General features: G+C 39.1%; 4 protein-coding genes across 7 annotated transcripts in view; 3 read left to right on the forward strand and 1 right to left on the reverse strand.

Annotated features, from left to right (window-relative positions):
- Window positions 1-18,303: 18,303 nt before the first annotated feature.
- On the reverse strand, window positions 18,304-53,203 carry LOC101069272 (myosin-9). Of its 2 annotated transcripts, XM_003964324.3 has the most exons (41): window positions 52,990-53,203; window positions 46,297-46,628; window positions 45,294-45,450; window positions 44,608-44,635; window positions 44,440-44,533; window positions 42,018-42,038; window positions 41,151-41,243; window positions 41,006-41,069; window positions 40,808-40,906; window positions 40,538-40,681; window positions 40,323-40,418; window positions 39,479-39,750; window positions 39,181-39,354; window positions 38,925-39,098; window positions 38,603-38,717; window positions 33,171-33,358; window positions 32,249-32,370; window positions 32,098-32,167; window positions 31,864-32,024; window positions 31,503-31,611; window positions 30,705-30,836; window positions 30,385-30,591; window positions 30,156-30,293; window positions 27,466-27,589; window positions 27,207-27,378; window positions 26,656-26,868; window positions 26,429-26,573; window positions 26,137-26,343; window positions 25,838-25,942; window positions 23,756-23,908; window positions 23,429-23,677; window positions 23,120-23,332; window positions 22,840-23,052; window positions 22,557-22,718; window positions 22,349-22,477; window positions 22,002-22,090; window positions 21,797-21,920; window positions 21,491-21,699; window positions 19,990-20,098; window positions 19,702-19,874; window positions 18,304-19,599 (listed from the first exon to the last, which is right to left on the reverse strand). In XM_003964324.3, exons 2-41 carry the CDS (start codon window positions 46,621-46,623, stop codon window positions 19,494-19,496), a joined length of 5,880 nt encoding a protein of 1,959 aa, XP_003964373.1. In that variant the 5' UTR covers window positions 46,624-46,628; window positions 52,990-53,203; the 3' UTR covers window positions 18,304-19,493. The 2 variants fall into 2 exon arrangements, with proteins under 2 accessions (XP_003964373.1, XP_029691752.1); XM_029835892.1 differs by lacking the exon at window positions 52,990-53,203 and having other exon boundaries at window positions 46,297-46,661.
- Window positions 53,204-56,478: 3,275 nt separating this feature from the next.
- txn2 (thioredoxin 2) lies at window positions 56,479-59,445 on the forward strand. The gene is made up of 4 exons (XM_003964347.3): window positions 56,479-56,667; window positions 57,066-57,301; window positions 58,562-58,685; window positions 58,988-59,445. The coding sequence occupies exons 2-4, from the start codon at window positions 57,066-57,068 to the stop codon at window positions 59,102-59,104; spliced, it is 477 nt and encodes a 158-aa protein (XP_003964396.1). The 5' UTR covers window positions 56,479-56,667; the 3' UTR covers window positions 59,105-59,445.
- Window positions 59,446-60,156: 711 nt separating this feature from the next.
- On the forward strand, window positions 60,157-63,150 carry rpsa (ribosomal protein SA). Its single transcript, XM_003964325.3, has 8 exons — window positions 60,157-60,303; window positions 61,353-61,524; window positions 61,809-61,927; window positions 62,149-62,394; window positions 62,463-62,591; window positions 62,665-62,827; window positions 62,912-62,947; window positions 63,017-63,150. The coding sequence occupies exons 2-8, from the start codon at window positions 61,392-61,394 to the stop codon at window positions 63,109-63,111; spliced, it is 921 nt and encodes a 306-aa protein (XP_003964374.1). The 5' UTR covers window positions 60,157-60,303; window positions 61,353-61,391; the 3' UTR covers window positions 63,112-63,150.
- Window positions 63,151-71,732: 8,582 nt separating this feature from the next.
- Window positions 71,733-72,089, forward strand: part of LOC101074922 (ubinuclein-2-like) — a 15,285-nt gene continuing 14,928 nt past the window's right edge. For all 3 annotated transcript variants that reach the window (XM_011603619.2, XM_011603620.2, XM_029836725.1), the window contains exon 1: window positions 71,733-72,089. This exon is cut by the window's right edge and continues 324 nt beyond it. The gene's annotated coding sequence lies outside the window, so the exon portion shown is untranslated.

Here is a 72,089-nt window from a genome sequence, read left to right on the forward strand (position 1 = left end):
AAGAGGATCGTATGACAGCTTATAAATCAGCACCCCTGTAACTATTCCAGCAATGAATCACAAAATAAAAAGGGAAAAAGTTATATAATTGATGTATAAAAAAACAAAAACATGTGTGTGAAGAATATTGATTCTTCAAACCAAAGTCCCGCCTGGATTCGAACCAACAACCTTCGGCAAAGGAAGTGAGCAGCTTAAACCACTGACCTATGAGGTCACACTGAGTCACTGCAAAGAGGTCATATATGGTTTAAAAAAAGCCATGATTAAATATTCTTCACACAGATTTTTTTTTTCACATGCTGTGAAAATATGGAATTTGTGTTGACACAGAAATCACATCCAGAGATTATATTGAAATTATGCCTTTTTTGAACCATATATGACCTCTTTGCAATGATCTAGTGTGACTGCATAGGTCAGTGGTTTAAGCAGCTGACTTTCTTGCGGGAGGCTGTTGGTTCGAATCCAGGCGGGACTTTGGTTTGAAGAATTAATATTCTTCCCTTAAATGTTTTTAGTTTTACCGTGGTGACTGTCATGCATTGCATCACAATTTTTAAGACCAAGTATCCTATTTAGAAATTACTGTATGGTGCGAAAGAGGATTGTACGACAGCTTATAAATCAGCACCCCTGTAACTATTCCAGCAATGAATCACAAACTAAAAAGGGAAAAAGTTATATAATTGATGTATAAAAAAACAAAAACATGTGTGTGAAGAATATTGATTATTCAAACCAAAGTCCCGCCTGGATTCGAACCAACAACCTTCAGCAAAGGAAGTGAGCAGCTTAAACCACTGACCTATGAGGTCACACTGAGTCACTGCAAAGAGGTCATATATGGTTTAAAAAAAGCCATGATTAAATATTCTTCCCACAGATGTTTTTCTTCACATGCTGTGAAAATATGGAATTTGTGTTGACACAGAAATCACATCCAGAGATTATATTGAAATTATGCCTTTTTTGAACCATATATGACCTCTTTGCAATGATCTAGTGTGACTGCATAGGTCAGTGGTTTAAGCAGCTGCCTTTCTTGCGGAAGGTTGTTGGTTCGAATCCAGGCGGTACTATGGTTTGAAGAATCAATATTCTTCACACGACATGTTTTTGGTTTTACCGTGGTGACTGTCATACATTGCATCACAATTTTTAGGACCAAGTATCCTATTTAGAAATTACTGTATGGTGGGAAAGAGGATCGTATGACAGCTTATAAATCAGCACCCCTGTAACTATTCCAGCAATGAATCACAAAATAAAAAGGGAAAAAGTTATATAATTGATGTATAAAAAACAAAAACATGTGTGTGAAGAATATTGATTCTTCAAACCAAAGTCCCGCCTGGATTCGAACCAACAACCTTCAGCAAAAGAAGTGAGCAGCTTAAACCACTGACCTATGAGGTCACACTGAGTCACTGCAAAGAGGTCATATATGGTTTAAAAAAAGCCATGATTAAATATTCTTCACACAGATTTTTTTCTTCACATGCTGTGAAAATATGGAATTTGTGTTGACACAGAAATCACATCCAGAGATTATATTGAAATTATGCCTTTTTTGAACCATATATGACCTCTTTGCAATGATCTAGTGTGACTGCATAGGTCAGTGGTTTAAGCAGCTGACTTTCTTGCGGAAGGTTGTTGGTTCGAATCCAGGCGGTACTTTGGTTTGAAGAATCAATATTCTTCACACACATGTTTTTGGTTTTACCGTGGTGACTGTCATACATTGCATCACAATTTTTAGGACCAAGTATCCTATTTAGAAATTACTGTATGGTGGGAAAGAGGATCGTATGACAGCTTATAAATCAGCACCCCTGTAACTATTCCAGCAATGAATCACAAAATAAAAAGGGAAAAAGTTATATAATTGATGTATAAAAAAACAAAAACATGTGTGTGAAGAATATTGATTCTTCAAACCAAAGTCCCGCCTGGATTCGAACCAACAACCTTCGGCAAAAGGAAGTGAGCAGCTTAAACCACTGACCTATGAGGTCACACTGAGTCACTGCAAAGAGGTCATATATGGTTTAAAAAAAGCCATGATTAAATATTCTTCCCACAGATGTTTTTCTTCACATGCTGTGAAAATATGGAATTTGTGTTGACACAGAAATCACATCCAGAGATTATATTGAAATTATGGCTTTTTTGAACCATATATGACCTCTTTGCAATGATCTAGTGTGACTGCATAGGTCAGTGGTTTAAGCAGCTGACTTTCTTGCGGGAGGCTGTTGGTTCGAATCCAGGCGGGACTTTGGTTTGAAGAATTAATATTCTTCCCTAAATGTTTTTAGTTTTACCGTGGTGACTGTCATGCATTGCATCACAATTTTTAAGACCAAGTATCCTATTTAGAAATTACTGTATGGTGCGAAAGAGGATTGTACGACAGCTTATAAATCAGCACCCCTGTAACTATTCCAGCAATGAATCACAAAATAAAAAGGGAAAAAGTTATATAATTGATGTATAAAAAAACAAAAACATGTGTGTGAAGAATATTGATTATTCAAACCAAAGTCCCGCCTGGATTCGAACCAACAACCTTCAGCAAAGGAAGTGAGCAGCTTAAACCACTGACCTATGAGGTCACACTGAGTCACTGCAAAGAGGTCATATATGGTTTAAAAAAAGCCATGATTAAATATTCTTCCCACAGATGTTTTTCTTCACATGCTGTGAAAATATGGAATTTGTGTTGACACAGAAATCACATCCAGAGATTATATTGAAATTATGCCTTTTTTGAACCATATATGACCTCTTTGCAATGATCTAGTGTGACTGCATAGGTCAGTGGTTTAAGCAGCTGCCTTTCTTGCGGAAGGTTGTTGGTTCGAATCCAGGCGGTACTATGGTTTGAAGAATCAATATTCTTCACATACATGTTTTTGGTTTTACCGTGGTGACTCATGCATTGCATCACAATTTTTAGGACCAAGTATCCTATTTAGAAATTACTGTATGGTGGGAAAGAGGATCTTATGACAGCTGTAAATTAAATTAGCACCCCTGTAACTATTCCAGCAATGAATCACAAACTAAAAAGGGAAAAAGTTATAGAATTGATGTATAAAAAAAAACCAAAACATATGTGTGAAGAATATTAATCTTTCAAACCAAAGCCCCGCCTGGATTCGAACCAACAACCTTCGGCGAAAAAAAATCAGTGGCTAAAACCACTGACCTATGAGGTCAGACTGAACCAGTGCAAAGAGGTCATATATGGTTTTAAAAAAGCCATGATTAAATATTCTTCACACAGATGTTTTTCTTCACATGCTGTGAAAATATGGAATTTGTGTTTTACACAGAAATCACATTCACAGATGATATTCAAATTATGGCTTTTTTGAACCATATATGACCTCTTTGCAGTGGTCTAGTGTGACTGCATAGGTCAGTGGTTTAAGAGGCTGACTTACTTTGCCGAAGGTTGTTGGTTCAAATCCAGGCGGGACTTTGGTTTGAAGAATTAATATTCTTCCCTTAAATGTTTTTGGTTTTACCGTGGTGACTGTCATGCATTGCATCACAATTTTTAAGACCAAGTATCCTATTTAGAAATTACTGTATGGTGCGAAAGAGGATTGTACGACAGCTTATAAATCAGCACCCCTGTAACTATTCCAGCAATGAATCACAAACTAAAAAGGGAAAAAGTTATATAATTGATGTATAAAAAAACAAAAACATGTGTGTGAAGAATACTGATTCTTCAAACCAAAGTCCCGCCTGGATTCGAACCAACAACCTTCAGCAAAAGAAGTGAGCAGCTTAAACCACTGACCTATGAGGTCACACTGAGTCACAGCAAAGAGGTCATATATGGTTTAAAAAAAGCCATGATTAAATATTCTTCCCACAGATGTTTTTCTTCACATGCTGTGAAAATATGGAATTTGTGTTGACACAGAAATCACATCCAGAGATTATATTGAAATTATGCCTTTTTTGAACCATATATGACCTCTTTGCAATGATCTAGTGTGACTGCATAGGTCAGTGGTTTAAGCAGCTGCCTTTCTTGCGGAAGGTTGTTGGTTCGAATCCAGGCGGTACTATGGTTTGAAGAATCAATATTCTTCACATACATGTTTTTGGTTTTACCGTGGTGACTCATGCATTGCATCACAATTTTTAGGACCAAGTATCCTATTTAGAAATTACTGTATTGTGGGAAAGAGGATTGTATGACAGCTTATAAATCAGCACCCCTGTAACTATTCCAGCAATGAATCACAAAATAAAAAGGGAAAAAGTTATATAATTGATGTATAAAAAAACAAAAACGTGTGTGAAGAATATTGATTCTTCAAACCAAAGTCCCGCCTGGATTCGAACCAACAACCTTCAGCAAAAGAAGCTAGCAGCTTAAACCACTGACCTATGAGGTCACACTGAGTCACTGCAAAGAGGTCATATATGGTTTAAAAAAAGCCATGATTAAATATTCTTCCCACAGATGTTTTTCTTCACATGCTGTGATAAAATGGCATTTGTGTTTTATACAGAAATCACATCCACAGATGATATTCAAATTATGGCTTTTTTGAAGCATATATGACCTCTTTGCAATGATCTAGTGTGACTGCATAGGTCAGTGGTTTAAGCAGCTGACTTTCTTGCGGAAGGATGTTGGTTCGAATCCAGGCGGGACTTTGGTTTGAAGAATAAATATTCTTCACACACATGTTTTTGTTTTTACCGTGGTGACTGTCATGCATTGCGTCACAATTTTTAGGACCAAGTATCCTATTTAGAAATTACTGTATGGTGGGAAAGAGGATCTTATGACAGCTGTGAATTAAATTAGCACCCCTGTAACTATTCCAGCAATGAATCACAAACTAAAAAGGGAAAAAGTTATAGAATTGATGTATAAAAAAAAACCAAAACATATGTGTGAAGAATATTGATTCTTCAAACCAAAGTCCCGCCTGGATTCGAACCAACAACCTTCAGCAAAAGAAGTGAGCAGCTTAAACCACTGACCTATGAGGTCACACTGAGTCACTGCAAAGAGGTCATATATGGTTCAAAAAAGCCATGATTAAATATTCTTCCCACAGATGTTTTTCTTCACATGCTGTGAAAATATGGAATTTGTGTTGACACAGAAATCACATCCAGAGATTATATTGAAATTATGCCTTTTTTGAACCATATATGACCTCTTTGCAATGATCTAGTGTGACTGCATAGGTCAGTGGTTTAAGCAGCTGCCTTTCTTGCGGAAGGTTGTTGGTTCGAATCCAGGCGGGACTTTGGTTTGAAGAATTAATATTCTTCCCTTAAATGTTTTTAGTTTTACCGTGGTGACTGTCATGCATTGCATCACAATTTTTAAGACCAAGTATCCTATTTAGAAATTACTGTATGGTGCGAAAGAGGATTGTACGACAGCTTATAAATCAGCACCCCTGTAACTATTCCAGCAATGAATCACAAACTAAAAAGGGAAAAAGTTATATAATTGATGTATAAAAAAACAAAAACATGTGTGTGAAGAATATTGATTCTTCAAACCAAAGTCCCGCCTGGATTCGAACCAACAACCTTCGGCAAAAGAAGTGAGCAGCTTAAACCACTGACCTATGAGGTCACACTGAGTCACTGCAAAGAGGTCATATATGGTTTAAAAAAAGCCATGATTAAATATTCTTCACACAGATGTTTTTCTTCACATGCTGTGAAAATATGGAATTTGTGTTGACACAGAAATCACATCCAGAGATTATATTGAAATTATGCCTTTTTTGAACCATATATGACCTCTTTGCAATGATCTAGTGTGACTGCATAGGTCAGTGGTTTAAGCAGCTGCCTTTCTTGCGGAAGGTTGTTGGTTCGAATCCAGGCGGTACTATGGTTTGAAGAATCAATATTCTTCACATACATGTTTTTGGTTTTACCGTGGTGACTGTCATGCATTGCATCACAATTTTTAAGACCAAGTATCCTATTTAGAAATTACTGTATGGTGGGAAAGAGGATCGTATGACAGCTTATAAATCAGCACCCCTGTAACTATTCCAGCAATGAATCACAAAATAAAAAGGGAAAAAGTTATATAATTGATGTATACAAAAACATGTGTGTGAAGAATATTGATTCTTCAAACCAAAGTCCCGCCTGGATTCGAACCAACAACCTTCAGCAAAGGAAGTGAGCAGCTTAAACCACTGACCTATGAGGTCACACTGACCCAAGGCAAAGAGGTCATATATGGTTTAAAAAAAGCCATGATTAAATATTCTTCACACAGATTTTTTTTTTCACATGCTGTGAAAATATGGAATTTGTGTTGACACAGAAATCACATCCAGAGATTATATTGAAATTATGCCTTTTTTGAACTATATATGACCTCTTTGCAATGATCTAGTGTGACTGCATAGGTCAGTGGTTTAAGCAGCTGACTTTCTTGCGGAAGGTTGTTGGTTCAAATCCAGGCGAGTCTTTGGTTTGAGGAATCAATGTTCTTCACACACATGTTTTTGGTTTTACCGTGGTGACTGTCATACATTGCATCACAATTTTTAGGACCAAGTATCCTATTTAGAAATTACTGTATGGTGGGAAAGAGGATCGTATGACAGCTTATAAATCAGCACCCCTGTAACTATTCCAGCAATGAATCACAAAATAAAAAGGGAAAAAGTTATATAATTGATGTATAAAAAAACAAAAACATGTGTGTGAAGAATATTGATTCTTCAAACCAAAGTCCCGCCTGGATTCGAACCAACAACCTTCGGCAAAAGAAGTGAGCAGCTTAAACCACTGACCTATGAGGTCACACTGAGTCACTGCAAAGAGGTCATATATGGTTTAAAAAAGCCATGATTAAATATTCTTCACACAGATTTTTTTTTCACATGCTGTGAAAATATGGAATTTGTGTTGACACAGAAATCACATCCAGAGATTATATTGAAATTATGCCTTTTTTGAACCATATATGACCTCTTTGCAATGATCTAGTGTGACTGCATAGGTCAGTGGTTTAAGCAGCTGACTTTCTTGCGGGAGGTTGTTGGTTCGAATCCAGGCGGGACTTTGGTTTGAAGAATTAATATTCTTCCCTTAAATGTTTTTAGTTTTACCGTGGTGACTGTCATGCATTGCATCACAATTTTTAAGACCAAGTATCCTATTTAGAAATTACTGTATGGTGCGAAAGAGGATTGTACGACAGCTTATAAATCAGCACCCCTGTAACTATTCCAGCAATGAATCACAAACTAAAAAGGGAAAAAGTTATATAATTGATGTATAAAAAAACAAAAACATGTGTGTGAAGAATATTGATTCTTCAAACCAAAGTCCCGCCTGGATTCGAACCAACAACCTTCAGCAAAGAAGTCAGCTGCTTAAACCACTGACCTATGAGGTCACACTGAGTCACTGCAAAGAGGTCATATATGGTTTAAAAAAAGCCATGATTAAATATTCTTCACACAGATGTTTTTCTTCACATGCTGTGAAAATATGGAATTTGTGTTGACACAGAAATCACATCCAGAGATTATATTGAAATTATGCCTTTTTTGAACCATATATGACCTCTTTGCAATGATCTAGTGTGACTGCATAGGTCAGTGGTTTAAGCAGCTGCCTTTCTTGCGGAAGGTTGTTGGTTCGAATCCAGGCGGTGACTATGGTTTGAAGAATCAATATTCTTCACATACATGTTTTTGGTTTTACCGTGGTGACTGTCATGCATTGCATCACAATTTTTAAGACCAAGTATCCTATTTAGAAATTACTGTATGGTGGGAAAGAGGATCGTATGACAGCTTATAAATCAGCACCCCTGTAACTAGCTCCAGCAATAAATCACAAAATAAAAAGGGAAAAAGTTATATAATTGATGTATAAACAAAAACATGTGTGTGAAGAATATTGATTCTACAAACCAAAGTCCCGCCTGGATTCGAACCAACAACCTTCAGCAAAGGAAGTCAGCAGCTTAAACCACTGACCTATGCAGTCACACTAGAACATTGCAAAGAGGTCATATATGGTTCAAAAAAGCCATGATTAAATATTCTTCACACAGATTTTTTTTTTCACATGCTGTGAAAATATGGAATTTGTGTTGACACAGAAATCACATCCAGAGATTATATTGAAATTATGCCTTTTTTGAACCTATATATGACCTCTTTGCAATGATCTAGTGTGACTGCATAGGTCAGTGGTTTAAGCAGCTGACTTTCTTGCGGAAGGTTGTTGGTTCGAATCCAGGCGAGTACTTTGGTTTGAAGGAATTAATATTCTTCACACACATGTTTTTGGTTTTACCGTGGTGACTGTCATACATTGCATCACAATTTTTAGGACCAAGTATCCTATTTAGAAATTACTGTATGGTGGGAAAGAGGATCGTATGACAGCTTATAAATCAGCACCCCTGTAACTATTCCAGCAATGAATTACAAAATAAAAGGGAAAAAGTTATATAATTGATGTATAAAAAAACAAAAACATGTGTGTGAAGAATATTGATTCTTCAAACCAAAGTCCCGCCTGGATTCGAACCAACAACCTTCAGGCAAAAGAAGTGAGCAGCTTAAACCACTGACCTATGAGGTCACACTGAGTCACTGCAAAGAGGTCATATATGGTTTAAAAAAAGCCATGATTAAATATTCTTCACACAGATTTTTTTTTCACATGCTGTGAAAATATGGAATTTGTGTTGACACAGAAATCACATCCAGAGATTATATTGAAATTATGCCTTTTTTGAACCATATATGACCTCTTTGCAATGATCTAGTGTGACTGCATAGGTCAGTGGTTTAAGCAGCTGACTTTCTTGCGGAGGTTGTTGGTTCGAATCCAGGCGGGACTTTGGTTTGAAGAATTAATATTCTTCCCTTAAATGTTTTTAGTTTTACCGTGGTGACTGTCATGCATTGCATCACAATTTTTAAGACCAAGTATCCTATTTAGAAATTACTGTATGGTGCGAAAGAGGATTGTACGACAGCTTATAAATCAGCACCCCTGTAACTATTCCAGCAATGAATCACAAACTAAAAAGGGAAAAAGTTATATAATTGATGTATAAAAAAACAAAAACATGTGTGTGAAGAATATTGATTCTTCAAACCAAAGTCCCGCCTGGATTCGAACCAACAACCTTCAGCAAAAGAAGTGAGCAGCTTAAACCACTGACCTATGAGGTCACACTGAGTCCCTGCAAAGAGGTCATATATGGTTTAAAAAAAGCCATGATTAAATATTCTTCACACAGATGTTTTTCTTCACATGCTGTGAAAATATGGAATTTGTGTTGACACAGAAATCACATCCAGAGATTATATTGAAATTATGCCTTTTTTGAACCATATATGACCTCTTTGCAATGATCTAGTGTGACTGCATAGGTCAGTGGTTTAAGCAGCTGCCTTTCTTGCGGAAGGTTGTTGGTTCGAATCCAGGCGGTACTATGGTTTGAAGAATCAATATTCTTCACATACATGTTTTTGGTTTTACCGTGGTGACTGTCATGCATTGCATCACAATTTTTAAGACCAAGTATCCTATTTAGAAATTACTGTATGGTGGGAAAGAGGATCGTATGACAGCTTATAAATCAGCACCCCTGTAACTGTTCCAGCAATAAATCACAAAATAAAAAGGGAAAAAGTTATATAATTGATGTATACAAAAACATGTGTGTGAAGAATATTGATTCTACAAACCAAAGTCCCGCCTGGATTCGAACCAACAACCTTCAGCAAAGGAAGTGAGCAGCTTAAACCACTGACCTATGAGGTCACACTGACCCAAGGCAAAGAGGTCATATATGGTTTAAAAAAAGCCATGATTAAATATTCTTCACACAGATTTTTTTTTCACATGCTGTGAAAATATGGAATTTGTGTTGACACAGAAATCACATCCAGAGATTATATTGAAATTATGCCTTTTTTGAACTATATATGACCTCTTTGCAATGATCTAGTGTGACTGCATAGGTCAGTGGTTTAAGCAGCTGACTTTCTTGCGGAAGGTTGTTGGTTCAAATCCAGGCGAGTCTTTGGTTTGAGGAATCAATGTTCTTCACACACATGTTTTTGGTTTTACCGTGGTGACTGTCATACATTGCATCACAATTTTTAGGACCAAGTATCCTATTTAGAAATTACTGTATGGTGGGAAAGAGGATCGTATGACAGCTTATAAATCAGCACCCCTGTAACTATTCCAGCAATGAATTACAAAATAAAAAGGGAAAAAGTTATATAATTGATGTATAAAAAAACAAAAACATGTGTGTGAAGAATATTGATTCTTCAAACCAAAGTCCCGCCTGGATTCGAACCAACAACCTTCGGCAAAAGAAGTGAGCAGCTTAAACCACTGACCTATGAGGTCACACTGAGTCACCGCAAAGAGGTCATATATGGTTTAAAAAAAGCCATGATTAAATATTCTTCACACAGATTTTTTTTTCACATGCTGTGAAAATATGGAATTTGTGTTGACACAGAAATCACATCCAGAGATTATATTGAAATTATGCCTTTTTTGAACCATATATGACCTCTTTGCAATGATCTAGTGTGACTGCATAGGTCAGTGGTTTAAGCAGCTGACTTTCTTGCGGGAGGTTGTTGGTTCGAATCCAGGCGGGACTTTGGTTTGAAGAATTAATATTCTTCCCTTAAATGTTTTTAGTTTTACCGTGGTGACTGTCATGCATTGCATCACAATTTTTAAGACCAAGTATCCTATTTAGAAATTACTGTATGGTGCGAAAGAGGATTGTACGACAGCTTATAAATCAGCACCCCTGTAACTATTCCAGCAATGAATCACAAACTAAAAAGGGAAAAAGTTATATAATTGATGTATAAAAAAACAAAAACATGTGTGTGAAGAATATTGATTCTTCAAACCAAAGTCCCGCCTGGATTCGAACCAACAACCTTCAGCAAAAGAAGTGAGCAGCTTAAACCACTGACCTATGAGGTCACACTGAGTCCCTGCAAAGAGGTCATATATGGTTTCAAAAAAGCCATGATTAAATATTCTTCACACAGATGTTTTTCTTCACATGCTGTGAAAATATGGAATTTGTGTTGACACAGAAATCACATCCAGAGATTATATTGAAATTATGCCTTTTTTGAACCATATATGACCTCTTTGCAATGATCTAGTGTGACTGCATAGGTCAGTGGTTTAAGCAGCTGCCTTTCTTGCGGAAGGTTGTTGGTTCGAATCCAGGCGGTACTATGGTTTGAAGAATCAATATTCTTCACATACATGTTTTTGGTTTTACCGTGGTGACTGTCATGCATTGCATCACAATTTTTAAGACCAAGTATCCTATTTAGAAATTACTGTATGGTGGGAAAGAGGATCGTATGACAGCTTATAAATCAGCACCCCTGTAACTGTTCCAGCAATAAATCACAAAATAAAAAGGGAAAAAGTTATATAATTGATGTATACAAAAACATGTGTGTGAAGAATATTGATTCTTCAAACCAAAGTCCCGCCTGGATTCGAACCAACAACCTTCAGCAAAGGAAGTGAGCAGCTTAAACCACTGACCTATGAGGTCACACCGACCCAAGGCAAAGAGGTCATATATGGTTTAAAAAAAGCCATGATTAAATATTCTTCACACAGATTTTTTTTTTCACATGCTGTGAAAATATGGAATTTGTGTTGACACAGAAATCACATCCAGAGATTATATTGAAATTATGCCTTTTTTTAACTATATATGACCTCTTTGCAATGATCTAGTGTGACTGCATAGGTCAGTGGTTTAAGCAGCTGACTTTCTTGCGGAAGGTTGTTGGTTCAAATCCAGGCGAGTCTTTGGTTTGAGGAATCAATGTTCTTCACACACATGTTTTTGGTTTTACCGTGGTGACTGTCATACATTGCATCACAATTTTTAGGACCAAGTATCCTATTTAGAAATTACTGTATGGTGGGAAAGAGGATCGTATGACAGCTTATAAATCAGCACCCCTGTAACTATTCCAGCAATGAATTACAAAATAAAAAGGGAAAAAGTTATATAATTGATGTATAAAAAAACAAAAACATGTGTGTGAAGAATATTGATTCTTCAAACCAAAGTCCCGCCTGGATTCGAACCAACAACCTTCGGCAAAAGAAGTGAGCAGCTTAAACCACTGACCTATGAGGTCACACTGAGTCACTGCAAAGAGGTCATATATGGTTTAAAAAAAGCCATGATTAAATATTCTTCACACAGATTTTTTTTTTCACATGCTGTGAAAATATGGAATTTGTGTTGACACAGAAATCACATCCAGAGATTATATTGAAATTATGCCTTTTTTGAACCATATATGACCTCTTTGCAATGATCTAGTGTGACTGCATAGGTCAGTGGTTTAAGCAGCTGACTTTCTTGCGGGAGGTTGTTGGTTCGAATCCAGGCGGGACTTTGGTTTGAAGAATTAATATTCTTCCCTTAAATGTTTTTAGTTTTACCGTGGTGACTGTCATGCATTGCATCACAATTTTTAAGACCAAGTATCCTATTTAGAAATTACTGTATGGTGCGAAAGAGGATTGTACGACAGCTTATAAATCAGCACCCCTGTAACTATTCCAGCAATGAATCACAAACTAAAAAGGGAAAAAGTTATATAATTGATGTATAAAAAAACAAAAACATGTGTGTGAAGAATATTGATTATTCAAACCAAAGTCCCGCCTGGATTCGAACCAACAACCTTCAGCAAAGGAAGTGAGCAGCTTAAACCACTGACCTATGAGGTCACACTGAGTCACTGCAAAGAGGTCATATATGGTTTAAAAAAGCCATGATTAAATATTCTTCCCACAGATGTTTTTCTTCACATGCTGTGAAAATATGGAATTTGTGTTGACACAGAAATCACATCCAGAGATTATATTGAAATTATGCCTTTTTTGAACCATATATGACCTCTTTGCAATGATCTAGTGCGACTGCATAGGTCAGTGGTTTAAGCAGCTGCCTTTCTTGCGGAAGGTTGTTGGTTCGAATCCAGGCGGTACTATGGTTTGAGGAATCAATATTCTTCACATACATGTTTTTGGTTTTACCGTGGTGACTCATGCATTGCATCACAATTTTTAGGACCAAGTATCCTATTTAGAAATTACTGTATGGTGGGAAAGAGGATCGTATGACAGCTTATAAATCAGCACCCCTGTAACTATTCCAGCAATGAATCACAAAATAAAAAGGGAAAAAGTTATATAATTGATGTATAAAAAAACAAAAACATGTGTGTGAAGAATATTGATTCTTCAAACCAAAGTCCCGCCTGGATTCGAACCAACAACCTTCAGCAAAGGAAGTGAACAGCTTAAACCACTGACCTATGAGATCACACTGAATCACTGCAAAGAGGTCATATATGGTTTAAAAAAAGCCATGATTAAATATTCTTCACACAGATGTTTTTCTTCACATGCTGTGAAAATATGGAATTTGTGTTGACACAGAAATCACATCCAGAGATTATATTGAAATTATGCCTTTTTTGAACTATATATCAGAAGAATCAGAATCAGAAGAAGGTTTATTGCCATTGTTCATGTAATACACAGTATTACACAAACTAGGAATTTGTCGTGGTGTGCCGCTGCGACATTCAACATAACATTAGGCATCAACACCACACTAGAATAAGATAAATAAAATAAAATAAGACTTATATACAGTATTTACATAAATAGTGAGTGGTGAGAAATAGTGCAGGTCCATGAGGAGTAGTGTATTGTTTATGAGTCCGGCTGGCTGCTGTACATGGTGCTTAAGTGATAAGTCACTTGGTGTTCAGCAGCCTGATGGCAGAGGGGAAGAAGCTGTTAGTGTAGCGGGAGGTTCTGGTCCGAATGGACCGTAGTCTCCTGCCTGAGGGGAGGGGGGAAAACAGTCCGTGACCAGGGTGGGAAGGGTCGGCCGTGATCCGACCTGCACACCTCCGGGTCCTGGAGATATACAGGTCCTGGATGGATGGGAGCCTGCAGCCGATCACCTTCTCGGCAGCGCGCACGACGCGCTGCAGCCTCAGTCTGTCCCTGACGGTGGCACCAGCGAACCACACGGTGATGGAGGAGGTGAGGATGGACTCGATGATGGCCGTATAAAACTGCGCCAACATCCTGGGAGGCAGATTGAGCTTCCTCAGCTTCCGTAGGAAGAACATCCTTTATGACCTCTTTGCAATGATCTAGTGTGACTGCATAGGTCAGTGGTTTAAGCAGCTGACTTTCTTGCGGAAGGTTGTTGGTTCAAATCCAGGCGGGACTTTGGTTTGAGGAATCAATGTTCTTCACACACATGTTTTTGGTTTTACCGTGGTGACTGTCATACATTGCATCACAATTTTTAGGACCAAGTATCCTATTTAGAAATTACTGTATGGTGGGAAAGAGGATCGTATGACAGCTTATAAATCAGCACCCCAGTAACTATTCCAGCAATGAATCACAAAATAAAAAGGGAAAAAGTTATATAATTGATGTATAAAAAAACAAAAACATGTGTGTGAAGAATATTGATTCTTCAAACCAAAGTCCCGCCTGGATTCGAACCAACAACCTTCGGCAAAAGAAGTGAGCAGCTTAAACCACTGGCCTATGAGGTCACACTGAGTCACTGCAAAGAGGTCATATATGGTTTAAAAAAAGCCATGATTAAATATTCTTCCCACAGATGTTTTTCTTCACATGCTGTGAAAATATGGAATTTGTGTTGACACAGAAATCACATCCACAGATGATATTGAAATTATGGCTTTTTTGAACCATATATGACCTCTTTGCAATGATCTAGTGTGACTGCATAGGGCAGTGGTTTAAGCAGCTGCCTTTCTTGCGGAAGGTTTTTGGTTCGAATCCAGGCGGTACTATGGTTTGAAGAATCAATATTCTTCACATACATGTTTTTGGTTTTACCGTGGTGACTCATGCATTGCATCACAATTTTTAGGACCAAGTATCCTATTTAGAAATTACTGTATTGTGGGAAAGAGGATTGTATGACAGCTTATAAATCAGCACCCCTGTAACTATTCCAGCAATGAATCACAAAATAAAAAGGGAAAAAGTTATATAATTGATGTATAAAAAAACAAAAACGTGTGTGAAGAATATTGATTCTTCAAACCAAAGTCCCGCCTGGATTCGAACCAACAACCTTCAGCAAAAGAAGCTAGCAGCTTAAACCACTGACCTATGAGATCACACTGAGTCACTGCAAAGAGGTCATATATGGTTTAAAAAAAGCCATGATTAAATATTCTTCCCACAGATGTTTTTCTTCACATGCTGTGATAAAATGGCATTTGTGTTTTATACAGAAATCACATCCACAGATGATATTCAAATTATGGCTTTTTTTAACCATATATGACCTCTTTGCAATGATCTAGCGCGACTGCATAGGTCAGTGGTTTAAGCAGCTGACTTTCTTGCGGAAGGATGTTGGTTCGAATCCAGGCGGGACTTTGGTTTGAAGAATAAATATTCTTCACACACATGTTTTTGTTTTTACCGTGGTGACTGTCATGCATTGCATCACAATTTTTAGGACCAAGTATCCTATTTAGAAATGACTGTATGGTGGGAAAGAGGATCTTATGACAGCTTATAAATCAGCACCCCTGTAACTATTCCAGCAATGAATCACAAACTAAAAAGGGAAAAAGTTATAGAATTGATGTATAAAAAAACAAAAAACATTTGTGTGAAGAATATTGATTCTTCACCAAACCAAAGTCCCACCTGGATTCGAACCAGCAACCTTCAGCAAAGAAAGCCCGTGGCTTAAACCACTGACTTATGAGGTCATGCTGACCCACTGCAAAGAGGTCATATATGGTTTAAAAAAAGCCATGATTAAATATTCTTCACACAATGATCTGACAGGAGTGGGTTCTGAGGGAACACTGACACATGTTCTACCTCAACACCATAAGTCAGAACTAGATCTAAGGTGTGGTTGAAGCTATGAGTTGGTTGGTTTATCTGCTGGAGGAAACCAACTGACTCAAGTAATGAAATAAAGCCATTTCTAAAGCTGTCATTTACAACGTCTACATGGATATTAAAGTCTCCAATGATAATGACTTTGTCCGTTTTAAGGACCAAGTCAGATAAGAAATCAGAGAACTCAGACAGGAACTCTGAATGTGGCCCAGCAGGGGGCCGATATACAACTACAAACAGAAGTGGCTTTTCTGCCTTCCAGCTCAGATGGGTGATGCCAAGAGTCAGGCTTTCAAATGAACTGGAGCCATATTTTGGTCTATGATTAATTAATAACTTGGAGTGATAGATTGCTGCCACGCTCCCTCCTCGACCAGTAACACGAGGAATATGATAATTAAGATGGGTAGGAGGAGTAGATTCATTTAAGCTAACATACGCCTCCTCCTGAAGCCAGGTCTCAGTAAGACAAAATAAATCACTGTGATGATCCGCTATCAGGTCGTGCACTAACTGGGATTTACACAAGAGATCTAATATTTAACGGTCCACACTTAATTGTGATATTAGTTTCTCCAACTTGTGCTTTAGCATTAATTTTAATAAGATTATGTTGATTGACCGCTCCCCTGCTCTGTGCTTGGTGAACTTTTAACCATGGAACAGAGACTACCTCTATAGTGTTAAATATATTATTGTTGGTGGATGAGGGTTTTAAGGAAGCAGTAGAGAGGTGTGTAAGACTACAACTCTGCATCCTGGCCTGGACCCTGGATTGTCAGGTCACTTTGGGTCTAATAAAATTAGCCAAGTTACTAGAAATGAGAGAGGCACCATCCCGTGTGGACACCGATGGACACCGTCTCTCCTAATCAGATCAGGTTTTTTCCCAAAAACTGCTCCAATTGTTTACAAAGGCCACCTGGTTTTCGGGGCACCACCGTGACAGATTGGGAAGGGGACCAGAGAATGCTACGGAGTCCGACATCGTTTTTGCGTAGTTGCACACCGACTCCATGTTAATTTTAGTGACCTCCAACTGACGAAGCCGGGTGTCGTTTGCTCCGACGTAAATAATAACTTTACCAAATTTACGTTTATGTCTCGCCAGCAGCCGTAAGTTTGCTTCTATGTCGCCCGCTCTGGCCCCCGGAATGCTATGGTCGCTGGAGTCGGCTTCACGTAGCGCAAAACAGAGTCGCCAATTACCAGGGTCGGTTTCTCAGCAGGTGTGCCGCCGAGTGGGGAAAAACGGTTAGCCACGGGAAGCGGTTGGTGGTGTACCGTGGGCCTTTGTTTTGGGCTACACTTCCTGCGAAACGTCACAGAGCCACCCTGGCTAGCCGGCTGCTGCCGGTGGACCACTAGCTGTAGCTACGCTAAGCGGCTCTGCAGCAGCTAGCTCCTCCTGGCTACCTGACGCAACTCCAGCTAACTCCAAGCTGCGGAACCGCGTCTCAAGCTCACCAAGTCTCGCCTCCATAGCCGTAAATAAACTCCACTTTCTGCACCTATTCCCTTCACTAAAGGAGGCAGAGGAGTAGCTAAACATTTCACACGCTGAACAAAGACACCGGGTGAAACAGACGGTGAGGCCATGCTAATGCTAATAATCGGCGGAGCCCTGTATTTATTTCATATGGGTTATTTCTCCCTGTTATCGAGTGACTAGAATTTCCCGAGTATTCAATTTTAAGTAAGCAAAAGTGATTCCCACACACACCGTGCACAGTGTACCAACGTACTATTGAGACCGGAAGTGACGCAATATGTTACCCAACAAATTTGTCCTGTGACTGGTTTACTAGCATGATTTTAAGATGGAGGGAACTGTTGTTCAAGAATGGGGCAGTAATAGGGCTAGTACTGATAGTATTAGTATAAGCCATATTAGCTTGTTGTGTAGTACCTCTTGTTCGGGGTTGCATTGATCGGCTCGTGAATGCTGTGAAGTTTTTTTTTGTCAAACTATTTTTATATCATGTTTATTACTAATTTTTAATGTATATAAGAGACCTGGCAAGAGGAAGTGGAAAAAAGGAAAACAAATAATATACTTGGCCAGATCTCAGGATATCTGCAATATTGTACTCCTAGTTAATGGAAGTTTTTAAGGTGGCTATTGCAATTTAAAAAGGTAATACTGCTGCTGGGAAAATACCAGATTTAACATATTCAGGGTGTATCGCCAGGTTTTGCCAGTGCTGCAAGACCAAATTTTAAGTGGACTTAAAAGGCAGGGTATTTCCAAGAATTTTCCTCTTTTAGTCTTAGAAATTTCACAATTCAATACAACAGTTTATTAGCCACTTTAATTGCATATAACCAGTTCCAAGAATGATTCTCCAAGTGCAGAGAGACAACCAATTTCATTTTATGGAGAACCAAAAAGTTTTTTTTCCTTCATTTTCTTGCTTTGTTTTGCCTTCACATGCTCAGAAAGCACCCAATTATTGCAGCAATGCAAGCTTAATCCTGTCTGAGTATAACAATTTTAGGTCAATAACTCACCTATGAATCAGTATGTAAAACAGTGCTGAAACATGTCACATCTCAATATGCAGCAATGCAAGAATAGTGTGTTAGCAGTAACCTATACCATGATCCCAGTTACTTAACATACTTGGTGTATGTCCGCAAAGGTTTGACAGAAGCTTAAGACCGAATGCATAAACAGTAAACAAAGAAATAACCATCCTTAAAAAAATTAACTGTTTTTAAGGCTTGATGGTAATTAAAAAAAAAAAAATCTTCCATTGTTTGGTTTTCCTTTTCAGTGCAAAAAAGTAATTTCAGCACAAAAACAAATAATTTCAATATGCCATTCACTTTTTGTATCCAAGAACCAGCCTTCATGCCATGTTCCCAGTAAAATAAGTATATGAAAAAAAGAAAAAAAAAACAAAAAAAAAAACAGATTTACCAACTTAAGCTGAATTGATTATAACAATTAGTCGGGAATCTACTAAACACATAGTACTTTGATGCCTTAACATTATTTTTTTAAGCAACTGTATGAATAAAACACAAGACAACACTATCATTAGATATCACTTTGGTTCATTTCAGCTAATGTCTTCATTAATGAATATAACTTGTAACTTTTCTACTGGGGGGGGGGAGAAAAAAAAAAAACAATCAGAAAAATAGATCCTTACTCCTAGAGACAAATTTTGTCTTATAAAAAATATTTTTTTTATGTATTTAAAAAAGCTAAAAGAAAATTGGTAAAATAAACAAAACAAAATACAAAAAGTAATTTCCATTTGTTTGGATGGCGATTGTCACATTTAACAGTTGCGTGAATGTTGGGAATGTATAGATTGTCAGGTTAATAACTAAACTAACTTAATTTGAGCAATCACATCAAGTATGTGTTCCTCTTTTCTCCATGGGTACATTTGTGTGCATCTATTATTTGGTTGCTTTTTTCAGATACATTTCTGAAGGAGTGGTCCTGAAGTGGTTCATTCCGGTTTAGCTTCTGACATTTCACTTTTGGCTTCACTATCTTCATCACTCTCAATTCCAGGACGGGCAACAGGGCGTCGCACAAAGGGCATATCACCGCGCCTGGGACACAGAATCTTTTTTATAGTGACAATAATTTGTTCATGGTATAAAATGAGTACCTAATTAGATAGAAAAGAGGAAAATTTATTTAATCTTTCTCACCTCAGCTTATTCTTTAAAGTGGTGACTTCACGGTTCATTGCATCAGCAGACTCTGTAGCATCTTCGAGCTCTCTCTGTAGTTTCCTACGGTTGGCATTGGCCCTCTGAGCCTCTTCCTCTGCCTCTTCCAGTTGACGCTTCAGCTGCTTCATGCGAGAGTTCAACTTGTCCACCTGTTAATTTTACATGGGTCATAGAGATTGAAAGTTAACTCGAAACCACTTCTGTATTTAGTAGGAATATAAAGTAATAATATGACCTAATATAATGAAATAAAACCGTTCATACCTGGTCCTTGTACTGTTCAGTATTTCGTCTCTCATCATCCACCTGCAGGATGATCTCCTTAAGCTTTTTTTCAGTGCGTCGCACCAGCTTGGAGGCAACCTGCCTCTCTCTGCGCAAAAAAATATATTTTTAAACTTAAATTTCAGTTATTTCCATTTGTAATGATTACAAAAAAGTTGAGAACAAAACATCTTGTCATATTTGAAGGAATGATTCTAATAAGAATGCCATTTAATGCACTATGCTTACTAAATGAATAGAATTTCAGTTGTTACAGAAGTACAGAATTACTTCAGGTAACACTGTACTTCAAGTACAGAAATATGATCAAATGTACCAAGAGTTGTAAATAATTAACCCACTTTGTGTTTCCAGATTCCATAAAGTACTCAACACCTTCCCAATTTATAAAACAAGTAGGACAGCTATGAACTAATAAACAATTAGGTTGGCAGCCCAAATCATATTCCCTGAAGGGTTTATTTAAAAATTATTTCAATAATAATTTTAAAACTACATATTTTCAATTAAGAAATTAACATTTTACTTTTAAAATCCAGTCTGCCAGGCACTGACTCTAACATACTCTCCACGAGCAAAACATATTTTGCCCAAACCTGGCAGTTTATTTGCCTGAGGAGTTTTTTCGTAGTAAATGTTACAGTAGTTTCATAAACAGAGTGTGTATTATAGATGCACCGATTGTGAAATTCTGGGCCATTACCATTCTTTTTTTCTATTATTCTAGTACGGTATTATTATTCTATTTATTTATTTATATTTCATCACTGTTTTTCCACAAGAAATCTTTTTTCTTTTGGAAAAACTACTTCAGAATCCCTATATTAATTCCATAACCCAACAAAAACATTCTCTTAGAACATAAATTAATTGTAAATGTGTTAGAAAATAAAAAATAAAAATTTGTTTAAAAAAGAAATAAAAGGACCGTTTGGTAATGAGATGCACATTTCACCACATTGGAGCCACATGTGCAGCAGCACTGTGTATTGCAAAGGGCAAAGTGAACTTGTTTCCTACAGAGATGGGGTTTATCTGGCCATCTGGTTCACTATGCAACATTATGTTGTAACAGGGAGAATGCGGCATTATTAGCGGAGTGTTGTCTGGATTGCTATGCAGCTTCCTATGGAAACGGCAAAGAACACAGCATTTTACTGCGGACTGCGGTGTCTAGTTCCGTACGCAAGCTCCTGGATTAAGATTCAAACAAGCAAAGAGGGGAAACATTTATTAATTATATTTAGAGTATATCAATTTTGATCTAATTTGAAAGTGTTTGGTTAGCAAACATCACATACAACACATTTACCGCATATGATGCAATCCATATGCAAATAACCAAAACATCAGATACTGGCATAAGTAAATTCTATCTAATTTACCAATAGGCCAATACCAATAGTTGGTTGATGGATTGGTGAATCCCTAGTCTGTACAACATAAACCACATTTGAAGTGTAGCAATTATGACATTTACCTCATTTCCTGGTCCACCTGCTCCTCCAGCTGAGCAATCTTTGCCTCCAAGGCTGCAATATTTGCTTTGTACTTGGATTTGACCGTCATCTCTAGCTCATTCAGTTTCTGCCTCAAATCTTTGTTCTGACGCTCAAGTTGGCTACGAAGACCTTCACCACGTTGAGAGCTGCTGCGCTCCGCAGTGAGCTCCACATTCATCTGGTCAGTCTAAAATCAAAAACAGACAACACAGTATGATGCAAAGTTTTAAAGGAACACTGGACAGCCAATTTAATTTTCTTTTAAACTTCAGATATTTACTAACCTGTAACATTGATTTCTTTAGCCTGTCATTGATTAGTTCACTGTTGCACTGTTCCTCTTCCAGCTCCTCTTCCAGCTGAGCAATGCGAGCCTCCAGACGTCTCCTTTCTTCTGCAATCTGAGCACTTGTTAACATTTAGATCAGGTGAGATGTTAGCTCAGTTAAAAGAATAGAAAAGAATAGACAATGCAGCTGTTTATTCTACTTTTTGGATGCTGAACTGTTGATCTCATCCTGTAATTCATCCCTCTCCTGTTGGGCCTGTCTTTTTACTCGCTCAGAAGCTACCAGCTCCTTTGGATGGATAGATGGATGGGTGGGTGGATGGATGGATGGATGGATGGATGGATACATAGACAGAAAGACAGCTTTATTGTCATTGCACATTATACTATAAAATTTTGTTAGAGTAATCCTTCAAATGCCTAAAATCTAAAAACTCAAATAAGCAGAAAAGAAAATAGAATGCTATATAAGATACAAATATGTTTATCCCACAAAGAAAGATCAAAAGAAGGGAGAAAACAATTCAAACAAGCTGAATCTGCTAACCTCCTGCATTTGAAGCATATCAGCTTCCATGGCCTTCAGCTTTTTCTCTGTTTCCTTGCTCTGACTGAGAACCTCCTCTCTAGACATTCTAGCATCCTCAAGCTCCCGAAGAAGCTCCTTCATCTGAGCCTAAGGGGAAAATAGGTACATGATCTCTAAAAGTTGCTGCAAAATTTAAAGGTACTTGCACTTTTCCAAAATGGCTAACCTGGAGTTTCTTCAACTGTTTGATGGCCTCATCACGGTTCTTGTTAGCCATGTCAATGCCAGACTCTAGCTCCTTCAGGTCCAATTCAAGCTTCTTGCGCCCTGTCACAGCAGCAGAACGCTGTTTCCTCTCATCCTCAAGCTCCATTTCCATCTCCCGCACCTAAAGGACATGTAAGGACATGCTTTTATCCTCATCAGAATTAATGATCAAATCCTTTAAATCATCCAACACACAAACAATATCATTCTGAATTGTTATGCCATGTATTGCTCTGACTTACTTGTTTGACCAGTGCTCTCTTCTTCTCCTCACCAATCTCATCACGTCCTGCCAGATCTCGCTCATATTGGGCCTTCATGGCCTGCATGTTGACTTCCAGACGTAATTTGGCATCCTCAGTGGCCTGCAACTCATCTTCCAACTCCTCCAACTGGGTCTTCATTTCATCGAGTTGCTGCTCCATAGCACGTTTCGCCTTCTCCAGCTCATGAACCTGTAAGGGGAGGAAGTTGTAGTCTGGATAATGTATGGATTGGACATCACATGAACACAAACCATACATTTTTGCCAACATCATCCTTGGAGGAGACAAGATCCTCCATTTCGGCCCGCAGTAGTTTGTTGTTGCGGTCAAGCTCCTCCTTGATGTCAGTTACAGACTCAAGCTCACGGTTCAAAGCCAGTGACCGGGTTTCCTTCTCACGGGCCTCAGCTTCAGCTCGATCACGCTCCTCTGCATAGCGAGCAGATATGTTCTTTTCCTCTGCTAGCATCTAAGAAGAGTCAAGATAAGTGTCAGATCTTGATACATACTTTATTGTTTCTTTCCATTAGATAACAAATAGATAACAATTCACACATTATCAGACCTGGTCAAACTTTTTCTGCTTCTTCTCTAGGTTGGAGACAATTTGCCGCAGATGGTCCTGGTCTACCAATAGGTCATCAAGTTCCTGTTGAAGACGTGTCTTTGTCTTGTCAAGCTTTTCATAGGCAGCACCTTTTTCGTCCAAGCGTTGGTTTACACCTTCTAGGTCCCTTTGAAGCCTCTTTTTGCTCTCCTCAGCAGTCTCCAGAAAGCCAGCATCCTGTTCAGCCTTTTTCCTCATTTCTGCAAGCTATCATGAAAATGCATAAAAATCAGTGAGTGCAGACATGCTTAACATCATAGGGATATGCTCTTATTTTCTATTTACCTGAGCTTGAGCCACCTGAAGCTGTTTCTCCACATTTTTCTTGGCTTCTTCTTCTTCCTCCAGCTGTTCCCTTAAGTTGATCTGTTCGTCCTCTAGCTGTCGCAGCCGCGTACTTTGTGACAGTTTTTGCCGAGTCTCTTCCTGGAGCAGTTCCTTTTGAAAATATCAAATTTCAAAGCAGCATAGTCAGTAACCTATTTTTGTACTGTTAGATAGTACATTAATTCTAACATTTTAAGAGTAAAGGTGTCACTTTTTGTCTTTGTAAGAATATTCAATATCCCACTTTCAATAGTTTCAGCTATTATAAAGGAATCATTAAAAACAATACATTTGGATTTTTTACAGTGAGGAAGTTGATAAATTTAGCTTAAAGCTAGAAATTTGATTTTACCTAATTTGCAGAAAATGGCCAGAGCAAAAATTAGGCCTGAAATATAATCCACTGAGAAACGTAATCTATAGTGCTATACATGCAGTGAACCATTTCATTCAGAAGTATTATTTTTCTTTGCCTCCTGTATGGCCTCCCACACCATTTGTTGCACCAGCACCAAATTATACAAGAATGTGTCTAAATTCTGGGAATAGTTGGCTATAACTTTTCTTTTGAATAGGGGTGGGGGTTTCTGAGATACTGTGGTTTACACCCCCCAAATCTCATGTTAACCTATGGGGCTCACTTTTTGAGCCCCGTTAAAAGGTCATCAGCTCTGCCATACTTTGACCTAGAAACACCAAAATTTTAATGTAGCCAGGTCTAGATTCATGTCAGACCCTGGCGGGGGCATCTGTTTGAGGCATTGAACTAGCCTCCAAACTTTTATTTAACATTGATGTGTATGGGAGAGACTGCATTGGGGGGCCACCTGACCTAGACTGTAGAAGGCAGAAAAAAAAAAATTCCAAGAAATCACCAAAACTCAGAACTTTCTAAAAACAAAAAAATTACATCCTTTTGTAGCTACAAACCTCGGCTACCTTACTGTGATGGCTCCTGCTGTGAGCCTATGGTGTTCTGCAGGCCGCCCTTTGTATTTTTTTGTTTTCCAGCTGTCTGCTATAGGTGGTGTTGTGCCCTTTAACAAGGCACCTGAGCCCAGTGTCTTACAGCCTACAGAAGCCTGCATTCTTTCTCCCCCACGGAGCCTATCAGGAGACACTGCTGGAGCTCTGTTCTGTCAGCTTGTGTTTGGTTCCTCATATGAATAAATTCTAAGGTCTTCCTTCTAAATATTGGAGTTGGTTCGTTTATTTTACCTCCCTCTGAGCCAGGGTCATAACATCAGTTTTAGAACACTGAATTAACCAGTACTCTGGAAAACGAGCTGCTGTGCTGATAAGTTTTCTCACTTCTGTCATTAATTCACATATTAAATGCAGCAGGGAAAATCTTTGAAAACAAAAAAGGACCTCTTCTTTGGTTTTAAATTTTCTCCTACACACATTAAGCTAATCTCACAAAATTTTACATGTGAATATTTTAAAATCTTCCACTTCGAGCAAGTCCACCTTCAATAAAATCAAATTGGCATTTGAGAACAAGTGGGTTCTAGCCTTTCTTCAGCAGTTGCTGACTCTCACAGGCCTGTTCAGTTCAGTTCAATTCACACGCATGCATTTTAAAATCTCCAAGTTTTAAGAAACACAACCATAATAACACCAGCAAGGGACTGGGGTGTTTGGGCAGAAAGGCTGATGGCGGCATGATGAGAGCAGGGAAAGGCCAGCTGAGACACAATTTCTGTTGAAATGTCTAGTTTTTACTGCTATACTGAACTACATGATTCTACAAAAAAAAAGGCATGAATAAGAGACAAATTGAAAGACTGAGACAGATTATCAGGGGAAAAAAACAGAAACCATGAAAAGAATTTGCAAGCTGTGGCTTTAACTCTTCTACATTGTAGATGATTAAAACATTCAGGCTTCAAATTCAATTTTGAATGAGACGTGTTCTAAAAAATCATTCTAAAAAATACCAATTTGATAGATACTACTCAGATACTCATCTAAAACTTCTATAACTATCTCCTATTGATCATAGCATAGCTTCACATATACAAGAGTATAAAAATTTACCTGAACATCCTGCAGCTGTGACTCCACAGCTGTAAAGTCTTTGGCTGCCTTGATGGACTTGCCCTCGACATCATTCAGCGTGCAATTTACATTATCCAGTTCTGCCTGTGAACAGTAGAAACTGAATTATTATTGTCTGTAATTATTGTCTGAACACTAACCAATCTGTTTGCAGTCAATTAATAAACAAATAGTCACATGATGTATATTATTTACTGTCTAAAAATGAGACAGTTAACACACTGGTGAAAACTGTCATAAAACCTCCAGTAATTTCAGAGTGTTTTGAAGAGGTTTACCTGCATTTTAGTCAGTCTTTCTGCCAATTCCACTCTTTGACGTTCACTTTCTGAATATTTGAGTTGCAGCTCTTGAACTTGGGCTTCGGCCTTCTTTCTGCGATGCTCAGACTCTCCCTTACCTTGCATCAGTGCCTGCACCTCAATGACCAGTTCATTCCTCTCAGATTCTAGAGCCTGTTTGGCCTTCTCCATTGACACTTTATTCTGCAACAACAACAGTATTTATATTTTCTGCAGTTAAAAACAAATCCCTTTTGAGAATGTAAAAAAGTTGTAAAAATGTTCAAACCCTTTTTGCCTGCTCCAGCTGCTCATTTAATTCATCGGAAGCCTGATTGTGCTTCTGTCTGATGTCCCCCAGCTGCTGTTCATGAATTCTTGCCTCCTCCTCCAGGGTCTTTTTCAGGTTAGCCACCTCAGTTTCTCGCTTGGCTCTGAGCAGAGAAAACAGAAGTTACCCAAAGTTTCTTGATAGTCAGAGGAACTGCACATTTTTACCTATACTGAATGCAATACCTTAGTTCCTGCTGTGTAGCTGTTGAGTCTAAAGTGTCCTCCAGCTCAGTTTTGAGGGCCTCAAGTTCTTCTCCCAAGTCCCTGCGATGTTTCTCTGCCTTGGTACGGCATTGCCTTTCCAGCTCTAAGTCCTCCTGTAGCTCAGATAGCTGTGCCTCCATTTCCCTAATGCTTTTCTGAGCCAGATTTTTCTGTGCTGCCTCCTCTTCAATTCTTAAGGTAAAAATAGAGCAACAAACTTAGGAAAAAAGAATAAAATAAATAAAATACAATTTTGCAAGAGACATTTAATTATACTGTCACATAGACTTGTGGTTTAAAGAACTTCATGCACAATGACAGACATCATCAATCTTATCTTGAAAAATACTTTTAGAATTAGAAAATTTACTATCTAGTTTCTAGGATTTTCTAGTTTCAAAGCTAGTTTTCTAGTTCTAGTTTTCAAAGCATTTGTTCGTAAAGAGCATTAATTTGTCAAGATTACTGTCAGATAAATTTAAAGTGATTTGTATTAATAATGTAAAAATAAACAATGACACTACTCTGACCTGGCCAGAGCTGCCTGGAGCTCCTCCTCCTTCCTAGCCAGCTGTGCACGGAGCTCAGCAATTTGGGCCTGGAGCTCAGCAATTTGATCATGTATTTCAGTGAAGTCGCCCTCCAGCTTGCGGCGGTTCTTTTCTAGTTCCTGACGCTGCTTCTCCTCCCGACGTAAGCGGTCTGAGAAAACAAATAAATAAGGAAGCTACAGGTTTCAAACTATGCACTGTTCAGAAACATGTGAAAGCATAGCCACCACTGTCCTACCCTCTAGATCTGTGATCATAGCCTCATGTTTGGTCTTCAGTTTCTGTAAGCTCTTGGATTTCTCCTCTTCCTCTGCCAAATTGGTGGTGAACTCTGAAATCCGTTCTTCCAGCAACTTCTTCTCCTATGTTAGTAACAAGTAGTGATGAGAAGGAAGAGTTACTTATAAGAGGGCAGTATAATACGTATTACACCATCTCCATTTAATAAATATCTTTAATTTAAAAACAAAAATACAATTCCAAAAACCAATCACCTCTACATACTGTATATGATTCTGTCAGATAACTTCGGGTGAGGTGGGACACTGATATTATACGAGAAGGCCTGGCTCACGATCTCACGATTGCTGTGGTTGAGATTAGGCTCTCTTCAGGCCTGTAGCAGTTAAGCTCTTTCACTTCAAACTAAAATCACATCTATATGGGCCTTGATTTGTGCACATGGGTACAGTAATATTGGAACTGAAAAGGGGCTTCCCTGTTGTGGAAATTCTGCCAGTTGTGGAACTGACATACAGAAGACTAAGATGACTTGTGTTGAAATGAAATTTCAGGAGAAATGACACCAACGCAGCAACAGTTCATGCTTGCAGTGCCAGCATCAATTCTGGGTCAGTGCCAGCATCAATTCTGATAAGACATTAATACCGAGAGGTTTATAAAGCAATTGGAAGGTCACTGTCTAGCATCAACCATACAGGGTACCAGTCAGTTGTCTTTCACTATCCCAAGCAGAAGATCCTCATCTTGGAAACAACAGAATCTAGCCTGTTTGTCTCGCCAGCCTTGCTTTGCCTCTGGGAATAATGGGGGAAAAAAAGATCTGGTTGCTGAGAGCTCAGAAGCTCCATCGAGACACTAAAAGAGAGTAAAGGTCAACTCTACAGTACAATTTAAAATCTAGGGAGCAGTAGTAATTTTCCTTCACATTCCCCCAAAAAATGAAAACGTCGCAGGTGGCCAATGCAGTCATGCAATTAATCCCTGCCAAAGAGGGAAGCATAAATTGTCACTCCACAGAACAAATTTCCATTTCTCCAAAGTCAAGTGATGATGCATGTATTACCACTCTCTCCGTCACTTGGGATTGGGCTTGGTGATGAAAGCGATTTTCTGTTACATGGTCTTTATATATAATTCTCGTAAAAATTCCAGCCAAAGTTTAGAGCTCTTCAGCCACCACGTGCAATAACAGTTGACCCCACTTTGTGATTTTACACAGTCTTCTGTTTTCCAGCTGAGTTGCTCCTGTGTGTAAATTCCTTCACTGTCTAACAATGTCATTTAGATCTGATCATGAAACATCCAGCAGGATATAATTTTATATGACATCTTATTGTAGAGGTGTCATCATCACATACTTCTTTCACACTGAAATTTGCATGCCTGCGGATTATTCCAACGTGGATCGACCTGCCTTTATTCAGCATTTGGCCACTGTCACATTGCCAGCAGTTTGAGGTGCGTGGCAGTATTTGTGTCCAATCTCAAAAAGCAATGGTAGAAGCTACAGGCAGAGGTGGCGAGCCCTTATTGCCTCCATGGTTGCTATAATGGGTGGTAAACAACATCGACTGCCATGAAACACCGGTATCCTGTGAGAGATTTTAAGGTGTACAATGAGTATTATCTGATTTCATTGAATTTGCCTAAAAACCTTATCTGAAAGTAAGTTTTATGTTTGCAAATAATATGTCTGTGTCTGGCTTTAATTCTTGGTGGTATATCAGCTTTGTGTACACAGCCCTAGGTTTCATGAGTATAGGTTGGCTCCTACATTTTGTGTCTTCTGTGAAAACGCATGAGTCTGGATCATCGTCCTTCTCTGGTTCTTGTTTCAACACCATCAGTGGGATTTGACAACACAGTGAAGGACAAACTGGACACACTCAGGTTTGCCTGTGCTGAGTGGCTCTAAATTAATTTTCAAATTCATATTAAGGTAACTCAGGGTGTCCTATGCTGCTCCTGCTTATCCTGTTGCTGATCAGTCCATTTCCCCCAATCCCTTCAATTTGTATATTTCAGCTTTTAACAGCCTGGCAATATTGCCATAAATAATTGTGTGCTTGAAATCTGCCAGATTCTGCACAGATGTTGAGCAGCTCACCAATCATGTGATCTTGCCAGTGCACTGCCATGATCACTAAAAAAGGTGTGCCATTTTGTTACACAAGTTGAATATCAAAACTGTTTGCCTGATGTCGGGCTGCTCAGTAACAAAAATCAGAGCACGAGAGGCAGGCACATCACTGTTATCGGATAATTTAGCAGGATGGATTTCAAATTTCAGGTGAGCGATGATGAGCTGCAATTTTACCAGGTTGCTTGCAGGACCATTTGACCTGGGATGAAATGCTGGAACAACCCGTTGACAGTGTGGAAAAGATACGGGGGCAACCCATTTTGCATCACAAATATTTGCAAATGCTGCCAGTATAGATAGGAGCATAACCTTATACACCTATGGCAAAGGGGCTAATTGAAACACCTCAATTTAATAGTTAACATATAGTATGTAGCTCAGACATTTGTCTAAACAGAGCATAGCTTGGTTGCAAGTCATCACAAAATGAGAAGTCCCTTGCTAAAAACATGTGCTTTCACAGTTTACACTGTCTTAAGTGTGTCCTAGTATTGGTGGGTAGTTAAAGATACGCATTTGTAGTCATCTCCGACATTGCTAACCTTGTTTAATTTGTTGTTCTGGTCATCAACGACCATTACATCTTCTTCTATCTTCTTCATTTTGGCTTCCAAGGTGACTTTCTCTAGCTGGAGCTTCTGTCTTGCAGCCTCTTCTTCATCCAGTTGCTGCTCTAAGTCCTGTGTGGAGATACACCATTAATATAACTATTAATTCAAACTTTAAAAAAAGCTTATACTGACTAAAGTGTTGTTGAATGTTTCTACAAACTTCAATGTTTTGCTGCATCTTTTTTTTCTCTGAGAGAAGCTGAGAGGCGCGTTCCTCTTCTTCTTCAACACGGGCCTCCAAGTCATGAAGAATCTCCTCCAACTCCTGTTTCCTGGTAGCCAAACGAACTCTCATTTCTTCAGCCTCAGCACAGAGTTCTGTTTCTGCCTGGAGCTGCTCTTGCAGGGCCAATTTCTCAGCAGAAAGCTAGAGACACACCAAGACATTGCCTTTAATATTTTACATGATGAACTGCACTTGTACAACATTCATCCTTTAATGTAAAGTGAGGATTATTATCTTAGTTTCTCCAAATATACCTGCTGTTGTTTTTCTTCCATAGACTGGATCTGTTGTTCAGCATACAAATGCTTCTCCTTCACCTTGTTCAGTTCTTCATCTTTGGCAAGCAACTCCTCCTCTTGTCTGCTGACTTGGAGCAAAGGCTTCACCTGATGACATTAAAGTAAAAAGAACAATCAGAATAGCCGCTAACAATCGAGTACTGTACACATTTTTTTATTTGTCTTTTCTAAGAAGATAGTAATAAAGCGACATGTCTCCAAGACAGTACAGCACTAATTCTTTATCATTTTCACTATCAACATTTGGAAAGTGTACCACTAAAAGGGCGGTGGTAGCACAGTCTGTTGGAAACTGGGCTGAGAAGCAGAGGGATCTCGGTTGGAACCCAAGTGCAGACATACCATGTGTTTTGATCAAAGGGGAAGGTGCCAGACCACCGTCGGAGCACTCCGAAGCTACTCTCGAGCAAGGTACTGAACCCACAAATGCTCATATAGGAACCTGAGATAAACTGGCAACTCATACAGGGGTCGACCCTGCCTTCACCCATTGTGTACCCGCCCCGTGACCCCGAAAGAGATTAGGCGGTTAAAAAAATGACACAAGACCAACAACAGCAATTTGGTAAGGTGTGGCATTTTTACAAAAAAAAGTCAATGACAAGTCAAGGACAATCTGCTTTCGGGTCCCATTCTACATCTACTGTTAAAGCTATAAAATAACATTCAACAAATTTTATGCCTTTATGCCTTGTTTTTTTTATTATTATTGCTACCTTATTATCAATAGGAGAACAGGATATTGAGGTTCACCTTGGTAAAGAGTCTCCACCACTGCCAGTTCCGTAGTTTCAAGTAAGCAGCACAATTCCTCTGGATAACCTTCATTGCAGTCAGCTGCTGCTGTCTCTTAGAAAAGGCCCTACAAAACAGAAAAATATCAACCAACCATGATACAGAATCCTATTGCCTTGATCACTGAGCTATTTTGTAAATGCATTGCAACATTGATAATGGTTGATAATTAGGTTGATAATGTCTCCTCAGATTAAAGATGATGCAGAATAAAGTAGAATGCAGAATAATGTAATTGTATTACTACACAATAAGTAGTTGTAGTAAAAGTAGAAGCAATAGTAAAAGATGAGAAGTAAGAGTAGTAGTGTTTTCTTACTTGCGTGCAACATAGCCCCGGCACCAAGCCTGAAAACTAATGATAATGTCTGTGATCTTCATGTCTCTCTCTTCCTCCAGGTGGGCGAGGACTCCTGCTCTGAAAAAAACTTTACTCTGACCCATCCGATAGAGATTGGGGTCCAGCTCCAGACTTTTGATCTGATACCAAAGGAAAATTAAACAGAGACCATGCACAGGAACTTGATATGGACAGTTCTATCAGGCTACTTACCATTAGCATACAGGCCTGTTTTCCATCCATAAAGCCTTTGGGGATGGCATTAGGGGTGAGTATTTCATACCTTAGAGAGGGGAATATGAAAACATTTTCCTTAAACATACCCATCAAAGAACCAGATAGTTTAGATTTAAAATTATGTTACCTCTGTCTAAACTCCTGGAAAATTATGCGGTTGGGAAAGCCTTGCCTACAGATACGGATTCCTTCCAGAACCCCATTGCATCTTAGCTGATCCAAAACCAAGTGGGGATCTAGCTTTCCAGACTGGAAAATAAAGTCTAAATTATGATGACCATTGTGAAAAAACAAGTTCAACAGGCAGGGCAGGAACTTTACAGTAACTGTTCTTCTCATTTGCCCCTCTCAATGGTTGCGTTTCCACTGCGGGGTAGGACCCCTAGGTGATGTCACGAGTTTTGACCACTGCATTATAGTTGTGTCACAATTGTGACATCAGCTGCCGAAAGCATATAATATAAAAGAGAAAACAAGGAAGGTCAACATGAAAGGAGCTAGGAGCTGAGGCGGTATAGCAGACTCAGAGAATGATTTCCTAGCAGTCTATGAAGTGTGCAGTTAAGGAGTTTTGCCCACATGACTTTTTTGTTGGGAATCTCACTGTAACTTGTATTGGTGTGCAAGTGTTCATAAATATATAGTTAACAGCACCTGTGTTCCAATACTTATAAAACATAAAACAAGTTTTCAGCTGCCACACTTCTAATTTGTGTGTTCGTGTACATAGTAGTGGATGCTATGAATGAGAGGGGAAGCAGAGTCTGCTATGCTAATACTTCTCTTCTCCTGGGTTTCACAACACATAATGCTCTAAGTTTAGCCAATTAGTAATTGTGTAAGCCTCAAGCTCCTTCCAGGAGTTTTTTAGGGCCAATCTAGGGGAACTGTAAAAGTTCCTGTAAATGGCCATTCTGGGAGGTTCCTGCAGTGGAGACACACACCAATGGACTGGGCCCCATAAAATTACCTGCAGTGGAAACTTGCCTATTATATACTGTACCAGAAATTTGTTTAATACCGACAGTGTGGATGCAAAAATACATTACCTTTTTCTCATGATTTGGGATAATGCAGCGGACAAAGTTAGGATTAGTGTTCCTCAAGGTCGCCATAAGCTTAGATAGTTGTTCCTTGTACAACTGACCCACTGTGCGAAACATGCCCTTACGGGTTTTAAAGGCACCCGGCATCTCAGACATACCAGACACCTTATCAAGACCCACAATGTGGTCGACTACAAGAGACAAAAACATAAAAGGAATGTGAGGGAAATGCATTCATGTAGATTATCATGCAAAATTATGAATGTGACTATTCAAACCAGAAAAGCTCAAACCAAAGTGCATATCCTCTTTGTAAATAGACAAGAGAATGAGCAGCTTAATACCCATCAAAAACTATATTAATACAGTAAACACTAAAGAAAACAAATCAGTGAGTGACAAAAAGCACACAAACACAGTGAGCACAAACACCAAGTCAAAACAAGACTACATGCGTGCTCACACAGGTGTGTGTGTGCGTAGAGTGACAGGATGGGAAAAATAACAAAACCCATGCAGTATATACCCATTGTTGCAGAACCCAAGATCAATACCAGGGGTCCCCAAACAACACTATTACACAGAAGGAGAAAGGAAGACTTCAATGCCAGCATTAAGCCATCATATTTCATATTCTGCACAATATGTGTATTCTGCACAATACACACACTGTGTTTTTTGTTTTTTTTGGGGGGGGGGGGGGGGGGGGGGTATGTACTTTGTAATAAGAAACTATAAATTATTAGGAAGCTTAGGAACATAAAATCTAGAAAAAAGGAAATCAAGTAAAGAGGAAATTTAAAAAGGAGCCTATGCACTGGTGTATGAATATAAAATAATTGCATTTAATTATTTCAACAATCTACACTTGATACCCCAAAGAAATGAAACTGAAAACAGAACCACATTTTTTATACATGCACCATCTTTGTAGATTTTTAACAATAAAGTGAATAAAAGACAATATTGCATTAATTTGGCAGTATTTAGACCCTTTGCTATGAATCTTTTCATTATAAGGGCCTCTTTTGGAGCCAACTTGTGGTTAATTCAATTTATCGGACAAGATATAGAAAGACCCTCATCTGTCTTGATATGAAATGTTGTAATGGACCTTATGGCTGAAAATGTCTATGAGTAAAACCCAAGCCTTGCGATCAAAAGAACTATCTACACAGCTGAAACAGTAGAGTATCAAAGCACAGATCTGAGTAAAACTGCTCAAGAATTCTGGTGAAATGAAAATTCCCAAAAGTACAGTGGCTTTAATCATGCTGAAATTAAATGAATCATGATTGTTCCCAGAGTGTATTGTCTGAACAAACATAACAGGCCTAAATCAGATTTTTTCCAGATCCAATTTCTTTCCCAAGTTCACATCATTCTAGAAAAGTGATCTCACCGACTGCAGTCAGAACAGTTTAGCGCCCCCCAGGGCAGTATAGGTACAGGAAGGTTTAAGGCATTTACTAAAGTTATTACTGAGTCCTGTCCATAACAGATTTCAAAAGATCAGATTTGATAAGTTTTGGTGGTCATACTGTTGGTAAAAACAGCTACAAAACAAAACTTAAATATAGCTTTGGTATGTTCAAGGTATGGGGGACATCCGTTAAGTAACGTATTGTGTCACTTCCTGTTTTCTCAAGAGAGTTCGTTGGTGCACTGTGCACGGTGTTTGTTGGATATTTAAAAATTTAAATACTCGGGCAATTCTAGTTACTTGCCAACAAGGAGAAATAATTCAAATTAAACAAATACAGGACTCTACCAATCATTAGCACTAGCATGGCCTCACCATCTGTTTCACCCGGTGTCTCACCCAGTGTCCATTCAGTGTGTGAAATGTTTAGTTACACTTCTGCGTCCTTTAGTGAAGGGAATAGCTGCAGAAAGTGTAGTTTATTAATGGCTATGGAGGCGAGACTTAGCGAGCTTGAGACATGGTTCCGCAGCTTGGAGTTGTGTCAGGTAGCCAGGAGAAGGTAGCTGCTGCGGACTTGCCTAGCATAGCTACAGCTAGCTGTCCCCTGGCACAACTGAGCAGCCGGTTAGCCAGGGCGGCTGGGTGACAGTTCATAGGAAGCGTAGCCCAAACCAACAGCCCATGGTGCACCATCAACCGTTTCCCGTGGCTAACCGTTTTTCCCCACTCGGCAACACACCTGCTAAGAAACCGACCCTGGTAATTGGCAACTTAAATGAATCTACTCCTCCTACCCATCTTAATTATCATATTCCTCGTGTTACTGGTTGAGGAGGGGGAGTGGCAGCAATCTATCACTCCAAGTTATTAATTAATCCTAGACCCAAACACAGCTCCAGTTCATTTGAAAGCCTGACTCTTGGCATCACCCATCTGAGCTGGAAGTCAGAAAAGCCACTTTTGTTTGTAGTTGTATATCAGCCCCCTGCTGGGCCACATTCAGAGTTCCTGTCTGAGTTCTCTGATTTCTTATCTGACTTGATCCTTAGAACAGACAAAGTCATTATCATTGGAGACTTTAATATCCATGTAGACGTTGTAAATGACAGCTTTAGAAATGGCTTCATTTCATTACTTGAGTCAGTTGGTTTCCTCCAGCAGATAAACCAACCAACTCATAGCTTCAACCACACCCTAGATCTAGTTCTGACTTATGGTGTTGAGGTAGAACATGTGTCAGTGTTCCCTCAGAACCCACTCCTGTCAGACCATTCTTTGATCACTTTTACATTTATGATTATTTCTTCTGTGTTCAGAACACAATCTTACTATAGCAGATAATGCTGTAGCTAAGTTTAAGGAAGTGATCCCTGTGCTAATCCCAGGACCACCGTGTGTTTCCCCAGGGATAAATAATTAAAATCTTAGCCCTGCTGAGGTTGAGTCTATTGCTGAAGGTGCAGCAACCTCACTGAGAATCACGCTTGATTCTGTTGCCCCCCTGAAAAAGAAAATAGTAAATCAGAGGAGGTGTGCCCCCTGGTATAATTCACATATCAGGACCCTCAAGCAGAAAGTGCGAAGACTAGAAAGGAAGTGGCATTCTTGTAAAATAGATAGCTATCATGTAGCCTGGAAAGACTGTCTAGTAGTTTACAAAAAGGCCCTCCGTAAGGCTAGAACAGCTTATGTTTCTTCTTCAATTGAAGAAAATCGGAATAATCCCAGATTTCTTTTCAGCACTGTGGCCAAATTGACCAAGAGTTACAGTGTCTTAGATCCACATATCAGTGGTGAAAACTTCATGGGCTTCTTCACTGATAAAGTTCTAGCTATCAGAGAAAAAGCTAACCAGGCCATCCCAACAACTGGACCATCACCAGATGTGCTGACTGTGGGAACATACAACGAGCCCTTAAACTTTTTCACCCCTATATATTTTTCTAAGGCATCTTCAATAATTCAGAAATCCAAGTCCACCACGCGTTTTTTAGACCCCAACACACCCGTTGAAGGATGTTTTACCAAAGATAGGCAGCTCTATTCTTCACCAGATCAATTGTTCTTTAGTGACAGCTCATGTACCCCAGTCCTACAAGGTGGCAGTAACTAAACCGTTGATTAAAAACCATCACTGGATCCTGACGTCTTAGCAAACTACAGGCCGATATCCAACCTTCCTTTTATCTCTAAAGTTCTTGAGAAGGTGGTGGTGACTCAGTTACTGGAGCACCTGCAGAGGAACAGCCTCTTTGAGATGTTTCAGTCAGGCTTTAGAGCTCATCACAGCACAGAAACAGCACTTCTTAAAGTTACTAATGATCTTCTTATAGCTTCAGATCATGGACTGGTCTCTATGCTGGTTCTACTGGACCTCAGTGCTGCTTTTGATACAGTGGATGCTGTCAGACTGCACAATAAACATAACGCCCGCGAGCACAATCTGAATATTATATATTCTGATATGTATATTGTATTCACCCTCTGTACTATGTACAGGTATACAGGGGCTGAGTATCCATTTACCTGGATTATTGTAAATATACATCCTCTTTGTATATTCCAAATTCTATTTTATTCTATTTCATCTTATTTTTCTCTGTGTGCTCTTGCTGTTGTTGCACTGTAAATTTCCCCGTGTGAGACAATAAAGGACCTGAATTTGAATCTGATCACAGTATCTTGTTACAGAGACTGGAACATACTGATCCCCACGATCCCACGACTGATTGGGATTAAAGGCACAGCACTAGACTGGTTTAGATTATATTTATCTGATAGATACCAGTTTGCTCATGTCCATGGCATTCCCTCTTCATACAGTAGGGTTAGCCATGGAGTTCCTCAAGGTTCTATACTTGAACCAATCCTTTTCACCTTGTACATGCTTGCCTTAGGGAACGTTATTCGCAGCATTGAATAAATTTTCATTGTTATGCCGATGACACTTAGCTGTATCTATCCATGAAACCAGAGGAGACAGAGCAGTTCGTGAAGCTTCAGACCTGTCTTAAAGACATAAAGTCTTGGATGTCTTCAAATTCCCTCCTCCTTAACTCTGGAAAAACTGAGGTCATGGTGTTTGGTCCTGAACCTCTCAGGGATAGATTAGATCACATGATCACTCTAGATGGTATCTCATTAACATCTAGTCACTCTGTGAGGAATCTTGGAGTAACTTTTGATCAAAATCTCTCCTTGAACTCACACATTAAATTAGTCTCTAGAAGTGCCTTTTTCACCTGAGGAACATCACAAAGATAAGGAAACTACTGACATGGCAAGATCCTAAAAAGTTAGTCCATGCATTTGTTACTTACAGGCTGGACTATTGTAATTCTTTATTATCAGGGTGTCCAAACAATTCTTTAAGAAGCCTCCAGCTGATCCAAAATGCTGCAGCCAGAGTTCTGACAGGTATTGACAAAAGAGATCACATAACTCCTGTAATGGCGTCGCTTCATTGGCAAGCCATTAAATTTAGAATCATTTTTAAAATCCTTCTGCTGACCTACGAGGTCCTCAGAGGCCCATCTCCATCCTACCTGGAGGAGCTAGTGACCCTTTATAATCCCAATAGACCACTCTGCTCTCAGAATGCTAGTCTACTTGTGGTCCCCATAGTCTCTAAAGGTCTCATGTGGGGCCGAGCATTTAGCTACCAGGCTGCTGTGGAACCAGCTCTTTGTCCAGGTACGGCAGGCTGACTATCTCTACTTTTAAGATTAGACTTCAACCCTTCCTCTTTGAAAAAGCTTATTGTCAGTAATTCAGTTATTATCCTAGACATAATTATCATATTTAGAGGGACAACTTGTAAACGCCCTGCCTCAATTTCAAGCGATCATCTCTTAAATTGTGATTTTAAAAAAATGTGTCAAAATTCTACTGACATTTTAGATTAGAAACTGTATAGATAGACTGTATAGACAGACAGATTGTATAGATACAGATAGTCAGTATAGACAAGATAGATTTTATAAATAGATACTGTATAGATAGCTCTCACCATCCCTCCAGAGCTCAGAGATGAACTTGTCAGTAGACTGGTTGAGTAGTGTAGCTACATTGTCATTTAGTGGATCCATGTTTTTCATTAGCCATTCATCAGCCTTGTAGTCAACCTGAGAAATATTACAAACCAGCTGGGTTGGTCTCATGAAATGGACACGCAAGCTGTCCGTCACATTGCACAAATGAATTTGGTATTACAACTACAAAACTTTAGGACAAAACCAATTCACGAGGGATTACACTTATGTCTCCACTATATACTAATCAATTGCATTTAGAGCCATTTTCTCATTAATTAATGAGTTTTCTGTGTTTACCTTGCCAGCATAATGAATAACACAGAAATCTGCTTCATCCTTCAATTTCTTTGGCTTGAAAAATTTTGGGTGAGTGCCTTGCTCTTGGAGGACCTTCTCCACAAAGCTTTTGTCAGTAGCTTTTGGAAACCAGCATTCCTCATCCAAGAGAGCAAGGATACCAGGAGGATTGGCCTGCATCAAGTGCACAGTTTTACAATACATTCTACTAACATAACCATGTTGATTGCTTTTTAGAGTACATATTGTAACTCACTGGTTTCTCAATAAGGTCAATGCAGGGCTGCAGATCCAGGCCAAAGTCAATGAAGCTCCACTCAATTCCCTCCCTCTGGTACTCCTCTTGCTCTAAAATGAACATGGTGTGGTTGAAGAGCTGCTGCAGCTTCTCATTGGTGTAGTTGATGCACAGCTGTTCAAATGAGTTTAGCTGAAAGACAGTGGATGATTATGTGTTAAGAAAAACAGCACAAAAAAGGAAAAGAAAGCATCAATGCCTTAAAATTAGCTTTTAATTATATATATATTATTAATATTGTCACAACAATCAATACCTCAAAGATCTCAAAGCCAGCAATGTCCAGGATGCCAATGAAGGACGCTCCCTGTCTTTTAGTCTTGTCGAGAGCCTTGTTTATTCTCATGACAAGCCAGCGGAACATTCTTTCATATGTGGCCTTGGCCAGGGCCTCCACAGCAAATTCTGCTTGCTCTTGAGTCTGGGCCTTCTGAACATAGTCTCTGCCCACTTTGATCCTGGGTGACAGGATTGCCCTGGTGAAGTCCATCACATTCATGCCCATAAGGTGGCACACCTTCTGGGCAGCTATAGCAGAAGAGATTATGAGGACAAAAATGATGGCAGCTGTGTCTGAAATCACACACTCGTTCCCCATTTCCTACAGTACACACTACTTTGGGAGTTAGATGAAATTCCACTTTTGGGCACTAAACCCTTTCAAACTGTCCTAGTGTTGGATAATAAATATATGCCAGATAATTATGAGTCACAACCACATAATTTTAAATTGTTTATTTTTAATTAGATCAACTATAAAACACATAATGATTGTCTGTTGATTTATGTCCTTAATATTGAACTTGATTTTTAATTAATAATTAGCATCACATGTAGCTTCTTGAGTGCAACCGCAAGTGATGATGGGTTATATTGCTTGTTTAGGAGCGCATTAGTTGTGCAGTACTTTTCACATCGAGTGTATTACATGGGGCTAGCTTAACATTCAGAGGCCACTATGAAATTGCACACACCCTATTGATTCAACTATATAGGGAATGGGGGGGGGGTGATTTCCGACACAGGAGGACACAGATTCCAGGAGGGAGAAAAGGGAAATTGAGTAGTAGAATCATTAACTTGTCAGAAGTCTTACATACCAGTGTTGTCAGGCATAGAGGCTTGGTCTGTATGGCGCTCCTTCTTGAAGTTCAAGTTGCCCAGTTGGAGCACAGAGGCCACAACCTTTAACATACCTGGGAAAAAAACAACAAGATTATACCCACACAAAAAAAGAATGAATATAAATATACACAGACACACACATGCAGGTATACACATATTGCACTAATTATATTTAATTTCTGTTCCTAACCTATCTGCTCATCCTCAGGGATACTCATAATCTTCATGGCTTCTAAGGTCTCCATGAACAAATCCTTATCCTGCTGCCCAGGGATTGTGATACTCCCATTGGAAAGGAATCGGTAATTGTTGTAATTTTCCAGCAGTAGTTCATCTAAAAGTGAGATAAAGAACCTTTTAAAAAAAAAAAAAAAAAAAAAAAACACGGCAAGGCTCCATAATACTGACATTTAAAAACCCCTCAAAATACAGCTCAAGTATTCACCTCCACCTCACTTACTGCGCATCTTATCTCCAGCCCCTGTCAGCAAGTAGTAGAAAATGTGAAATGTCCGCTCATCTTTGGCCTGCCGAATGGCTCGGGACTTCTCCAACAAGTCTACATTACCATCTGTTAAGAACTAGTATACTGATATGACAGAGATTACATTTCATCTGGTTTGTGTATTACAACTGAAAATCGTTGGATCCAGGATACATGTTTCAATATTGGCACCAACAATGTAACCATTGACATCAAAGTTGATTCTGATGAATTTTCCCTAGGCGAAAAACAAAACAAAATAATAAACACTAAAAAATAGTTAATCTTGACAACAGTCTACATGAATTTCAAGACTTACAAATCGGGAAGAGTTGTCATTTTTCACCGTCTTGGCATTTCCAAAGGCTTCTAGAATGGGGTTAGCCTGCAGCAACTGCTTCTCCAGCTCTCCCTAATGAAAATGAAGACAGTGAATGGTAAATGCCAAATAGCACTTGGCATTTGACATCCCAAAAGTCATTTTAGGCTCTTTATGATGAATATACAAAGACAAAACCACAAAGAAAAACATACAGGGATAACAGGAAAAGCAAAACACACGAGTTGACACCACATGTCACCCACATTAGTGCACCACTATATAAACATCAAGACAATGAAAAAGACTGAAAGTGAGACGGATCTTTAGAACAAACTTTCAGCTAACATAGCATCAGGAACTCCATCAAGTGTAAAATGTTAAATTATCACTTAAGCCTATTATTACACCATTTTTTGGTTCAGGATCAGTGCATCCCGTGAAAATAAAATGACACAAACTAAATTTCAAAAAAGCAAAATTGTGCTTTTTTTTAATACATTGAAACATGGCTGTATTTATAATCAACGGTATGAAAATAGAGAATTCTGGATGTAATAAAAAGACATTGGCAGCTAACAAATTTTAAATGCTGACATGTAGACAGTTAAACATGAAAATATGGAACACATAAAAGGACCATTACAATGGATTAAAAACAATAATAAATAGAATAATCTAAAATGCATTCTAGAAAAAACAACTTATTGTCTACCTAAAGGATGTCTGCCGGTGAAACAAAGAAAGACCTCCCTCAACATTCTGCTTCCTTTGACAGGAAGAGAAAACAGGATGGAGTTTAAGAGCAGGAAAGTGATGGCAAAAGCAGATGGAGGACTGACAAGAAATGAGCAAGAGTTAACTCACATGTGGGAAGGCCAAGCTGTTCTGTTGATAAGAAGAGAGAAGTACAACATCATCATAAACAATGGTTGATTCTTACTTTTTAACAGGACATGTAAATGTAGATTTTAGATAAATGCAGCACTAAGTAAAGTGAGATATTTCACATATTGAACACCAAAAAGAGTCTGGCCATTCTAAATGGTAGATAACTTTATTTTCCCCTCATATTGCTCAGCATTTCTGGTTGATACTGTTCTTTACTTAGCTGCAAAGTGCTAGGTTAACATTAGGCTGCCATATAGATAACAGAGTCCTATTATAGGCCTCTTAGGTCCCAGATTTCTGGTCCTAAACATTGAGATAGGTCTAGCTTCCGGTTGCCAGCTTGTATGAGCTTAAGATGCCCCCTTTTTACAAAGTACAGAGTATGACACATAAACTAACATAAGTAAGTAGCTAACTCAAAGAATACAATCATTAAAGTGTCCATTCATCAACATCTGGCTTTAGTCCATCTGATGCACTATAAGCAATTTTAGATTTATTGAAAATTTTCAATGAATGTTGAGGAAAAAACACACATCGATGCCATTTTTTATCTACACTTCTCGTACTGCAAATCAACTGTGTTTCAATGTAATCATATAACCCTAATCCAATTTCAGCAAGAACCCAGTTTTGTCTGTATAATCCTGTCAATAACATAAAAAAACTAGACAATTCCACAGAAATTGTGAGGTTATGCCTCACCCTCTGGCCGGTCCCTGCCCCCATGTCTGCTTGTTACCCATCCATATCTGCCTATTGCCCCCACCAAGGCGATTGAGTTTATGTTGTGCAGCCTCAGTGCCTGCACAATGCCTGTGAGCAGCCCCTCCCATACCCACACACAGATATCCGGTCAAACCCACCCGTATTCATATGCCGATTTGGACCACTTAACACCGACCCTGGGCTCGTTAGAACCACAAGGCTTTGAAATACATCTGTGTGAAGTTTCATAATTTTAGCTCACCCGGTGATAGAGAAACGATGAATTAAACAAGAAGCTTCTGTCAGTTCTGAGCCGTTTTCCTCCACTCTGTTTTGCATTGAGGTAATAGATTTGAGCGGGCCAGTCAGTGCATCAGCTCGTTTTACAGGGCACTGGTTAATTTTATCGTCCTCAAACCGATAATTGTGAGTTATTCAAGGCTTGTAGCTACAAAATGATGTATTCTTTATTATCTAGGAGCGTCAGTTATGGCAATTTGTTTGGGAGATTTTCGATCAGAATTTTTCTGCTGTTCCACTCTAGGTCACGTAGTCTCCCACTCTAACTCGAGCTGATAAGGGTCGAGAGGGCCAGGTGCCAAACCATAATTTAGCCAGGTCTGTGAAAGTTTGGTGTCTCTACGCCAAAGCGTCTAGAAGGAGATACGTGCTAAAATAGTTGACGGAATAAAAACTATATTATTGATTACTCTATTTATTACTCCCTGTTTGCTGACAGAATGGAGGAAGTGGCAGTTACGGTCTTGATTCTCCAGAGTAAAATCCGCCGCGCCGCCACGCACATGAGTGTGCAACCTATGGTTCGCGAATGTTTCAACTTTTTGTGCTGGAGCTTGGAGGTGGTCATTGGGGGAAAAAAAAAAACCCCAAAGCATTTTTCTAGAAAGATCATTAAACAATGTAGAATTTATAAAACGCTACAGCCGCTAACGCATATATTATAAGTATTAACTATTAGTTCTTCATTAACCAAGACTTAAATGACCATAGCCAGAATAATCACTTGGATAACATGTTATTCAAGTAAATTTCCAAGTATCCTCTTAAATCGGCTCAGTCTGGGGGGACTGCAGACTCAAGTTTTTTTATACACTTTTCTTTTACATAGTTCCTTCACACCATTTTACTGTTTATATTTAGGACATGTTGGGGAGTACCACAATTTCAATCCTGTCCTGTGAATGCTGCAGAATTGACAAGACTTTGACAATTGATACCCATAAGTTTAACATGGTTTTAAGGTTTTTTTTAAAAAAAGCATACCGTATTTTCACGGCCATAAGGCGCACCATATTAAATGGCAGTCTCAGTTACGGGTGCTATTTCTGTATTTAACACATACATAAGGCACACAGGATTATAGGGGCAGGCATGGTAAAACATACCAGTACGCTAGCTTAAAACATGCATGCTAGCGTGTATTTAGCAATGTACACACGTACATCATCTTCTGTATCCGAAATGAATAAAATGACTCCAAAATGGCTTTTGCGAAAGCATTTACAGATTTTAGAACTTGGTGCACTATCAAGGCGCACTGCATTACAAGGCCCGTCCATTTTGGAGAAAATGTAATACTTTTAAGTGCGCTTTATGGTCGCAAAATACAGTACATGTACAGAATCAAAGGAAGGGGCTGATGATTTGTTTAATATGATGTAGGACTGACCTGATCTCTCTTGGTCTTGTGGGAGGAGGCCACATGAGCCAGATACTGGATGACCTTCTTGGTGTTCTCTGTCTTACCAGCACCAGATTCTCCTCTATGAAAGCTTAGTGTCAACGTGAGCCAGTCGATCAAAATGAGAACTGAAGTCAAATTGTTATTGTAACTCACGTGCAAAGAATGGACTGGTCTTCCCGATCTGTATAAAAGATTCACAAATGCTGATTATGGAACACCTGTACAGTAATAATGCTGTATATATTTAATGTGAATATATTTCATCACATTACCCAAAACTGACAAAAAACAGCTGCAGACTACACAAAGTCAATATCTGGCTGCTGACAATCCATAACCATGACAAAGAGTACAAACAAGAGGAAGATAAAATAGTGGACCCCTAAAGGAAATGTTTGCATGCCTGTAATATTTTCCATGAGTGTAATTTATCTGTTAAGACAAAAAAAATAAAATAAACCTGCTCAAATATTTGGCAGCAAAATAGATGCATTTTGTGTTTGCAAAATAATTTCAGCTAGTTATTATTGATGGTTATTGAAGTATCTCATCTTGGAGTCAATGCATGGAGTGTTAAAGAGTATGACTTGCATCAAAGAGTCCCAGTGCCAATGTTTTACAGTTTTTTTGTATACAAGTTCACTTTGAGCTACCCAAATCATTCTTTTCATTTCAATACATGTCCTCACATGTACAGAAAACCTACCATGTATTATGGGATGTTAAGGAAAATTTAAAATTTAGAGATACTGTCCAACACTTCAATAATTCGCATTGGCCTGTTCTTATCTACTGCACAACCTTGAAAATCTTACACACTAAGCAATGACTTGACTTACCCTGCATCATGCTTCTGTAAGATGTGTCCGTAATAGCATAGATATGAGGTGGCATTTCATGTCTCTTCTTGCCTTTGTACATTTCAACAATTTCCTCTGAATAGATGGGCAGATTTTTGTAGGGATTTATAACGACACAGAAAAGACCAGAATATGTCTGTTGGATAGAAAATGGCATTTAAAATTAGTATAAAGGAAAGTATATTGTTTAACTTAACAGTAGAATGAGAAAGTGAAACCTGAAGATAAATCCCCCCCACAAAAAAAAGGAAAAAAAAACTGGACTGAACATAAAAACCATGATTTCTTTTCCTACAACTACCGTTCTATGGACCTTGGCGCTGTAACTTTTTAGAATCATATTCATGCATAATTTCCAGAATTAAATTATTTTTGTGACTTAATAATGACAGCATCTCTGAATACCAGCTCTCTTATAACAGAAAAATGTCTTGAGGTGACCGTGTTATAAATTACTCAGAGCACCATAGAAGAGAGATAAATAGCATTTGTTGTGGTACGAGGTTCCATTCAAAATATGACTTTTGTTGTTTGTAACACGTCCAAAATCTGTCTGTATGAAACACTGATGGGGAAACAGTGAAAAAGAAAAAAGATTTAAAAGCTCAAAGCTCTCAGGCTGCATAGTGAATCTAGTTTTAGTAAACTAGTCTGGTCATAAACTGCGAGACTAGACAGTGATGCTGATCTCAAAACAATTAAGCACCATTTTAAACTATATATAACTACAACAGACACCAATGCATTGCAATGAAAAACAAAAAAGTTTAAAAAGTTAGGTTTAAGAATTACTATAGCAAATGGTGTCTTCTGCTCATCTGATTGCTTTGTTGTAGCCAAAGAACTTTGTTGTTAAACAGCCTGGTCTGCCATGGTCAGCTCTTGTAATTGCGGTAGTCAAGGTTTACAAATGTAGCAACAGAACTATTTGTGTTATGCTGATTCTAAATTACTATTAAACTGAACAGTATATCATACTTACATATATAAGACCAGAGTAGTATCGCTCCTTCAGGTTGTGCAGCACAGAGGCCTCATTCAAGCAGGTGAGTTCAGCCATGTCCTCTACTTTGCTGAACTTTGGAGGGTTCATCTTTTGGATGTCATCCTTGTTCACCCTGACCTTCTTTCCAGAGTCTGTTAATTCCACAACACACTCATCACCTCGTTCCTCCTTCACAGAGCCAGCTTCAAAGCCCAGGCGCTCTGAGGGCACCCACACCAGTTTCTTGGTGGCCCAGTCAGCCTGTGCAAGTGGGTTATTGACCAGATTGCGGTCCACATACAGAAATCTTTCTGCGGTGGACATGGTGGCTGTTTTTGGGAGAGAACAGCAGTTGTAAAGACCTTTAGTGAAAACAAGAAATACTGAACAGCTTAATCAAAACACTTGTTAAAATAATACTTGTTAGGTTATCCAATCCACTCTAGGGATTAGACATCACATCCGCAGTTTCAATTTACCAAATGCAACTTTTATTCATTATATTAAAGCAGGCAAGGATTTTTCTCTTCAGTTAAGTCAGGGGTGGGGAACCTTTTTCATATCGAGGGCCATTTCAGTTTTTATAAAGTCCTCCGAGGGCCATACTATTATGAACACATACCTAGGGATGCAAAAAAAGACGAAAAAAAGTCTATAACCACTGTGTTACTAAGTCTCATGATTGCTGCATTTGAATTTGAATTATTTATTTAGCACACATGCATATAAAATCACCAAAAAAATAGAATAAAATGACAAACAAGTTAAATATTTTTACATTATCATACAAAACAATAAAAAAAAAAAAAAAAAAAAAAAAGAGGTGCAGAGTTGAGGCAAGAGACCTGTAAGGGCCTGTTCGAGGCCTCTACTCACAAAAACTAACAGACAGACTTGCTAACAGACAGACAGACAAACAAACGCCGGCAAAAACATAACCTCCTTGGCGGAGGTAATAAAGACAATAATAATAACAATAATTGCTGCATTTCTACACCTAATGCGATGGGTGGAACTGCTTCTCTTTGGAGAGGCATCTAATGTCAGCTGGCAGTGATGATGATGCCACTCGAAGCTGGTTTTCCAAGTTTGGGTCAGTCAGTCTTTTGCGGAAGAGAGTCTTTGCAAGTGTCAGTTTTGAAAAGAACTGTTCACAGCCGTACGTTGTCCCAAACAGAGATGCAAACTTCAGGGCATGTCTCCTCAAGATGGGAAAATCCTCAGCACTAACGTACAGTTTGTAAAAGTCCAGAAGAGAGAGGTCGTGGTATTTAGCTTTGAGTTCGTTGTTGTTTTGCAGCTCAATTATTTCCATTTGGAATTTGTCTGGCACATCAGATGGATGCACATTAAATGGCGTAGCAAACATGTCTAGTTCCCTTTGTATGTTTTTCACATCATGAAACCTCTCATCAAATGCCTGAACGAGTTTTGCACATTCACCAGCATATTCAGTCATAACATCAGGCTTTTGTTCTTGCAGGGTGGGAAAGTGCACAGTGTTTCCCCTTTCTAGTTGTCCTTGCCACAGCCTTAACTTCACTTCAAATGTTTTCACATTTGAAAGCAGAGAGCTGACGAGCTGGTTGGGACCTTTAAGCTTGATGTTTAGCTCTGACAGGTGCTTGGTGATGTCCACCATGAAGGCCAGATCACTGAGGAACTTGCCACCACTGAGCTCCATGACAGGTTTCCCCTTCATCTCCATGAAGTGTTTGACCTCTTCCCGCAGTGTATAAAACCGAGCGAGCATATTTGCACGACTCAGCCATTGCACTTCACAGTGATAAACCAGATCACCGTACTCTGACTCAAGCTCGCTGAGTAGCTCCTTGAACTGGCGGTTGTTCAGCCCTCTGCTTTTGATGAAGTTTATGGTGGACACGACGGTTTTCATCACATTGTTAAGCTTCAGGGAATGTGCACACAGACTCTCTTGATGTATGATACAGTGGCACACAACTATATCACTTGGGTCCAGACGGCTCATTTCTTTTTTGACTAATGCAGTCAATCCTTTTTGCGTGCCAACCATTGCGGGTGCTCCATCAGTGGCGATTCCGCTCAAATTCTCAAATGGCAGTTCAAAATTGTTCATGGCCACAACAACTTGACTGAACAAATCCTCACCTTTACTAGTGCCATGCATGGCTTGCAAAGACAACAACTCCTCCTTTATTTCAAACTTGGCGGTAATCCCACGCACAAAAATGGCAAGCTGCGCTGTGTTTGTGATGTCAGTTGTCTCTTCACAGGCCAGAGAAAAATACTCAAAGTCTCTTGCAGTGTCCTTCAGTGTTTTTTCAATATTTTGTGCCATGTCAGTAATCCTGTCTGCAACGGTTCTTCGAGACAAACTAACGCTTTGAAAAAGTTTTACTTTGTCCGGCGCGAGAACCTCAGCGGCGGCTACGAGGCACTCCTTCACGAATTCTCCTTCGGCGTGAGGTTTCAGCTTCTTGGCTATTAATTCACTCACCACAAAACTTGCACGTGTAATATTCTCTCTGTCGGTACATGGTCGTATGAAAGCTGCTTGTTGAGCCTCCAAACTCCGACGAAGAGCGTTAACTTTATCCACACGCATCTGTCCTTTCAACTCGTCGAGTTTAGCATGTTTCGTGCTGTAATGGCGCTCGAGATTTGCCTTTTTCATCACCGCCAGCGCCTCGCCACAAACTAGGCACACTGGCTTGCCTTTTACTTCGACAAAGAAAAAATCATTTGTCCATTTCTCCTGGAATAAACGGCATTCTGCATCCACCTTCCTTTTCTTGACGGTCGCCATGATACATCAATTTTTCGTCCGTGTCAATCAGTCCAGCCCACTACGTACATCACATGCTGTGTTCACTGACCCTGACCTTTGCTCGGACATAACATTACCGTCCGTTTTATCTCAGAAAATGAATGGCTGCCGATACGTTTTTTCCTGATTTTTTTTTTTTTATTCATTCATACTACAATCTTATTGCGTTGCGGGCCGGTAGAAATGGTCTCGCGGGCCTTATATGGCCCGGAGGCCGGAGGTTCCCCACCCGAGTTAAGTACATAAGAATTTTTTCTGCTTGGCATTGCAAAACATTTTGTAAACACAATATGAAAGCTCAATGACTTAAAGCCTGACAGGAACCCCTGAAGACGTCAGGGTACCCTTGCCACTTACAAGTTTAGGATGAAAGGCCACCCAACAAGTATCAACAAGACTTTCAGTCAGGATCAAAGCAAGGGACCTTGGATCACCTTCATAACCATGATATACTTGTTACTCGCCTTTACATAACAGTGGATAACGTCCTCAAGTTTATCATCTCTGAGACCTGTAATGCTTTAAGCTTCCAATCTCAAATTGCGAATAAAATACATAATACCTATTCGAGTCATCGATCCGTCCTGACCGGTAGTACATCCCAGATCCCATCAGCTAGATCCAGACCTCTTTCTATAAGTACCTTGATTTACCAACCATAATCATAGTCAATAATCTACCACCTCAAGCACCAATCCTTCAGTCAGGCCTCAAATACATACAATGAACAGAGCAAAATGTAAAAGTATCAACTAATTAGCACAGAGGAAGTTTCTTCAGTTTAGGTCAGATCAGAATTAAACCAGCTGTCAAGCACATCACACCTGGAAAAAGGTAAATATGTGTAAATAATTACTATATTTTCTAGCTATGATTGCCTGTACAGGAAAAGAGGGCAATTTCTTCTTTTACTCTTCCATTGAACCTTGTTTGAAGGATTACACCAGCATATCATGGGTCTTATTTGTGACACCCAACAGTAGTCCTTGAGAGGCCCCACCACCCTTTTGCCAATTGTAATGTTTTTAATATTTAAGGACTTACACCTTGGCATAGGACATATATCTAATAGTTTAAGAAGAGGTCTTTTTGATTAAATCTAACCATCAATTAAAATGTAGGTGCAGGATCAGGTTCAGAATATTTTTTGTTGAGCACAGGGACATCCCAACATGGAGCGGGTCACCACACTTAAAACATGTTTACTGAGGCAACAGGATGTTTTCAAGAAAGCAAGCAAAGAGTGATTCAGCAGTCAAAGCTAGTTACGTGGTGAGTGAGATGATGGCTAAGACAGGAAAGCTATTCAAAGATAGCAAGTTCTGCAAACAGTGCATGTTACAGGCTGCAAGTATAGTCAGTCTAAAAATTAATGGTCATTTACATTTCTGACATGTCAGGTAACATTCATAATCAAATGGGTGAGAAAGCTACACATTTCCATTCAGTCGCTCTTAATGATAGCACAGACAGCACTGACACTGCGAAGCTCGCAATACATGTCTGTGCTGTTAATGACAATTTTGATGTGATGGAGCAGTTGCTCACAATTACCGATCAGGAGATATTCCGCAAGCTGTCATTCCATTGCGGATGCCAGCTTACTATGGAAGAATTTTAGAATTTTGCTGGAATAACAACCAAGAGAGCTTCAAAAATGACATGGAGGAAAAATGTATTGGTGGCATTTGTTCAAAGAAAACTGGAAGAGGAGGGTCTGAAGAGGCATTTGCTCTCCCTTGCAGACGTTTTGCAGCAAATGGCTTAAGTTTGACAGTGTGACGTCTGGCATTGTGAAATGCATCAATCATCCAGATCCAGAGGCATAAACCACTGGCAGTTTCACACCATTTTGCAGGAAAGAGAGTCAACATATGCAGGTGTGCTCTATTTCACTGAGGTATATCGTCTTAGCAAGGGTAAGGACTTGGAGGGGTTTTTTGAGTTAAGAGCAGAAGTGCAAGCCTCCATGGAGAAGGATGGGATCACTGTTCCTGTAGCAAGTGATCCCAAATAGCTAATGGACTTAGCTTTTATTGTTGACATCAGACCGGAGCTGAAAAGTCCAGCTCTCCCAGACAAATCTATGCCATTTCACAGAATGCACGGCATTCATGCAGTTGAATGGTAAGAAGTGTGCCGATACCATTGTAAAGCTACAGGACAAATGTGACTACAGGTTTTGAGACTTCAGACACAGAGATTCTGTTGTAGAAGATGTCCCCTATGCTTCAGATGGAGCCAATTGACCGGCAGAGAATTTTTGCGAGAATTGCCCCCCCACCTTCCCATTGCAGAATGTTCAAGCGGAATATGTTCCTTTTTTTTAACCGGTGCACAATTAACTTTAATGAGTCAAAGTTAGAGATGAGCATCTTCCTACTGAGAGTCTCAGTTACTTCATCCCTGTGGCTCAACTGTGTACGAGAAAGTGCTGCCAAGTATCTGGCAGCAAGGAGTAGGAGAAAGTAAGACAAGCCAATGTTATGAAGAACCATTCTTGTTCTGCATGTTCTGAATTATTATTAGTAAAAATTGAGAAGATTGGATCAGTTGTACACTTCAGAATACTTGAAACCCTTTTTTTGTGAAATACTTGATGTAGCCTAGTCTCCCAGCCTCGACCTTCAGCAGCACCAGGAAAATTGAATTTGAGACCCTTGGACCAAAGTGTAGATTGTATTCTGTGCTATTGTCTTTTAAAGGTCCAGGCCAAGACTTACATTGTTTTAGATCCATTTCTTAAAACCTTTTTAAGAAACATTCTATTTTTAATAGATCCATTTCAAGTATAACTGAACTGTTGCTGTACAAAATTCACTCTAGAACATTAAGCTGCATCACAATATGTACTGCACACTGAAACCTCAGCATCACACATAGCTCATCTAGTATGTCACTTAAAATATTACTGTACATGCTGACCCTACAAACACAAGATGAAAATGCAAATAACCAGAGAATGTCACAAAAGATACATCTCAAAAAACTAGCAAAATGTTAATATAGCTGCAGTCCATGCTGCAACTTGTAATTGGTTAATATTTCTCAGCTGGTTCAAATTTTGTCAAACAATTCTCAGCTCATCTGCATCCATCCAATTGTACATAGAAATGAGCAGGTTTTGTGATGAGGTGAATGATCCAAACACAAAGAAGCATGTTCACTTGCCATTTCCTTGTCAATAATGCCAAGTATAAGTTCACCAAATTTTAGAAACTGGCTCCACCAAGATTAAAAAAAAAAAAGAAGTGTCAATTTCAATAACAGAATTCAAGTCAAGTCATGGAAAATAGGCGAAATACTCCGTATGCTCACAGATCCCTAAACATATAATCAATGATATGAAATGGTTCATGGTCTGAGCAGGTCTGCGTTAAAAACACCGTCTTGCATTGAACCACTGACGTCATCCCTTAAGACAGACATAAGTGGCCACTCACATTGTGTGACACGCCAGCCACAAACTACCAACACACTTTCAGATGTAGCGAATACAAGTTGTCTTAACTTTCTTTTATTTTCAAAGATACGTCTAAGTCTTCACTGGCCTGCCTTATTCGGACAAATTCCTTCCCGTCTCTACCATTGCGCCTTATTAGCGTTTCGTCAACAGCCACATTACCTGCTCACTACTAAACGGTTGTTGTGTCTTAAAGTATCCCGAAGTTTAAGAATAACCGCGAATCGAAATATTTATGCAGTACTGAAGAAAGTTAACGAAACATTGCGTTAAATCTGTAAATTCGCTCTCACTCCACCCAGGCCAGTGGAAGTTGTAGTTATAACATGAGCTTCCCGTTTCATGACGCTTACAAAAATCCGATGAATACTGAAAGTACTCCATCTAGAATGAAGGTAGTGAGACATTTCAATCTTACCAGATTTACAAGACTCTTGGAAGGGGTTCAAAAATAATCGTGTGGTAAACTTATTTTCCCGTAACGATCAAGCTTCGTACGTCTATTCTATTTTTTCTGCTTCTGCTAATCTTAACTGATCTTGCTCCTCCAATGGCTGTTCAAAGGTCCACAATAATTTTTCCCTTATAGTGCGTAGCTTACTACGGCCCGGGTGCGGTCCAAGATGAGGCGGGCCTAGACATACATGAAACAAATCTAGCCAATGACGGTCATGATTTCATCATACATCAATTGTAGACCAATCCTTAGAGCCTACAGATATGTTGTATGGAATCCCAGCAGCCTCTGGGCAGAGCCAACATGTACGAAAAAAAATATCCAACAGATTTAAGAGGAGAGAGAGTTTTTTCAAAACCATGTTGATCGAGAATGGTATGAAACACATTGAGGAGTTTATGACCATATAAGTAAAAACCGGGAACAAAGATAGATGGCATAATCAGGGTGTCACCCACGTGCCAATGATCACTGCAATACACACACATATATATTCTATTTTAAAAGCAGCCTAGAGAATCCTGTTAACTTCTTTGATATACATCTTTCTTGAAAATAACTTGATTCTTGAAGCAAGCAAGGCTAATTAATGTGATATAGGACAGAGGTAGATATAAAATATGAAATAATGTTTATTTCAAATTGTAATCTTAGAAAATTTTGGTAGGAGAAATACAATGAATTGGGTCAATATGCATGCCATTAATATCATGACAATAAACATGAAAAACCTATTTTACACTATTTTCCTTGAGAAATTTTAAGCCTTATAATAAATTAACCAGTGATATACATTTGTCAAAATAAATTGAGTTGTAAGAGGGGGTTTGGGATAAAGATAGCTTGAATAAGAAAATAAACAAAAAACTACCAATTATTAAGTTAAAGAGAGTGATTGTGAAGGAAATAGTAAGTTTATAGCTAAAGTGATCCTGTTATCAGTCTTTGCCAAGTTTAAAATTTTTACATAGTGACACAAGCAATGAAATATACTTCCAAGTTTGGTCATTTAGGATTATTTCAAACATTGTTTAATGTCCCCCCTCTTTCCTTTGTATGTAGTACACAGGAAGGACTGACATGACACATGTTGACTGGAATGTGCAGTGAAGTTGGAATACTTAAAGCTTTCCTTATTTTCTTTATCTGGCTGCTGTTTTTCTTGAAGACAATGTAGGCTGCCACATTCAAAGGCACCTTGATGCAATAAAATAAATCTGCACTATGTATTTACTTTATGCACAGATGGCTCTCAGGCTGGACCAGATGTGGTTATTATTCAGTCTCTAAAACAGATTTGAGCAAACACAGCACAGACAATATGAATTCAAAGCTTCAGAGGGAATCAAATAAATGTACATTTTTACTCTCAGCCTATTTGCGCTGCAGTCTTTGAGAAACTGTCTTTCCCTGTATTTTGGCCTTATATGGTTATAAGAGAAGCCCAGTAGGAGGGGGATGGAGGTGTGGTTTATTGTGTTTGCTAGAAGAGGTGTAAGGTTACATTTGCTCTTGAACCTTTGGAGCCTTTTTGATGTCTGGTCACCTCTTTCCTCTGACAAAAAAAAAATCCTGACTTTTCATAGGTCATAGACTTTTATCATTTACTATGCTCCATTGATGACATGTAATAAAGACAATTTGCTTGAGTTGTCCAGTTTTAAAGGTATGTTGAATGAGTTGTCTTCATTTGCTGCTATTGCTAACATTACTAGCCCTACAAATCTTTTATAATAATTGGGATGAAGACCTTAAATGTGCATTATTTTTAGACCTTACCCAAACCACAATATGTAAATTAATATTTTAATGAAATTTAAAATACACTTATGAAGTAAAGCAGTGACAGTATTAAAATCCCTCCAGCTTGTGTTGTCTGCTTAGGCTGTTCCTGTAACCCAACTCCAGCAGCCAAGGACCAGTGACTGGCTGGCTGGCTGGCTGGCTGGCTGGCTGGATGGCTGGATGGATGGATGGATGGATGGATGGATGGATGGATGGATAGATAGATAGATAGATAGATAGATAGATAGATAGATAGATAGATAGATAGATAGATAGATAGATAGATAGATAGAATGAATTCTAAGAATGGCATTGGTCACATACTTCCTTTGGGCTGAAAAAGACAATGGCTAACTTGGTGAAAGAGACATCTGTAACTCAACCAATAAATGGGTTGTAACTACATAAACATACTAGTGAGAGCTTGTTAATTGCCTTTATTTAAAATCATTATGTTTCTTTCTTCATTTTTTCCCCACCTGAGTTCAGGTGTATTATTTTCAACATTGAAAATAATTTTAAAAAAAATATGCAAGCCACTTCTCTTAATCCCCCAAATGAGTAACTTTCATAGGGATTAATGAAGGTTCCACCCCAACACAGTATCGAGTTCTCTTAATGGATCCATGAACCAACTTCATTAGGGCACTGCTCATTTGTGTATCACATGAAAGGAACTGGAACTGGCTATTATGTAAAACCACTTTAACATATGTGTGGTGGTAGCTAAGCCTGTTGGGAACTGGGCTGAGAAGTGGAGGGTTCTCAGTTCATTCCACATGGAAAGTATTCTGGTTGTAGGGGAAGGTTCCAGAACATCTTCAGAGTACTGCTGAGGTACCCTTGAGCAAGGTACCAAACCCACAAATGCTCATATAGGGCCCTGTGATGAACTGGCAAGTCATCCAGGGATGGACCCTGCCTTCGCCCATTGTGTACCCTCCCTGTGACACTGAAAGAGATAAAACAGTTATGGAGATGAGACTCTTTAACATAAAATGCTTGACAGAAAGTACCTCCTGCTTGTTTACTCTCACAGGTCTGTTTATTGTTGATTTTTCCTTTTTGCATTTTTTAAAAATAACTTTGCATGTCTGTTCTTCAAAAAATGTATATTTAATTTACTTTATAACATTATAAAGGCACAGAATTAACATCCTGTGAATGGATTTATGTATTGGAATATGATTTTATTTTTCCATGTTCACATTTAATTATCTTCTAATTAGTATGTATTTTAATTGTTATAGATTGTTATTGTTATAAACTTTGCATTGCAATGCATTAACACTATTTTATTTATAATTGGACGGTATCATCCTGTTTTTGCTTCATAAACACTGATTGGGGATAGCTGCTTTCCTGAAATTACATGGTGGTTAACACTGAAAATAAAAGGAATGGATGACTACTTTTATTCTGTCAGTCGGCCGCATAACCCGAAAGTAGCTCCGAAGTCCGAAGAAAAAAAAATCAGCGTATGCGATGGGTGAGCAATTCCTTTGGAATGAATGAGCGGCCGCGTATCACGGAGACCTGGCAAAAATCCGAAGGTTGGCCAGTGAAATGAAGTTTGTCCAAATGGAGTTAGCTGACATGGTTGTCCAAGATGGCGGCCTGTTCGCGCATGCTTACTGCAAATCGGGTAGTGACCGTGCATTTGCGGAAGAAATATGGAGTAAACAGGATTCCTGGTGCAAATCGGTCACTGAAACCAGGTACCAATTGGGCACGAACAAATATTTCTCGAGGCGAGGATCAACATCAACTAAAGCAGGAAAACTGCATCACTTGTCATTGATCAGCATTACGGAATAGGAAGTGAACATTTCCGTGAAGTGCGGACTAACTCAGGTCAGGAGGAGGACGAAGAGGGCATATTCTTAATTCTTTAATGAAGGTTAAGGGAGGAAGCAATCAATCGCTGAAAATGTAGAAATTCTAATAACTTCTAGTACTTGTTGATCATTAAAGTAGATTTAGATAATAATTAGAAATTAGTTTGTACTATTAAAGATTATAAGATATAAATGCAGTAAGTAATTTATGTAACTATGTGACTATTTCCTTAGTCACTGAAAGTAAACGAAAGTGCAGCATACATTAATATTTTATGCTATGGCTCCATGGATGTGTACGAATATTACTTATTGTAACAAGATGCCAATCTAAAAGGGGGTCCAAAATGTATCTTTTGGAACATAGAGAATCTAATCCATCAAATTAATCACTTTTATATGTTATTGTTGCAGATGGCTCACAGACTATTTATACACAGACTTTGGAATGTCACCATGAAAGAAATCCATTGCCTCGCTGCATCTACTGCTACTTCATCTTACAAGAATGGGATTTTCTTCATATCAGCATCAAACTCCATTACTTGTGTGTCCCATCGGAGATCTTCCTTCAATGTTCAGGACAAGGATGACTTTACAGAGAGGGTCATCAATAGCAAACTCCCTGTGCTAATTGATTTCCATGCACAGTGAGTACTTCAAGGGGGGAAGGCAGTGGAACCAATAGAAAGAGAAAGTACATTAAATGGGCAGGTTGTTTTTTTTTTACTTTGTACGATGCACATCTATGTGGGGATTTTATTGTGACCCTTTTAGGCACTTTTCCAATGCAGAGTATAGGTTCTACTCGACATGGTACAGTACAGTCATAGTGGTTTTCCATTACACCATGGTACCTATTCGATGCAGATGGGGTTTTCATAGCAAGGTGGTTCCAAACCATCACAACACCATTAGCATTGAAACATCTCTGATAAATGTTTGGTTTGTACTGTTGGTTCGTTTTATCTTCAGATTATTAACAAAAAAGACAGAAATCATACAATTTTATTTAGAGCTGGTATCAAAATACAGACAATTTACAATAAACAAAATCCATAGTGCATGAAGCCACTACCGAAAATAGACACCACCTAAGTAGACAGCATGTAATTGCAATACATAAAACCAACCTTCTAACCAATACTAACACTAATTTGATTAATCAAATATTGCTGAGATGCTGAATTTACATTTTGCTCATTAGTGAAATGGTAAAAAAATACATAATAGTGATTTTGACTTGAAATTGTCAAAATACAAATTATTATATTACCATATTTTTTGATACAGTCAAAAAGGGCACAATTACAACAAAAAAATAAACTTAAGCTAAAGAATATGTGAGAGAGATGGCTTTTTTTTTTAAAAAAACCTAACAAGCTTGCAGATTTCATACATCCAGCTAATAAGGTTTAATTGCATTCAAAATTCTGGTCATTGACGTTTACATCTGTACGCAAACAGAGGTGAAGCCTTAGTATTACAGCTGGCCCTAACAGTTATATCATATTACCATTATTACTAATATTTCTTTAAGTCACTTATGAATATGTTAGATATGTGGTCAGTGAAGTGCTTTTTAAACTCCTCAGTACTGAAGAATTGTTTAAATACTCGTATAGATTATTATTTACTATTCCTTATTGAGTCAGATTGAAATAGATGGCGCCACAGTAAAATTTTGAAAATGTGTTTACCAATCCCTGGTTAAGATCATTTAACAGTAATTGCATGTAGAAGTTTTCACCATTAAAAATGTGTGTTTGTGTGTATATACACTATATATATATTGACTGCCAACTCTCTTACAGTATATTGCCCCTTGGCATGCTATACATACGGTACACATATGTAGGTGTGTATTTGACCTCGACGACCCTGAAATGATTTCTGTCCCTTGTTGGCAGGTGGTGTGGTCCTTGCAAGATCCTTGGGCCAAGATTAGAGAAGGCTGTTGCAAAACAAATAGGCAATGTTGCCATGGCAAAGGTTGACATAGATGATCACACTGACTTGGCTATTGAATATGGGGTAAGGTACAGTCTCTAATTATTCATAATGTTACTGTGTGCGTGTGTGTGCATACATTATATTCAAAAAATATTGATAAATATATAAAAGATAGATTAGTTGTGGCCTCATGCTAAAATAATCTCCATTCAGTGTCTATATGCACGCCTGTTGACTGTTGACTGTATATTAGACTGTATATTAAGCCTTACTATCTTAGATCTTAGCCATTTTGTTTCAAATTAATTTTAATGTGTAGATCCAGAAAAATAACATATTCATAAGTCACAGACTGAATTGTTTCTAAATTAATGTTTCTGCAGGTGTCTGCTGTTCCAACAGTAATTGGCATGAAGGGAGGCAATGTCATTGGCCAGTTTGTTGGGCTCAAAGATGACGATGAGCTGGACTCATTTGTCAGCCGTATCATTGGACAATAAACCAACTGTCACCACTCTGCAGCTGGTTATTATAATGGTTACTATGGTTTTATTGTGAGAATCTGTATGACACATTTAAAAATCTTGAGATGTCACTGTCAACTCATAAGGAAACAGTAAATAACCCTCTATCAAATCTTGCAGACTTTTTAAAACCTTGTCTCTCAAGAAATGCCATTATTGATGTGTCAATCCTTTGTTGAATTTATTCTAGGCTTGATTCGGCTGAGTAATTAAACCCATTGCTCTTTTTTTTCTCTAAATTATTAAGTAACACAATAAGCGAGTTAAATATTTTACCAAAATCAGAATGTAAAATAAACATCTTTCCTGCACTTAAATTTGTAATATTGATTGAACTGTTAAGGCACAAAGGTATGTGCTCTTAAATCTTGTGAACATGAAGGTACCATTTTTTTTCAACAATTGTCTAATTGAAAACATAGTTTTTCACAGACTAATGTGGTCAGGACCATTGCACTTAATATGATTACATCTATATACCTCTATAATGTGAGGTTGACAGATGCAGTTGTATTGCTCCATGTCCTCAAAATACAAAGCGATTATTACAGATCTCAGACATAAATTACTTATGAAATACACTAGTCAGGAAAAATACAATAAAGCAGTTATGAAAGAATTTGGGATTTGAATTATCTTTTTTATTTTGGGTGAATTAAAGTGGTTATTGCCTTCAAAAAGCAGTTAATGTTTAAATTTTAAAAAAATGAAAATGTATTACTAATAACAAGAGAAATAGAAAAGGTAACACATTGTCTCTCTTGGGATTATCAAAAGCCAAGATTTCTCTAGTTTGACTGATATCTGTTTAAAAAAAAGTTTTTCAAAGCTGAAAGGTCCATGAGTTGAAATATAGAAGACAAAGAATTGACCACGTTTGCAGTTGAAGATGGCCTGTCAACTTTAAAGACGTCTCCCTGTCAATGTAAGCCTATTGGGGGAAAAAAATCATTTTTTGTCCTTATGACATTTTTACTGCAATACCGAGAGTGACCATTGGTTAAATCGGCGTGCGGCTGAAGTCAAAAGTTCTTCTTCTACGTCCACGAGTCAAACATTGTGGGCAAAATTCAGCCAATCACGCGCCAGCAAAATTGGTATTTATATGACGTCATTTCCTCCTACCGTTCCCTTTTTCATCGTGTGGTGAGACTTCTATACGGCGTCGTTTCGTGGTGCGTAGTAAACGTTTATATATCAGGATTTATCGACTAATTATTAAAAGGGAATATATGTAGTAGGGACTGACTATAAAAATATACGAATGAAGAGCAAAATCTTTGTCTACCTTGCCTTTACTGAATGTAATTATTCATATGTAGGTAAGGCTAATGTTGTAACTAGCTTTCTAGCTTAAACACGTGTTTGTTTCGCAGCCCTCACTTCCGCCTGACGTAAACTGTTTGACTAAGTGTACGCGCATAAAATGCAATCAAAATACACTTGATGAGCAAAAGGCTTGGCTTGCCAGTCAAACCACTTTAAATTCCAATATGGTAAATATTGAATGGAGGAATATTAAGTTTCATTTAAGACTTTGCAGTAAAATATTGGTTCAGAATAAGTCGCGTTGTCGAATGAATTTAATTTCAAAGTGGGTCCCGAGTCACTCCGGTTGTGTTTGACACATCACACTTTCCCTATTTTCTATATAAGGCGTTTGCTTGCGGGCAGAAGCCAGAGAGCTCTAGATGGCCTAATGGCGTCGTATTCGTACCAGTTGAATGTCAAATATTTCTCACTCGTCTATCCTGCAACCGCAAAGTATAAAGGAATGTTTTGTTGGAGATTCGGTTGACGGCTACTTTTCAAAATGCGTTGTGGGATACATTGAGTGCACCGAATGGCGTATAACCATCCTCACTCAACATTTGGACAGCCCTAAAATGGCATACACCCTATTGAGTGCTTTATATATGGATACTGGGGTGACATCGGACACAGCTTCCTTATTCTCCTCGGTTCTCTTTTATTTTTTACTTTTCTTGGGCTGTCTACACATTGAAAAAGTGGCATACAACTGATGCCCCTTTACTAATCAATACATTAATCCTTTGATTAAGCACAGAAGAAACAAGACATGGCTAAGTTAATGATACAATAGCTCAACAAATGACTATTGGGTGTATGTCACTATTATACCCATCTGGTACTCATTAAATAACTGAGACTGGTGTTTTTGTCTTTGACTCTGACAATGCCACTTCGATCCCTCCCCTCTCAGCTCTCCCATCAAAGTCGTAACGCAGGGAAAGTGGTGACAATGTCCGGAGGTCTAGATGTCCTTCAAATGAAGGAGGAGGATGTGCTTAAGTTCCTGGCAGCAGGGACTCACCTAGGAGGGACCAACTTGGACTTTCAGATGGATCAGTATGTGTACAAGAGAAAAAGTGATGGTGGGTGAACTACCTTGTCCATATAATTTTTATTAGTAGTTTGCTATTTGAGTTGGTGGCTGAATTTAGGTTCCAATTGAAAATAAACTAATCTTAAAATTAAAGGGATGTTGGTTTATATGAATGCCCCAAGTGCTATTTTTACATTAAATCCTTGGAAGTACAGATGTCTTTAACATTCTTAATGCTGCCTGGAACTATAATTGCAACTGTGGCTCTAGGTGACAAGCACTAAAGTTTTTCTTAACCTCTAGTAGAAAAAGTCTGCGCTACCTTTCTTTTAGGTGTGTACATCATTAACTTGAAGAAAACCTGGGAGAAGCTACTTCTAGCTGCGAGGGCCATTGTTGCCATTGAAAACCCAGCTGATGTTTGTGTCATCTCCTCCAGGAACACTGGACAGGTAAACTTGTAAATACACTTGGTTTGATAAGGTGCACACTGTTAAAGCTAGGCAACACTGTCAGTGTCTAGGTGTCGGAAGTGTGCTAAAGCAAGTGGACAAGGTTTTCACTAATGCCATGAGGACTTCTGTCTTGTGACTGGCAATTGATAGTGACCTTAGCCACACTTCTGTAACAAAATCAAAATGTAAGAAGTATGTAAACTGCTCTGTCATTCTAGAGGGCTGTTCTGAAATTTGCTGCTGCCACTGGTGCTACGACCTTCCATGGTCGGTTCACCCCGGGTACATTCACCAATCAAATCCAGGCAGCTTTCAGAGAGCCACGGCTTTTGATTGTGACTGACCCCCGAGCTGACCATCAGCCACTGACTGAGGCATCATATGTCAACATTCCTACCATTGCTCTGTGCAACACGGACTCCCCCTTGAGATATGTGGATATTGCTATTCCTTGTAATAACAAGGTAAAGCCATTGGAGTACATATGAAATAGTCACTGACAAATTCTCTAATGACTTCATTTGTTTTGAAGGGTCACCATTCTGTTGGTCTCATGTGGTGGATGTTGGCTCGGGAAGTGCTCAGGATGAGAGGAACAATATCACGGGAGCACCCGTGGGAGGTCATGCCAGATTTATACTTCTACAGGGACCCTGAGGAGGTAAAACATCCACTGTTTGTTGGAGAGGTATACTTTGAAGTATAGCATGTTAAATTGTCTTTCCTGTGAACAGATTGAAAAGGAGGAACAGGCTGCAGCTGAGAAGGCAATTGGAAAGGAAGAATTCCAGGGTGAATGGACCACACCTGCGACTACTGAATTCCCCCAGTCTGAGGTAACCGATTGGTCTGAGGGTGTATCAGTACCATCTGTGCCCATCCAGCAGTTCCCTGCAGGTAAGTTGTCTCTGAATAAAGATCTTCACATTTAAAGCTGACAAGTTAAAATAAAAGGTAGTTTAACTGCTTCACTTGTTACAGCTACTCCAACTGTCAAGACCACTGAAGTATTTTCTGGTAAGTCAGAAAAATCAAACCTACATAAAACAATCATTTGCGGATAATCTTGTCATTTTTTTCCTGCAGAGGACTGGAGCAATCAGCCTGCCACAGAGGATTGGTCAACTGCCCCTACTGCCCAAGCATCTGATTGGGGTGGTGCTACTTCTGATTGGGCCTAAATCACCATCTACCTTGACAATAAATTGTCTTACAATTGAGTTTTATTTCTTCAAAGTTTATTTTAAATATGATACCGTAGATCTACCATTACTACATGCGGTGGCACATTAAATGGTTTCAGCTGAAACTTCAAGTGCAAATGGAACACAGCAATAGGCTCTGCTCAGCTGTTAGCCTTAAAAGAATTTCAAAATGTTACTTGAATTAAAAGATTCAATTTTAACAGTTGGCTTCACATTCCAGGAAATACTAGGAAACGGTTGAAAGATTTAACTAGATGTCTCATCTCTGCAGATGAGGGACAGTTTACAATGGTTTTCCCATCCTAGTAGGGGATCTCTGAAACATGACTCGGGATGCATTTATTTAAAACAAAAATAGAATATATGGCTTTGAAAATCCCTGTTGCAGGTCTTTGACACTGTCAAAGGGTTCCTGTGTCATTCTAAATTGCTTGATGCTGTTGATTCGAAGCCGGGTGTCGTTGGCTCCGACGTGAATAATAACTACCAAATTTACGATTACGTCTCGCCAGCAGCCATAAATTTGCTTCTATGTGGCCAGAGCGGGCGACATAGAAGCAAATTTATGGCGGATACTTATCTGATAGATACCAGTTTGCCCATGTCCATGGTGTTCCCCTCCTCATACAGTAGGGTTAGCCATGGTGTTCCTCAAGGTTCTGTACTCGGACCAATCCTCTTCACATTGTACATGCTTCCCTTAGGGAACATTATTCGGCAGCATGGGATAAATTTTCATTGTTATGCTGATGACACTCAGCTCTATTTATCCATGAAACCCGAGGAGACAGAAGTTAGTGAAGCTCCAGACCTGTCTTAAAGACATAAAGTCCTGGATGTCTTCAAATTTCCTCCTCCTTAACCCAGCTTGATAAGCACAATAACTCTCCAATGCTGCCAGACAGGCGCTCCGTCCTTAAATATGTGGCTGACGGAGATTGCTGACAGGTCAATCAATCAATCAATCTTTATTTATATAGTCTCTGTTAAAATCAAAATTGTTTCTAGGCGCTTTCCAGAATTCCAGGGCCTGACTCCCAACAAGCAACAGTGGCAAGGAAAAACTCCTTTAACAGGAAGAAACCTTGAGCAGGACCGGGCTCATGTAGGGGGACCATCATGCTGATGGCTGGCTGGGCAGAGAGGGAGGAGAAGGGAGAGAACAGGTAGAAGAGAGACTAGGCATAGATCATAGAAATACATTAATAATACAAGCTGATGGTATAAGAGTAGAGTGTCAGCAGAGTCGGAGGTCGGCAGGCCAGCATACAGCTATAAAGGCGGCTATACCTGTAGATGGATACAGAGAGAGGGAGGGAGCAGAGAAACTATACAAGAAACAACATCATCATTGATCTACTCGGTGAGGAGGGGAGGGGAGGGGAGAGGTGATTATGTTTCTGGACCCCGGCAGCCTTTGCCAATAGCAGCATAACTAAGATATTAACCAAATAATTAAATGACCCTCTAAATATGACAATTATGTCTAGGATAATAACTGGTACTACAGAATTACTGACAATAAGCTCTTTCAAAGAGGAAGGTTTTAAGTCTTATCTTAAAAGTAGAGATGGAGTCAGCCTCCCGTACCTGGACAGGGAGCTGGTTCCACAGCAGGAGGGCCTGATACTAAATAATCGGTCCTCCATTCTACTTTTAGAGACTCTGGGTACCACAAGTAAACCAGCATTCTGAGAGCGGAGCGGTCTATTGGTATTATAAGGCATCACTAGCTCCTCCAGGTAGGATGGGGCTAGGCCTCTGAGGACCTTACACGTCAAAAGAAGAATTTTAAAAATTATTCTAAATTTAACGGGCAGCCAATGAAGAGACACCAGTTATGTGATCTCTTTTGTCAATACCTGTCAGAACTCTGGCTGCAGCATTTTGGATCAACTGGAGGCTTCTTAAAGAGTTGTTTGGACACCCTGATAATAAAGAATTACAATAGTTCAGCCTGGAAGTAACAAATGCATGGACTAACTTTTCAGCATTATGCCACTTTAGTAGCTTCCTGATCTTTGGGATGTTTCTCAGGTGAAAAAAGGCACTTCTAGAGACTATATTAATGTGTGAGTTAAAGGACAAATTCTGGTCAAAAGTTACTCCAAGATTCCTCACAGAGACTAGATGCTAAGGAGATACCATCTAGAGTGATAATGTGATCTAATCTATCTCTGAGAGCTTCAGGACCAAACACCATGACCTCAGTTTTTCCCGAGTTAAGGAGAAGGAAATTTGAAGTCATCCAAGACTTTGTCTTTAAGACAGGTCTAAAGTTTCACTAACTGCTCTGTCTCCTCTGGTTTCATGGATAGATATAGCTGAGTGTCATCAGCATAACAATGAAAATTTATTCTATGCTGCCAAATAATGCTTCCTAAGGGGAGCATATACAAGGTGAAAAGGATTGGTCCAAGTACAGAACCTTGTGGAACGCCATGGCTAACCCTACTGTATGAAGAGGGAATGCTGTGGACATGAGCAAACTGGTATCTATCTGATAAATATGGTGATATAGCATACAGCTTTTTAATTCGGTTACAATTAAAATCTCCCCCTATAATATAATCACAAGTCGTACATTAAATCAGTCGTGTATTAAGAAGAGTATCCTGCATTGTTATGAATCTACCACCTTTATTCAGTTAGTTTTGTCACGTGAAATGGAATACTTTTATGAATTAGTATAAGTACACCTCTTGCATTTGAGGTGAATGGCTCAGAAAATACAATGCCTTGCTACTGCCTACTAATTTTGATTTCCTCTCCACCCAGTATGAGTTTCTTGAAGAAAAACAATATCACAATGCCACCTACTGATTGCTTGTTTTACCTTATTAAATATTTTTAGTCCTCTATGGTTCAATGAAGTTAGCTTAATTTTTAAGCCATCAGACATTTAAATCAACAGGAAAACATCTTCAAAAAAATGCAGCATCAATACAACATGAGAATAGGATCCTATGAGAGCCAACAAATATGGATGAGCACAACATAAATAGATTAATGAACATTGATCTATAACCCAGAACTTTAACCTGCCCTTCCCTAATGTGAAGTAGCTTCCAAAGTAACAGCAAGTGGAAGCTCCACTCACTGAGCAGCAGCTTAGCTTTGCTAAACCAAAGCAAATTGAAATTTCCAGAACCCGGCACTTAAAGCTTGTTTTTCTGGTTATATAGATGTGGCAGGGCGTGGCCTGCCCTCCGAACAGGTGCCCGAACAGGGAGAAAAAGTTTATATAAGGCACTGCCTCCAGCTGACTTTAGTTGTTTTCCCCCTTCGACGGTACGGCGGGGTTGCGGCTTATCTGGGCGGTTCGACCAACAAACTGTTTCACAGCGCGAGCAGGCTGTTTGGCAGCGCCAAGAAGGTTGGTGCTTCCTCCCGCCATCCTTCCGCCTAGAACGCTTTGCCGTAAGGGCACGCGCGCTAGTTTGCACTGGGCAGGTAAGGCGCAGCAATGCGCGTCACTGACTTCCCCCACTCAGTTGATAAATGTTAATGGGGCTGTTCTTGCTGCAGTTGGCTGCCGGCTGGCGTCAGTGGGTCGCGTTGCCCCAGCGGGAACCCTTCACGGAGTGGTGGCGCCACCAAACAGTCGGCACGGACTATCTCGCTTACTGGACCCACTGCTGCTTTGGCTCGGTCCTTTGGTTCGGGATTCTCTCTCGCTCTCTCCCTCTCCCCTCGCTCCCCTGGGCTCGGAGAAACGGCGCTGAGACGTGGTGGTGCCGCCGAGGCGACCACGGAGCTTTTGCCTAAATTTTAGACTCTAACAGTGTGTAAATTGTATCAATTTACATTTACTTTTTTAGGTTTTGTTGCTTTTCGTGTCTTGGTTGACGTTGTGTTCTTTTAGACGACCTGGTCACCATTTATTTGCCTGTCTGTGTGAGGTGTGTGCGTGTGCGCTCGTCGCGTCTGATTGTTTATCGTTGTAAATTTAATTCTCTTTTCTTTGTGGACAGGTGCTGCGGGCCACGGCGGGGACCCAACCCCTGGTGGAGGGCGTTTTCATCACCCCTCGTGTGTAGTTTTGTTTACAGTAGCACGGGTGTTTTTAGTTTGTTTATCTCCCCTGATTGAGTTTTACCTGCCGGTGGGGCCCCAGCCCTGTCCACCCCTTTTGTTTGACTTTTGTACAGCCGAGTTATTTTTTTTTGTTGAGTTGGATTTAATAAAATTGTAGTGCCTAACCCTCAATCCTGTCTCTGCCTCTGGAATAGAACCTTATCTGCGCGTGCCTGTTCTCCGGTTAATTCCTGGGGTGAAACTCCCCAGGTGGCGTTGTCGTTAACCGTTCCACCTCTCTCCACCCCGCCACATAGACATATAAAAAAGAGAAAAGGAAACCATCCCCCCACTTCCACTGACCTTTTTGGTCCCTCACTATCATCCAGAAGTATTCTGATTTAAGCTTACTGGCAGATGTCTCTGTATCAACAGGCGTGAAGATGTGGGACTGTCCCTCGTATGTCAACAGCAGCCGTGCAGGTGGTATCATGCTGTTATGAATCCCCATGGCACATACCATCAAATTCTTTTTGCTTTTTATGTACTCCCCGTGGCCAAGTCCTCATACAGATAGCTGTCATATAATTAGAATATCATGAAAATGTTGAATGTCAGTAATTTGATTCAAAAAGTGAATTGTGTATATTATATTCATTCATTACACAGACTGATATATTTCAAGTGTTTATTTCTTTTAATTTTGATGATCATAACTGACAACTAATGAAAAATCCAAATTGACTATCTCAGAAAATTAGATTTAAGACTGATCCAAAAAAAAAGATTTCTAGAAAGCCTGGCCAGGTATTAATGTGAAAAGTATGAGCATGTACAGCACTCAATACTTATTTGGGGCTTTTTTGACCTGAATTGCTGCAGCAGTGGGCATAGCATGGAGTCAATCAGTCTCTGGCACTGCTCAGGTGTTATGAGAGCCCAGGTTGCTCTGATAGTGGCCTTCAGCTCTGCTGTATTGTTGGGTCTGGTGTATCACATTTTCCTCTTCACAATTTGCCATCAATTTTCTATGGAGTTAAGGTCAGACAAGTTACCGTGGTCCTTAAACCAGGTACTTGTGGCTTTGGCACTGTGTGCAGGTGCCAAGTCTTGTTGGAAAATGAAATCTGCATAACCATAAAGTTGGTCAGCAGCAGGAAGCTTTAAAACTTCCAGGTTGATGGCTGCCTTGACCTTGACCTAAGAAAACACAACCAGCGGATGAAACAGCACCCCAAACCATTACTGACTGTGGGAACTTTACACTCAACCTCAAGCAACATGGATTCTGTGCCTCTCCTTTCTTCCTCCAGACACTGGGACCTTGATTCCAATGCGAGATGCTTCTCGCGCTGTTTCTTGTTCCATAGTGGCTTGAAACAAGGAATGCGACAAATGAAACTCATGTCTGTGTGTGGTGGTTCTTAAAGCCCAGCTGCAATCAACTCTTTGGGAATCTCCCCCACATTTTTTAATGGGTTTTGTTCCACAGTCCTCTCCAGAGTGCTGTCATCCATATTCCTTGGACACTTTTTTCTACCACATCTTTTCCTTCCCTTCACCTCTCTATTAATGTGCTTGGACACAGAGCTCTGCAAACAGCCAGCCTCTTCACCAATGAAACTTTTGTGTCTTGTCCTCCTTGTGCAAGGTGTCAATGGTCATCTTTTGGACAACTGTCAGGTCAGCAGTCTTCCCCATTATTGTGTAGCCTATAGACCTAGACTGAGAGACCATTTAAAGGCCTTCACAGGTGTTCTGAGTTCATTAGCTAATTAGAGTGTGGCACCAGGTCTCATCACTATTGAACCTTTCCACGATATTCTAATTTTCTGAGATACTGAATTTGGATTTTTCATTGTCAGTTATAATTATCAAAATTAAAAGAAATAAAAAATAGAAATATATCACTCTGTGTGTTACAGCCTGAGTGGCTCCTAACACAGACACTATAATTCCCTATAATTCAGGAATTTCATAATCAGAGTCCTTGCCTGCGCTGGATGTTTTCTCCAGGCCGACCAGGTGTAAGTGTAAGTGTACGTCTCCAATGTAAGGGCAATGCATAAATTCAATGCATTGCAGCGTGATAGCCAAAAACTCTGGTAACCATTTTTTTCAAGAAAGTGCAGACGTCCTGTCCCTCTGCGCCTTCTGGCAAATTCACAAGCCTTAGATTTGACCGTCGTGATCTTGCCTCCATATCAAGCACCACCTAAATGTAATTTATTAATAAGCAGAAAAAATACAATTAAGCTATCGCTGAAGTCAGTTTATTATGTGATGCTATGGTGCAGTTAGAACTGCTAAGGCTGAGTGTCCAAAAGTGAGAGTTTAAGTTATCAGTGAGTGCACTAAGTAGTTCACTGAAGCAAAGTCTCTAGATAGTTAGTAGTGAATAGATTAGATTACATTAGATTAGATTCAACTTTATTGTCATTACACATGTCACAAGTACAAGGCAACGAAATGCAGTTAGCATCTAACCAGAAGCGCTTAAGTAGCAAATAAAACTGTAATGGGTATATACAATATATACACACAATAATATATGTTTATTATATCAATCTATATGTTTGTATTTACAGAGTTCACAGATATGTAAAGGGTATATAAAAGTCATTGCAACCAAGATAAATATATATATACAGGCTGTAACTATGGTGCTGAATTTCCTACAGGATCAATAGAGGTTATTTATGCAGTTTTTAACTATGTGTATGTTTTGACTATACAATAATGATAAAGTATGGTAAAAATGTGCAAAGTATGGAAAGCAGTGCAAATAACCGGATGTGGGTAGTGCAAATAACAGATGTAAATAGTGCAATTATTGTAACAGATGTAATCAGTGCAAATAGAGTGAATGTACAATCAGTCAGTCCAGACGGGGTTATTGTGCCTGAAAGGAGGTAAAGTGAGAGGGGTCGGAGTTCAGCAGAGAGACAGCAGTGGGGAAGAAGCTGTTTCTGAACCTGTTTTTTGTCCGGAGGCTCCTGTAGCGCCTCCCAGAGGGCATGAGGGTAAACGGTCCATGCGCTGGATGACAGGAGTCTTTAGAGACCTTCTTGGAATAGGAAATGAGATTTCAGACACAGCCTATGGCTCTTCAAGACACCATCGTGCAATCATTGTCAGGATTATCTTCCCATGTGGAGTATGCATTTTCTGTCTCGGATGTCTGTTACAGACTTGAGCACTCGAGACTTGAGAGCTTGCCTGCATACTCTGCCCTCACAGATACCAATGTCAACAAAGTTGCCCTAACTAACCTGGTCTCAGTCCTTCAGTGGGAAATTGTATTGCTCCCACATTTTTAAAAAAAGCATGGTGCTCAGTATTGTGGGGTGCCATTTGTAAAGCAGCTCATGCATTAAAAAAAATAAATCAATGTTTTGTCACATTTAGCTTCAAACCATGTATACTCTAAATCTCTCAGGGGAAACTAAATAGTTAGCTAATATGCAAACGTACACTGGAGGTATGAAAATAAAAGTCCAGGAGCTTGCATTGTGTTTACCGAATCAAATAAGTTAAATTCAACGTACAGGGTGTAGTGACACGAAAATAAGTGACGTGAAGTGACATGAAAATAAATGCCCAGGAGCTTGCACTGCGTTTACTGAATCAAATAAGTTAAATTCAACGTACAGGATGAAGTGACACGAGGGTGATTACAACGCTAGCAACAGCAACAACTCCCCCTTGACGTTCTCAGTTATCCGAGTCAAACAGAATATTGACTTGGTGGTGACCGGAACTTGGTCACCTTCTCAATATTCGAATCATAAAAGACAGTTGAGGTTTTATTTTTTTGTTTGTTGCAACTTTGTCTTAAAACATCATTAGAAAGAGATGTCATTCAAGATTTTTAAGTGTTTCTTTAGTGTGTTTTTGGTGATATGGCTAGAGTAATCTATGCAGCTCTCATCCCAACTATATTTTCTTTAGTATAATCTTTTCATAGATGTTTTATTTTTAATGTACACGTAAATCTAGATTTGGTAATCAAACTGCATCCAAAATGGACATATCTCAACCAGAAGCTGAGTACAGATTTAATTTCTTTGTTTTAGCCTTTTCTTTTGGTCACTCATAAATTATTCACATAATTTTATCCTTGGGAACTAAAATAAATAGAGGAGAATATTGTCATCTCTGCCCAATTCCACTGTCTAAATATAGTCTTTCAAATCATATCGCAAAAAATTGCGAGAGGCCGCCAGTTTCGCACATGCGCAGTACAAATTGTATTTCCGTGAAGGATCAAATTGGAACAGATTTTGTCGAGCGAGTACGAAAGGGAAATAGGAATGTCCTCTATTTTTCCTTTTAAACGTGTTGTAAATTGTGCACCCTAAAGAAGAAAATGAAAAATGCAGTTAGGACAGTCAATTTTCTATTTTATTTATGAGTAAATAATGCAGCTATAACCAAAATGGATAGAACTTTATGTTAACACATTTTGATTTGCATTATAGGGCAGATTAGTTTCCATACATGGAAACACATTCGCATTCGCGCAATATGGTTTTGTGGGCGTGTTTCAGCTCTTCCGTTGGTCAAATCCGGTTTCCGTTACTTTTCTTGTCTTCCGCTTTCTTTTCGAGCGCACACCCAGGCAGCAACTCAAGAATGACAATAATGGCCAAAATGGCTGCAGTCTTCTTTGCAAAGCTTACCGTCAGTTTTCATGGAAGCATTTGAAACTGAGTGGCCACAATCTAAGCCCTTTTTATGACAGGATTGGCGGTGACTGGATCGGCGTTATGGATTTTATCTCATTCGAGTTGAGAGCAAATAGTATTTAAGTTCGCAGGTCCATTCTAAGACTGCAGGCTAACGCAATTGCTAGCTCTAGTTGCCGATTATCCCCAGGTTTGACTGTCCAAACGGGAGTGTAACAATCATATTGCACAACCATTCAGAAGTTGTTG

This window comes from Takifugu rubripes, chromosome 5 (genome assembly GCF_901000725.2).
Source record: "Takifugu rubripes chromosome 5, fTakRub1.2, whole genome shotgun sequence".
NCBI classification, from domain to species: domain Eukaryota; kingdom Metazoa; phylum Chordata; class Actinopteri; order Tetraodontiformes; family Tetraodontidae; genus Takifugu; species Takifugu rubripes.

Excerpts from the sequence above, each read along its gene's own strand:
- LOC101069272 (XM_003964324.3), bottom strand. The coding sequence starts at position 46,623 with ATGTCCACCGCAGAAAGATTTCTGTATGTGGACCGCAATCTGGTCAAT. Across the intron at positions 44,636-45,293 it reads TTACAGAAGCATGATGCAGG|ATCGGGAAGACCAGTCCATT; the intron begins GTAAGTCAAGTC and ends TCTTTTATACAG. Across the intron at positions 22,478-22,556 it reads AACAGTTGAAGAAACTCCAG|GCTCAGATGAAGGAGCTTCT; the intron begins GTTAGCCATTTT and ends TTTTCCCCTTAG.
- txn2 (XM_003964347.3), top strand. The coding sequence starts at position 57,066 with ATGGCTCACAGACTATTTATACACAGACTTTGGAATGTCACCATGAAA. Across the intron at positions 57,302-58,561 it reads CTAATTGATTTCCATGCACA|GTGGTGTGGTCCTTGCAAGA; the intron begins GTGAGTACTTCA and ends CCTTGTTGGCAG. Across the intron at positions 58,686-58,987 it reads ACTTGGCTATTGAATATGGG|GTGTCTGCTGTTCCAACAGT; the intron begins GTAAGGTACAGT and ends ATGTTTCTGCAG.
- rpsa (XM_003964325.3), top strand. The coding sequence starts at position 61,392 with ATGTCCGGAGGTCTAGATGTCCTTCAAATGAAGGAGGAGGATGTGCTT. Across the intron at positions 62,395-62,462 it reads CTATTCCTTGTAATAACAAG|GGTCACCATTCTGTTGGTCT; the intron begins GTAAAGCCATTG and ends TTTGTTTTGAAG. Across the intron at positions 62,828-62,911 it reads CATCCAGCAGTTCCCTGCAG|CTACTCCAACTGTCAAGACC; the intron begins GTAAGTTGTCTC and ends CACTTGTTACAG.